Raw genomic sequence first — 72,089 nt, forward strand, 5'->3', positions numbered from 1 at the left:
CATTCTTTTTTTTTTAAGAGAGAGAGAGAACAGGGGAGGAGCAGAAGGAGAGAGAATATCTTAAGCAGACTCCACACCCACCCTGGAGACTGATTCAGGGATCAATCTCATGACCCTAAGATCATGACCTGAACCAAAATTAAGAGTCAGTCACTTAACTGACTGAGCCACCCAGGCACCCCCAAAAATACACATTCTAATTAAGGAGGAGTTATTAGAGAAGACTAAAGGTATCAAGGGACACACAAAACAAGGGCTCTAGAGAAACTTGAAGTCTCTAGCACTTGCAGCTACAGGAAACTAAAAAAAACCCAACTCCTAGCCACATTAACATAAAACTTAGGTTTATTACCTCAGTTTTTATCACCTTATATGGCATGTCCAGATTTCAGTAAAAAATTACAAAACATACTAAAAGGCAAGAAAAGGACAATCTAAGGGGGGAAAGCAAGTCTCAGACCAGACTGAAATATGAAATAGATTTTGGAATTATCAGACAGAATTTAAAATAACTATGATTACAAGGTCTCAAGAGGATATTTTAGGGCAATGAAATTATTCTCTATTATGCTATCATTGTGTGTTCATGACATCATATATTTGTAAATAACCCTTGAAATTTACAACACAAAGAGTGAACATTAATGCATGCAATGAAAAAAAAACTGGAGTTCAGTGAATCCCAGATGGAATGCAGGATGTGGCAAAATAATCTCATTGTATTAACAGATCTGGGAAACAATTTCAACTGAAGGAAAGGGAGAATAAGATACTGACATAAGTAACTTTGGAAATGTGTGGACTCGGTAAAACTCAAAGCAAAAGAAGCTATACATAAACACTGTGGATAAAGTTCTTTTCAACAAGGTACAAGTGTACCACCTAATGCTGGTACACCTGTGTATAAGGATTGAATCATTGTGTAAATGGAAGAGACCACATTTCTCACTGATAAAGTGAGAGTTCACAATAAGCAAGAGTAAGAAGCTAGAATGATCCATACAATGATAAATAGAATTGGATATCAGTATAAACTCACGTTGAACTTAATATGGATCGAGATACCTACTATAGAAATACGAAGTGTGTCATAAAAAGTAACTTTACAGTGGAGTAATTTCACAAATACTGACTCAGCTAAGTGCTCAAAATCTCCATCAACAATGGTAAATCATGTGTGATAAGGTGGGTTATTTTGTATGTACCCTTGATATGATGTGATGAAAATGGCATTTGACCTCTGTGTTCTTCAATAACATTCATTCTATGGTATTATATGTGGCTTGTGGAAAATTAGGAATCATGAGAACTGGGTGGTATTGAAATCATGAGAATGGAGGAGATCTTCCTGGAAAGTAAAAAAGGAAAATGAGAAGAAATTGTAAGTTTAACTATTAGAAAATGCCAACGATAAAAATTCCTTTTCAATAAGAAATTTAACCACTATAACTGGTTAACCTTAACCAGTATAACTAGAATAATGGTCTCTGAGATTGTTCTTTGCTTCATTCTGTGTGATGGTTGATTTTTGTTTGAGTTCCTCAAGGGATTGTCGGTATTTCTTTATACCTCTGTTTGGTGCTTCCTGTTTGAGTATATTATTGTGGAATATTTAGTCATAGAACTCAGGGAAAGCTTGGCCATGGCACAGCTTTGTCTCTCTTACTTGAACACATTTCTGCTAAGGTCTCTTTGCAAAGATTTTAGGATTATATTATCTTTACAAGATGTAAAACTATGGAGAGTGCTCTCAAGACTCAGGCTTCTGCAAGAATCCTAAATAGGAAATAGATTCTACTGTTTGAAAAATTCTGAAAAAAACATTAATATTAAATAACTTTATACCCAATAGTATACGAATAAGATATGCTATAAATATTTATGAGGAAAAAAGTACATGTGTTAGTATAATGCATATTCTCAAGATAAGACTGAACATAGTAAGATATTGAACTAATTCTTATCTAGGACACAAAAGTTATTTTTCGATTTGTATGTTTTTCTTTTTTACAGTTGAATGTCACACAGAAGATTGTCCTGAATAGATCTTTTTTTTTTTAATTCTGCTTTTTCACCAGTTTTGGAAACTACTGCTAGAAAGGCATATTTTGTGTAGTATAGAGCCCTGTAGCCATATAAGTAGCTTCTCTTCCTTGAGATGTTTTATTCTGCAGGACAGCTGTTGTGGCTTCTAGCAGTTCAACCACCGGGATATTTAAAACAAATAACTATCCCTAAGTATGCAAGCCCCTCAGCATTTAGCTATAAAACGTATATAACTACGGGGTAAAAAAGAGAATTAAAGAAAATAGAACAAGTCCTGGTATAGATACTTGAGATGAGTCAACTCCACTGGAGCAACAGTGAAATGTGAGTTTGAGATGTTTAGCCCCTTGTCACTCTATTCATTTTCCCTGCTAACTCTGATGAAGCAAACACATTAATATGAGTTTACACAGGAAAATAAATAATAAACTTTTTTTTTAAAGATTTTATTTATTTATTTGACAGAGAGAGAGACAGTGAGAGAGGGAACACAAGCAGGGAGAGTAGAGAGGGAGAAGCAGGCTTCCCGTCAAGCAGGGAGCCCCGATGCAGGGCTCGATCCCAGAACCCTGGGATCATGACCTGAGCCGAAGGCAGACGCTTAACGACTGAGCCACCCAGGCGCCCCTAAATAATAAACTTTAAATCCACTAGAAAAATCTATCATTAAAGACAGCATTCCATAATTCTTTGTCCGAAACAAATTCTGGTAGTTATGATAGCTACAAGCAGAAGCAAGCATGTGGCACAGAAATCAGGCCTAACTTGTTTTTCTAAGGTTTCTTCAAAGGTTCTAGTCAAATTATTACAAAGTATCCATTCTTTGATTGATTTTTCACAATAAACTGAGTGTAAATTATTTATGATATAAATATAAATATAAATTAGGCAATATATCATAATATTAATTCCCTAAGTTATAATTTCCAATTTTATTAAAATTCATGTTTTGATGCCTTTCAGGCAACAAGTTCCTTTTCTTCTCTTTTAATTTTTCTTTACTACTGATGCTTTTGCTTATTTTTGTGTGGCTAGAAACATATATTATACTGCAGGTATCTAAATATTTAACCATTGAATATCTATTCCAGGCACTAGAAGATAATCTAGTTAATATTTTCTCAATAGAGATAGTGATAGAGGAGAGATGATGGATGGATGGATGGATGGATGTAGGTAGAAATAGCATTTCTATGTATATATTATCTCTCTATATATATACTTTTATAGATACTTTATATATTTCTCTATATATTTCTGTAATATATATTTTTTCTTCCCACAATTGAAAATATAATCATGATGAAATACAAAAAAATCATGAAAAGAAAATAATAAATGAACCTAATTTTCCTAATAATTTATTTTTTTCCTGAGAAACTGCCAATTTCCATTTTTTTCTCAATTTTTTAATCTTGCCTACTTAGCAGGGAATGATAAAATCTAACGTGCTTTAACAAATGCCAAAAGACAAAAGTTTTATTCTTTTTAAAATAACTGTGATACAGATAGGTATGTACATACAAGCATACATACAAGTATTCATGTAGTTGACTTAGGCATACCAGAATATAAAATCTGAAAAACCTAAGGACTCCCTTAATAGTTGCATTCTAATTTTTTATATATTAAGAACCTTTGGGTGCACCTGGCTGGCTCAGTCGATTAAGTGTCTGCCTTTGGCTGAGATCATGATCCCAGGGTCATGGGATCAAGCCCCACATCAGGTTCTCTGCTCAGCCGGGAGTCTGCTTCTCCCTTCCTTCTCCCTCGGTGATCTCTCTCGCTTTCACTCTCTCTCAAATAAATAAATAAAATCTTAAAATAAGAAGAAGAAACTTTGAGGAGAAAATAAACAATAGTAAGTGATAAAAGTTCGTTTCTTCCCTCTTTTCTAATTTATTTTTCTCTTTTTAGGTTTCAATATTTCTCCATACATACCATTAAAGAGAAGTTAGTAAGAGCATAGGATAAAGCATAAAGCTCTTCTACCATTTAAATGTAAGTTTTATGTGACCCCTTTCAGTTTCAAGGACATTTGAGGAATGAGTTTGAATAGAAATTGCTTTAAATTTCAAAAGATAACTGATTTTTCTAATCATTTTATCATATACCAGTTAGTAATCCTACAAAATTCAGACAGAAATGAAAAAAATCAGTCCACTCTTATGAAGTCATTCTGACTTTCTGACAATGATTACATAACCAAACAAAAGCTACAGAAGGGAGTCAATCAATATACTTAGGTTTAGAATCTAAGACTGGATTTCTAAAGGTTATTTCATTAATTCTAAATATTACTCAACCACTAATAGCACAAAACTAAACCCATGAGTACTTTTATTTTAGTGTGTTTTAGTACCAATCTTTAATTTTCAGTGTTGTTTCTTTTCCTTTACTGTGTCATTAACAACATCTAGCAAACTTGATGAATATTGGTTTTGAACTCTTTCCTCTTGCTCAGTTAGTTCTTGGGCAGAATACTGGAGGGAATGAATTCTGAACAAACACTCGGAAAGCACACACATAAGTCAAAATGTTCCTTGGTTTATTTGTATGATTGTTTCTTTGCTTTTGCTTATGGCATGAACACTTGAAAATAATAACTTTCGTTATTATAATTAAGAAAGTAGCATAAACACAGAGCAAGAGGGAGTGTGGCAAAATACTTAAAGAATCATGAGTTCAGGTAACCAGCCCTCCCAATTATTAAACAATGGTGGTGCAATGGGAAACTTATTTAACCTCTGCTTGTCTAAGTTTTCACAAATAAAAAAGGTTGAAAATGGATAGAACAGTTTTATGCTGAAAAAGAGAGAGAGAGAAAGAAATATAAAATATTTTTGAATGAGGATTGTTATATAGTAAGTTCTGACTAAACATTGCTTAATAATACTAATAGCCACATCTTTTTATTGAGATTTACTGAGATTCTGTTCTGGCATTAAGGAATAAATAAGATAGACTACTGGCAAAATGGATATGATGGAGAGGTATACTATAAAAATTAAACAGAGAAACTCGGTAACTTAAAATAATAAAAACTGCTATAGAGAATATACCTCTGTGTAATACAAACGAAACTAAAAGCAATATTATTTATGTGGGGTGCTCAAGGAAATTTTCTTAAAAATGTGTCATAACAATAAGAATAGTAAATCAATAATATTAAGAACATTTATATAATAATTTTCAAAATAATAAATTAACAAATACTAAATGCTTCTAAGTACTTTTCTTAGAAATTTATGTTATTCCATTTATTTTTAATGAAAGCGTTTTGAAGTAATTCATCATTATTCACATTTTATTGGGACATTAAGTAAACTGCTTGAGATCATATAACTCTTAAGTGCCAGATTTGGACATTTAAAGATAGACTTGACACTGAAAAAATATAAAAATAAATCACAGAATATACAAAATAGCTTTGGGAGAAACACTGCAATGTCAGCCTTCTAAGAAATTCAATTCCACAAAATTTTGCATAAACAAAAGGTCTAGTTCTTTGCTAGATACTTACGAGTAATATGAGTAAATTTTATGATACATTCCTACCCTTATTCGACTTGCTTGTATTGATTTACTTTTATTCTCCCACCTCCTACTTTATCTCTCCCATTTTCATAATCCCCTATATTTATTCATAACACACTTAGTGGGGAACATTTTTAGGATTGCACATCCTTTTTTTTTTTTTTTCCCAAGAGAGAAGTATCTGACCTCCCTCTGGGACCAGAGGAACTGACCACCAGAGAACTTATCTCCAATTTAAAAATTCATTAGCAATGTGCTCTAAGCAAAAAAAGGGAATGGCAACTCCTTAGGTGCCTATTTTACACTAAGGGCTAAATTAGTTGTTTGAAAGTCCTTGATAATTTTCATCCAGTGCATTCAAAAACAAATATTGTAAATCAAAGGTAGATGAGTGGAATGATTGTTACCTCTAATGAATTCCTTCTGGAGCCCATACAATACAGTGGGAACAGTACAGAACTTAGAAAATCTAAGTGTTGCTCCTTACTCTGATATTTTTGAGATATATGTGACTGGGAAAGCCACTAAATATTCATTTAAAAATTTAAAAAAATGTATTAGGTAACTATTACCTGGCAGGTACCATGCTCAGTGCTGGAGATACAAAGATGAGCAAGAGACTCTAGCCCCTCACCCGTAGATCCCCTCAACACCTCACAGGTACACAACATATCATAACACAGTGCATAAAGAGTGTCATATGAATACAAAGAACTTGTAGCACAGAGTCTATGCCGATTTTGTTAACCATTCTATTGCCAACTCTGTTGCTGGCATTTATAAGGCATTTGATAAGTAATTTTAAATAAGTGAATTAGAAAATAATTCTCATTTTCAAGTCTCATCAGAATGAATGAATGAGTGATTAATCCTACTTGAAGGAAACCTGATGATAAATCAGATTAAAGATGAGTAAGATTTTCCCAGGAAAATAAGGCATTCTAGGAAAACAGACAACATGGGTAAATTAATGGAAGCCTGAGGCACGAGCATGTCTCAAGTGTTAGGGAAAGATTTCTTTTCTTTATGTTACAGACCATATAATCCTTAGCAAAAGATTATGGAATAAAGTTGGAAAAAAGAAAGTTGGAACTGATAGTGAAGAATCTTACACTTCAGGCTAAGTGAATTTTATTTCATTATAGCTTAAAATACATGTTATTTAATGTTATTCCTGTTTTAAACCTCAAAATGAGAATAACTTGAAGTGCTCTGCTTACTTTACAAGGTGTTTAATAGGGATGTCAGTCTAAAAACAAGAAACCTGTTCAAGAGACAAAGCATTTACTTGAAATCAATTAAATTTAAGGTACACAGATTTAGGTAGAAACCCAAATAGGGTTTTGACTTCGAAAGGTGTACTCAAAGTACTCAAAAAAAGATTAGGTACGTTGTTTTTAAGAAGAGATTATTGGTGCTGACAAACAGGGCTAGAGTTGTAATGCACTGATTGGTCAGAGAAAATGGTCACTAGGCTAAGTAAAATTCACTTTTATCAGCCTTTTCAAACAGGATTTTCTTATTCTTGTTGACTTCTTGGAATATTGGAGGTTTGGCCCGGTTCAAAGGTTTAGGAAATGGGATGTGCAAGGTAGTTCCTCTGAAATGGCTGATTTGGCTCTATTTTAAAAATGGCTCTACTTATGTCATTTTTCACATTTTCCCATTTTGATCAAGATCTTTTCCTGAAAGCATCCCTGATCAACCATTTGAATTGGGTTTTCTCATTTTTGGTTTTCAATCCCTGGTTGTCAGGAAGATTCCTTAATCCCTCTTTGTCAGGAAGGCTCATTCCTGTTGTGTCTCATTCTACTTTGGAGGGAAAGTGGTATATTTGGAAAACTTTATGCCACATTTGAGCAAAAAGCACTGAACTGGAGGAAAGCTTGTTGCCACGTCCTATGAAATAAACGAATGTTGCTAAAGTTCCTTTAATTGACCAAATAAATATTACAAATCAATTCAAAACATTGGGTTACCATTACTGCATGGAATTTTTACAGTACTGTGAAAACAATAGAAAGAGTCTTATAATAATAACAATGTCTAGAATCACAAGCAAAACACTAATTCCAAATTGTAGGATACTTCTAGCCTATGAGAGTATACCTGCGGGTATTCAACTACATAAGTCAAAAGACCAAGAGCTTTCCAGAGATGCCTATTGTAACCAGTGGTTTGGTTCTCTAATTTTGCATCATTGTGTTTCAACCAGTCCTAAAGAATTTATCCAAGTACAGCAGGTGGTATTAGCAATGGTGCAGATGCCATCTTGCCCTAGTCAAGAGCAATTCTGTTATCCACAACAACTGGAGTGAGTGAATTTAAAGACTGTTTTTGGGCAGCTATTGCCTTCGCAGTGGATCCAGCAGTATCTCCTAAACTTTTAGATACATTTCGGAGCATGTATTCATTCATACCAGCAAGCCACCATGGAAAAAAGATTCTCAAAAATCTTATTCCTTCATTGTCAGAGACACCACCTGACAATTCTCATTTTAATCTCTGATGTAGACTTAAGGATGATGTCCAAAGCTGAGTCTCTGATTAATTAGGTAATGAAATAGACATAACCAGTTATTCAACTGCACATAACCTCCAAGTTCGTAAGAATTTAAGCAATGTTACCCTATAAGTTTTTCTGACATGTATAAGTAAAAATAAGTCCCAATGGGTCACAGATCATGGAATTATCATAACGAAAGTGATTGAACCAAGGGTCTGAATGATGCAAGCAATTAAGATAGTTATATGCAGGTGGAGTAAAATTATATTGGCATAAATGTTGCAGAGGGAAACTTGAAATCTGGGATATGTGGCAAGCTTAATGTTCATTTGTACAAATGTTACCTCTTAAATCTTTAGAGGTTTGAATGGATAGGCAAGAAGTTCAAAATGAGTCCAGGTAAATTTTACATGATGTTTTAAATAATTAGCACAAGACATTAGGGGAGGAATGACAGAGAGATTGGTAATAAATGTACAAGAGGATCTTTAGTTTCATGTATAGAGCAAGGCTTCTCATGAAAAACCCAACAACTGATCAAATTTCCTTTATATGCAAGGAAACTGGCTATACGGACAAAGGAGCTATCCTTCCAGGCAAAGACTAAGAAGAGAAAGGAAAGATAACCACTAGAGCAGGTATTTGACCTCTTATATTAAGATAAAAATCTTCCTCATTTACAGGACAGAAAGGGACTGGTCAAAAATACATGCAAAGAATACAGGTCCGATAGCTAACACTGCAGTTACAATGTTTTCTGTAAAGGCAGGATCCTTACAGTATGTTCCAAATCCAAAGATTAATAAGGTGAACCTGTTTGAGGAGGCAATTAACAGAAGAAGGGCAAGAAGGAGGAATAATAATCCAAAGATTGTAGGAATTTTCATTGAAATAATCTGACTCTAGGGGCGCCTGAGTGGCTCAGTCGTTGGGCGTCTGCCTTCAGCTCGTGTCATGGTCCCAGGGTCCTGGGATCAAGCCCCACATCGGGCTCCCTGCTCGGCGGGAAGCCTGCTCTCCCTCTCCCACTCCCCCTGCTTGTGTTCCCTCTCTCCCTGTCTCTCTCTGTCAAATAAATAAACAAAATCTTTAAAAAAAAAGAAAGAAAAGAAAAGAAATAATCTGACTCTAAGTCCCAGAGCCACTGACTAATTTTGTTGGAGGCTATGTACAGGGAGTTTAGTATACAACTTATAAGTAAGACAGTACTGATAGTAATAGTGATATGAGCAAGAACCTTAGGTATACAGGCCTGGCCCAGAATCTCCTGAAAGCTGTCAGCATCAGATGTCATCTGCTTCAACTACTGGTGAACTTTAATTTTGATTCTCCCTTTGATTCAACAGTCTAGCGGGGAGTAGGCACTTTTCTTTAAATGAGAAAAATGAATCCAAGAATCAATACCTTTTAGTTTTGTAGCAAAAGGGTTAGTTAAGAGTACCTGATATGGTCCTTTCCATCTGAATTTTAAGGAATCCTTTTGAAGATGTTGCTTCCAATAAGCAAAAGGAACTGGTCATAGGTTGTGTTTTATTTCTTTGTCTCCCAGGAGTGTGCTGTGAAAAGATTGTTCTCCAGCGCATGATTTTTGTCCCTGACCTTAATTAGTCCCTTGAAAAAGTGGAGAATATCTCCTTTAATTAATTGAACATCAAATGCTGCCAGGGCCAGATTCATAGGTCTCCCAGTTACAAGCTCCAAGGGAAAGAGTTTATGTTTTTGGAAGGGAGCAGCTCTTAAATTCAATAGGACCATAGGAACTGCTTTAGGCCAAGTCAATTTTAATGTTTCCATAAATTTAGCCAATTGTGTTTTAATGATGCCATTTGTTCTTTCCACCAGTCCACAGGACTGGGGGTGGTAGGTACAATGGAAATGTTGTAACAGAAGCCAAAGAGAGTATATTTGCTTCATGATGTGGCCAGTAAAGTGTGTTCCTTTGTCACCGTGTAATTCCAAGGCTATGCCCCAAGCAGGTATTATCTTTAGTAACAATGCTTTTGCAACAGCTGAGGCAGTAGCACACCAGCAAGGAAATGCCTTAACCCATTGAGAAAACATATTGCTCATGACAAGGACTTAGTTGCAACCATGAGAAGGTGGCAGTTGGATAAAATCCATTTGCTGGATCTCAAAAGGCCCACTAGGTAAATCAAAATGTCTGGGAGCTGTCTGAAACATTTTCCCTGGGTGAAATTTTGGACAAATAGTGCAGGTTAAGAGTGCTTCCTTAGCAGCCTTAGAAACATTTCCCACCAGTATTGCTTCATAAAGCTTATAGTTTGTCAGTTGCCCAATGAATCATTTGATGTGCTATTTCAAATAGTTGTTTTGATTTTTTTTTTTCCCCCAGAGATTCTGGTAATACTGGTTTGTTATTTGGGCCATACCATGAATTTGTTAAGGAATTGAAAATACAATTGTCAGTCCAATAAAGTTTTTCTCTGTGTGGTGCACTGAATCAGGCATCCTTTACAATAAGATACAAATCTTCTTTTGGAAAATAATATTTGCTATGAAATTATTAGGTTCAGTGGAATTTAAGACGGGCTGTTTTTACTGCTTGATCATCTAAATTATTTCCTATAGCTCATCTGATTCTAATTTTGAATGCCCAGGGAACTTGATAATGGGGGGGGGGAGGAAGGGAGTTCAATTAAATCTAACAATTCAATGGCAAAAGCTATATTTTTATTTATTTTTTTTAAAGATTTTATTTATTTATTCATGAGAGACAGAGAGAGAGAGAGAGAGAGAGAGAAGCAGAGGGAGAAGCAGGCTCCCAAGGAAAAAGCTATATTTTTAATTTAATACCCTCCAGAGGTTAAAAATCTTGTTTTCAAGACAAACCCAAATCATGAACAACTACAAAGGTGTTGTGACTGTTTTTTCTTTTGCTAAAATGTAAAAGCTCTATGTATTTGGAGCATAAAATTCTGCCTGTTGTGCTAAAGTAGACACTGGTAAAGGAGCTGCTTCCGTTATTTGGAAGGTAGTAGCAATAGTGGACCAACCCAGCACAGTATTTCCCCATTATTCCTTAAATAGGAACCATCAGTAAACCAAGAGAGTTCACATTAATAATAGAGTTTTCTGCAAGTCAGCTCTAGGTGTCAGCAGTTGGTCAGTTAGACCAGTCTAAGATCAGACCAAGGTTAGACAGTCGTGGCGTGTCTACTCAACAGCTAAAGGGAGAAGAGTTATGGGAGACTTCCTGTTGGGAGCGGGGCCCGTGGCACTGTGGGTTGCAGAGGAATCCCAGGGACCTTGTCTGCGGCCCCGCCCCCCGGCTCCCGCCCCGCCCCCCGGCTCCCGCCCCCTGAGCGCGCCAGGCGAGGCGGAGCCAGGCGGTGGAGCGGGATTCCCGCCCCTCCCTCTGTGGTCACCTGGGACCCTTGAAGCAGGCTGCAGATGCATGGCCGCTACCTCCCCGCGGGCCTGGTCAGCTCCAACGCCTAAGATGCAAAGTGCGAGTAGGGCGCAAAGCAAGCAGTGAGCCGCGCCGCGCCTCGGGTAGCCCCTGGAGGTGGCCCCAAAGCCCGCCCCCTGCATTCAGGAGGCAACGGGTCCTGTGGAGGAGGTTCAACTGTAATCTCTTAAAATAAATAAACAAATAAATAAATTAATTGATTAAAATGCAGCGAGATCTAATGTAGGGAGAAGTTAAAATTGGAAGAGATGAGTCGGCTTGCAGAAAGATGTGGAGTGCTGTCCTTCCCAAATGAAGGCAAATAAAAATTGGCTTTTGGGGATCCACAGGGATACTATAGAAAGCACTCCAGAAATCAATTATAGAAGAAAACTTACTCTTTGTGGGAATGGAGGTTGGAGAGTGTGAAGGTTAAAGAGAACTGAGTGTTAGGAAGTGGCCGTGCTATTGATGGGTCTTTGGGGTCCTGGACAAACCTCCACCCTTGTCCATGAAGTTTCTTTACAGAAAGGATGAGTGTACTACAAGGACTGATACAAGAGACTATAAGTTTTTGAGTCTTGCATTCCTCTATAATTGGTTTTATTCCTGCAATAGCTTCAAAGTTTAAAGGGTATTGCTTGATAATTAAGGAGGGGTTTGCTTGATCAACTTGAATCTTTACTGGGGAAGCTGAATGGTCTGCTTGATATCTGTTGTGGATTTTGCCATAAGTCCTTTAGGGATTTTTCCAAGAGAATTAAACTCTCAGTGTCCTTATTAGCTGATTTAAGGGGAAAGACTTTTAGAGGTATTGAATGGTTTCCAATGCTGCCAGTTATAGGTGAGGTTGAATTGATTTTAAGAATAATTTCCCTTTTTCGGAAAAAAGAGATGGCAGTGTGGTATTTTTCTAAGAAGTCTCTTCCAAGTAGATGGACAGGAGCTGAGTGGACTAGTAAAAAGGAATGACTGTCCTGAAGAGGGACTAATTGAAAAGGTAAAGAAAGAGGCTTATAACCTGTTAAGGGTTTATTAGAAATTCTCACCAGTGGAATTTTTTCAGTACTCCTACTAAGGGATTGTCTGAGGATGAACGCAGAAAAGTTGGGCCAGTGTCAATTAAAGTGGTAAGAACCTCACTTCCAATCATTACGGAAGTTTCACAGAGATGATTAAGGAGCAAAATCAGAAAGACCTTTTGTGTTTTCTGGGAGCAGCCTCTGTCCCTTAGAGAGGTTGAAGATTTGGTGTTAGAGGATTGCCTTTGGTATTTCTGTTTAAGGCAGTCTTTTTTCCAGTGTCTGGGTTTTTTTACAAACATGGCAAATATTTTTAGGAGAAGTTGCTGGTCTAGTTTTTGATTGCCATGGCCTCTGAGAGGAAGCAGACATCTGCTGGAGTTGTAAATTTAGATTTTATTTGCCTTCCTTTAGGTAGCATCCTCAAGGGGTCTAGCTAATTGATTGGCTAGACTGACTAGATCAGGATAAACATAGTCTCCCATTTCATCCCAGTCCGTTTTACCAGTAGAGAGAATTCACGACAGAAGTCATTTGCAAACATGGAATTGAAAGCCATCTGGATGGAATCAACATCTAAAGGTAGCCCTGAGTTTTCCTTAAAAACAATTTGATGCTTGGGATGCCTGAGTGGCTCAGTCGTTAAGCGTCTGCCTTCGGCTCAGGTCATGATCTCAGGGTCCTGGGATCGAGTCCCTCACTGGGCTCCCTGCTCAGTGAGGAGCCTGCTTCTCCCTCTCCCTCTACTGCTCCCGCTTGTGCCCTCTCTCTCTCTGACAAATAAATAAATAAAAATCTTAAAAAAAAAAGAATATTAAAGAAAACAATTTGAAACTTATTATAGCAGTCATAAACTGGTTTATCAAGCTTTTGAGTACATGTCTGGATTTTATTCCAGTCAATGACTTTAGGGAAGATACGGGGAGTGGCTTCCTGTATAGCTTTAGCAATGCACCCAACAGGAATCCTGTCCTTCAGTAAGACCACTGGAGATCGTCTAATGGCATTCAGCCTTCAGCATCCAATGCTGACCATGACCCTTTCCAACAAGTAGACGGACCAACTGATAAAGATCGGATAAACCAGAGTATTAGGATTGGATGTCAATATTAAATTTATCAGCAAACTGATGAGGGTCTTCAGAAACTCTTGAAACTCCTTAGCAATAGCTCTCAATTCAGCCTTCGTCTAGGGAGCATATAAAATGTTCATGACTGTAACTTCTAGGTCTAACCTTGAAAAGGTGCATAGGAACAGGACAGTGTGAAGAGGATGAAACAGGAGAATCTAGGGAGGCCTTGTGATCGTGGGGGTAAAGAAGGAGTTTGGCCATAGAGGAACAAAGAGAAGTAGAAGAGGGAGAGGGAGAGCAACCTGAGGCGGCAGAAGGAGGCTGAAGAGAAGAAATTTTAAGACCTTATGATTCTTTCCTCATTGAGAAATTTTCTCTATGAATTTGGAAACAGTATTCTGAAAAGAGGCAATCAGTCTTGAGTTCATTTTAAAGTTTCCAAATACCAATTAAGCATCCCATTTGATCTGTCTGGTTTTAAATCCATGGTTCTCAAGGCAAGTTCTGTGAGTTGAAAAGAGCCCCAAAATAACCACTGTAATAGCAAATTATCTTTAGAATTTTGGGTCCACTGGGATAAATATTTATAAGAAGAAGTATCATAGTTCTTAAACATAAAACCAGCTGGAGTTGCTGAAGGAGGAAACTCTTGAAGAAACTTAGAATAAGAAACCAGTTCAAGAGGTTGCATTTGTTTGGGATCAAAGAATTGCAATTTGGGGTATGCAGACTTAGATAGAAGCCCAAACAGTGTCCTCTCTTACAGGAGGTGGACTCAGGGGTCTTATGGACATAAGAGAAGATTAGGTAAGTTTTTTTAAGAAGAGTTCATTGTTCTGATAAGCAGGGCTGGATTTATACATTTTGTAGATCACTACCTGGTCAGGCAAAGTGGTAACTAGGCAAAAATTCATTTTTATCAGTCTTTTCAAATGGGATTTTTTCATTCTTGCTGACTTGGAATGTTGGAATGTGGCCCAGTTCAAAGGCTTAGGAAATAAGACATGCAAGGCAGTTCCTCTGAAATAGCTGCTCCAGCTCTATTTTTATTTTTTTAAGATTTTTATTTATTTTTTGAGGGAGAGAGAAAGTGAGCGAGAGAGAGCAACAAGCAGGGTGAAGGGCAGAGGGAGAAGCAGACTCCCCACTGATCAGGGAGCCCGATGTGGGACTCAATCCCAGGACTCCGGGATCATGACCTGAGCTGAAGGCACATGCTCAACTAACTAAGCCACCTAGGAGCCCACCAGCTCTATTTTTAAAATGGCTGAAATATGGAAATATCCCAAATATCCATTGACTGATGAATGGATAAGATGTGATATATATATGAATACATAATGGAATACTATTCAGCCATCAAAACAATGAAATCTTGCCATTTGCAACAGCATGAATGGAGCTAGAGTGTATTATGCTAAGTGAAATAAGTCAGTCAAAGAAAGACAAATACCATACGATTCATTTATATGTGGAATTTCAGAAACAAAACAGATGAACATATGGGAAGGGGGAAAAGAGAGAAAGAGGCAAATCAGAAAACAGACTCTTAACTACAGAGAACAAACTGAGGGTTACTAGAGAGGAGATAAGTGAGGGGATGGGTTAAATGGGTGATTAAGGAGGGCACTTGTGATGAGCACTAGGTGTTTTATGTAACTGATGAATCATTAAATTTTACACCTGAAATTTAAAAAAATAAAAAAATAAAGATGGCTCTCCTTATTTCATTGTTCACAGGTAAAATGGTAGAATTAATTTAAATACATTTAAGAAAAGCTATGTAAATATAAGGACTTATTAGTAAGTTATAGTTGAGTATTGCTGGGCACTTAAATATACAAAGGAGGGGCAGGTATTGGATAGGGACATAGCATGAGAGATTTATTGCATTATTCTATTATTATTTGATAAAATGTTTTATATTTCTATTTTTAAGAGCCTATTCTACCCCATCTTTGCAGTTTTTAAGTTTTTCCTCCATCATTTTTGCCATAAGGTATTACGTGTTAATATGATTAGAAGAAAGGAATAGTATAATGTGTTTCTCCCAATAGTGTACTTTGTCAAAGTTTAATTTATTTAATATTTTTGATTATTCTAATTTCTAAGTAATGGTGTGTTAGTGTTTTTGGGTGAATCCCTTAAGTTCTTGGTGTCACGGGCTCCTATTCATATTATGTAAGGCATTGGACAGAGAGATACTCTCTTTAGGGAAAAAAATAAAAGGTGAACATTAAATATTTTCAAATGAAACTCAGAGTATAAAAAGTTATCCCAATCATTTTTATGGTCCTCAGTTATGTAAATTAGATTAAACTTTCAAAGAAAAAAGTGCCCATTGATATCATCTTGTTCCCTGTGGAGCGGATGTACTTGCCATACAAAAACACTAATACTAAATAGCAAGACTGTGAAATATGTCTACATAACCTCATGGTTTTAGGATATTTCTTATGTTATGTAATATTTTTTACCATGCCAGGCCTTATAGTGTTTATGAGTACATGTTTCATTCAGACACAACTGGATTTGACATCTGGCCATGTTGTTTACTGTCTGAGTGAATTGGAGTCTGTCAGTTTACCATATCCAAGTCACATATTCCCTTTCTTCAATGTTCACGTAACAGTGCCTACACAAGGAATATTACATATTAAATAATATATGTATAAGACTTAAAGTTTATGACACATAGAAAATCCTGGCTGTTAAAACACTCCAGTGTCTAAAATATGCTATAATCTTGAAGATTTCCTTAGATTTCCATTTTTCAAAAGGTATTTAATGATACCCATCTGTAAAATGTAATTTTTATTGAAGTCTTTTAGAACCTTATATAGTGTTATATATTCCCTGTACATATCCCAATGAAAGGTTGATTTTATAATTATATATAAATATATATATATTAAAGACTTTATTTATTTATTTGACAAATAGAGCACAGTGGGACCTTTCCTGAGAGCCCGATGTGGGGCTTGATTCCAGGACCCTGAGATCATGACCTGAGCCAAAGGCAGACGCTTAACCAACTGAGCCACCCAAGAGCCCATAAATACCCTGTTTAAAGTAATTTAAATAAAATCAGTTTTGAGTTATCTATATTTTACCTTATCTATGGATTAGGTGTGATTAAGTTAGTTCTTCCAATATCAAATCTGAAGTGACAAAAATCTATCTTTTTAAAACTCCCATCCAACGAGAAAGGTGAAACTTAGGAAAGGGAGGGAAATTATATCTTGACTTATTCCTAAAATAATAAAGGAATAGAAAGAAAAAATGTTGTAAAGAGTACTAGAGATACTATACAACCCAAATGCTTTTTTTTGTTTGTTTAAAAAACTCAAAGACTCTTTTTGGTACTAATTAGTAGAAATTAAATCTGAATTATTTGTGTTTGTATCTCTTCTCTTATTGACAGTACTTATTTTGGTAACACATGCAATTACTCAACTCCTAATTGCTTTTTTTTCTCATCCCAGGTAACTCAGGATTATTAGGAAAAGCAGGGTTACAAAACAAAACATACTCTAAATTCTTCTTGAAATCAATCAGATAATTAATTTTTTCCCTCCCCCACATACTATACAGTTGAAGTGTCTGCTGTTAAGTTTAAGTTTCAAATGCTAACTCTACACATCTGATGAGTCTAAGGATTTAAACAGTTATTATGGAAAAATGGCATGTTCTTATTAAAGCCAGAATTCAGTCTCTTACCCTCTATTTACTCAAAGGATAAATTTTACAACTGTGTTATCACCACCAACCGAAGTTGATTTAAGAGACACAATGTCGTCTTCTTTTTTTTTTTTAAAGCATGACTTCCATAATAATTGATGCAAGAGAGACCCCTAGCAGCATCTGCACATGCTGAACTCTTAAATCAATGATCCTGGCTTCATTCCCAACTAACAGGTGTACCTACATTGATTAATCCTTTTGTGCCACCAAGAAAAGGAAATATGACATCAGGGGCATTCACCCTGGCTTTTCCAAATATTCATGATATGATATAATGTTTGCAAAACTATAGGTAGTGCTTCACTTTTTCACCCTTCTCTGCTGAGCAACCCAAATGGATGGAGTCATAGGTGGCAATAAAGCACAACATGGATGCTAGTCAGGATGAAATAATACTTGGCTGAAAACCACAATACTGAAAACCAAAATCCCTCACCATTTGCCTACTCCAGTCACAGATTTACAAAAGATATATGCAGAAAAGGTGTACAAAACAAAAATTTTCCTGTTCTAAAAAATGAGACATGATACCTCAAACTGGTCAGCAACCCTGGGTAGCCACTGGGTGTAGTTGGAAGAAATGGATTTGGTGGTCTCTGGGTGCCCAGAATCTGGACTTTCTAGACTGACACATGAAAGAGAAGAGAAGTAATCCCAAAGTTAGACATCAAGGAGGAGAAAAGCAATGATATACACAGCAGAACCAGTCAAATCTATACCTCAAACCTCCTCTGGGATGAGGTCTTTTACTAAACAATCAAGGGCAGCCTGAGATCTTGCCATACTGTATTACTGGATGGTACAGAGATATTAGAAAGAGAGACAAGAGAATGATAGATTCCCACATTATCAGTGGCCCAATATTTACCATTCACTTGAGCTGACATGTATTTCCAACAAAGGATGGAAGGGAGAAGAAAGCTTACTCTCTTTAGAAGCCAAAATTTTCCCCAGTTTTTGTTCTCTATTTTTAACTCACTGGGCTTAGATGTCAGACTGTTTTCACCCAGAAATGTTATATCTGTGAAGGAAGAAGCTCAACAAAGTAGAGTATCAGAATGATCTTACACAAACCTTCCTGTTTTCCTTTATTCTCACTGATCTAATATGCATATTCACCCAGAACAATGGCATATACGTTTTAGACACAGACGCCTATGAAATGGACCAGAGGACAATTAAGTTTATTCTAAGAACACACAAATTATAGAATGAAATTTTAATCTTCGAGATCCATCTTGATTTATGCCATCACATTTGTCTATCCAAGCTCACTCTATAAGGGCTACAGAGTGGATACTATATAATAGCATGATGCCAGCAATAAGGAGTGCTTCAAATTTGTCCCTACCCCATAAACTTTGACAGTGGGAACCTCTCACATTTTCAAGTGAATCTATTGATTCCACAGTGAAATTAATGTTCCACAATATATATAAAAGCATCTGACCAACTCACTTTTCTTATTCTGCTCAGTGCAAGCCAGAAAGGTTTCACTCAGTGCCCATTTGGGGATTGCTTCTCTCAATTAGCCGCCCTATCATCTCCTCTAGAGCTTGTTCTCTTCCATTCCTCTACCAATGAATTACCCCAACTCCAATTTTCTCTTAGGGGCAAGAAGAGACATAAGAATATAATACCAGCACTCTATGAAAAAAAAATTAGAGCAATGAAAAAAATTCAAAATCATATGCAACAGTTGCCTAGAATCTTCACACCAATTTCTCCTTAAAATATTATTTTTCAGTAAATTAATGTTTCTAGAATCCAAAACAATCCAAACTAGAATCATATAAGAGAATTTACACTGTATCAAACCTTACTAATAATTTTAAAGATCAAGTAGTCAGGGGAGAGATCATCCCATGTGGCTCCATGGGCCCTTCCTTTCATTATACACATTATACACATACTTTCTGCTCCAGAATAATAGGAAAGGTTTCTATAAGAGGTTCACAGGTTAGCCCATACAACAAGATGTTATGAAATATCTATGTCTTATTCTCCAGAGACTTGTATAATTTATGTGACATTCTCTACAAATTATGTTTATTTTTCTTAAGCAATCCTAATCCAGGGACATTAAGAGTACTGCATAGCTAATGACTAGTATCGTTAATCTATTTCCCCAGACATTCAATTATCATATTTACAAGGAAATTACACTAGGTCACCTGCCTTTTTTTTTCTTTCCTCCAAAGTGTCCCCTCATCCATTAATCATAGAAGAAACTGATCACACAGGAGAAGGTTGGGCCTAGGCTCTGCATCTAGCCAGAGCCTGGGCCCTGACTCACTCCCCTCTCCACTGCCCCCAGGCCCATAGGCAGTAGCCATAGTGCCTAGCCAGAATGACATGATCCTGAAGCCCTACTTCCACAAGAACTGGCAGCTGTGCGTGGCCACATGGTTCAACCAGCCTGCAAGGAAGATCTGCAGACACAAGGTCTGGCAAGCCAAGGCAAGCCCCATTGCCCTGTGCCCTCCCCGCCAGGACCTATCTGGCCCATTGTGAGGTGCCCCACTGTCAGGTATCATACCAAAGTGTGAACTAGCAGGGGCTTCAGCTGGAAAGAGTTATGGGTGGCTGGCATCCACAAGAAGGTGGCAGGGACCATTGGGATCTCAGTGGATCCAAGAAGGTGGAACAAGTCCACTGAGTCCATGCAGGTCAATGACCAATGGCTGAAGGAGTACCACTCCAAGCTCATCCTCTTTCCCAGGAATCCCTCAGCCCCCAAGAAAGGAGACAGTTCTGCTGAAGAGCTCAAATTGGCTACAGAGCTGACAGGGCCAGTCATGCAGATACCAAATATCTATAAGAAGGAGAAAACCAGAGTCATTACAGAGGAAGAGAAGAACTTTAAGGCATTGGCCAGTCCTTGCATGGCACGTGTCAATGCCTGGCTCTGCATCTAAGCAAAATGGGCTGAGGAAGCTAAAGAACAGGATGTTAAAAAGAAAAAATAAAGTGCCATTGGCACCTTATGTTTAAAAGAAAAAAAGAAGAAAGAAATTGATCACAGGCTGGCTTGTTATAACATTTTCCGCCTAGTCTACCATCTAACCTTGGTCAATATCTCCTTATCACATTAAAAGAAAAGATATTCAACAACATTTTGGGCAATAATTTATCCTAAATAATATGTCTACTAAATTCAAGATGACCATCAGGATCTGAATCATCCAGTGGGGATAAGAACTCTATTAAGCATGATATTCAATTGCACTCCTAGGTGTTTACCCAAAGGCTGCATAAATGCTGATTTGAAGGGATACATGCATCTTGATGTTTATAGCAGCACTATCAACAATAGCCAAATTATGGAAAGATCCCAAATGTCCATCGACTAAAGAATGGATAAAGAAGATGTGCTGTACACATGTGTGTGTGTGTGTGTGTGTGTGAGTGTGTGTATATAATGGAATATTACTCAGCCATAAAAAGAAAGAAATCTTGCCAATTGCAACAACGCGGATGGAGCTAGAATATATTATGCTAAGTGAAATATGTCAGTCAGAGAGAGACAAATACCATATGATTTCACTCATATGTAGAATTTAAGAAACAAAACAGATGAACATATGGGAAGGGGGAAAAAAAGAGAGGCAAATTAGAAAGCAGACTCTTGGCTATAGAGAACAAACTGAGGATCCCTGGAGGGGAGGTAAGCAAAGGGATGGGTTAAATGGGTGATAGGGATTAAGCACTGGGTGTTGTGTACGTAAGTGATGCACTAAATCTTACACCTGAAACTAATATTACCCTGTATAATAACTAAATGGAATTTACATAAAAACTTGGAAGAAATATTTTAAAAATATATAAGCATGGTATTTATGACCATATCACTCCATAGGTCTTTTGATATCCTTTGACCAGCTCTTTTACTTTTTTTCCTCCAGCATTCATAGTTATTTGAACCTGTTTATAGGTGTTGATGGAGACACTAATTTTCATCTATAATTTTCTACAGCCAAGTTCACATTTCCCAGCTGATCCATTTCCATAAGTATTTCTATTTGGGTATAAAATCAGAACTTCATATAAACTGTGAAAAGTTTCCCAAAAAATGTTCTTACCCATGGATCATCATTGAGATAATCAGAACCAAGTATTACTTGCATTTGTGGCTTACATTATATTTCTATTGGACAGTGCTGATCTACAGTTTACCAGAGCTTTTAACAGTAGTAAGTGAATATAATTTTTGCTACCTTTCTTTTAGCCTTATATTTGCTTTTAATCCACTTAGACTGTTTCCCTTAGTCGATTTCTATTTGCTCCAAATTTTGTTGGTAAGACTTACCCTGAATAATTTGCCTGAAATCTTTCACTAGTTTATGCTGAGTAACAACCATCAAGTGTCTTATCCTCACTCTATTTTTCTACCCTGTCATTTTTCCTACTAAAATATTTCAATTTATTGGACTGAAAGACAGTCCTGATCATAGCACCAATCTGAGTGGACATAAATATATCATATTGTCCAATCAGATAATCAGACAACAGAAATCTTACCCAGCATCAAGCTTTATTCCAAACGCACAGGGAAAGCAAGCAGAGGGCTAAGATTTTGTGTGTGGCACCCTAAGTCCTTCCTTCCCACATTAGACATGTGTCCTATGGCCCAGAGTAATGGATGAGGTCTCTAATATATTTTATTGGTCATCTCATATAGCAGGGAGTATTTAATTTATGAAATACTGTCACATTCTATATCTCAAAGATTATATAGTTTATGCAAAATTCTCCAAAGAGCTTTGCTTCATAAATTTACATATTCTGTTTACCAATTGCAATCCTAAACCAGAGGCAAACTGTTAACATTTCATTAGGAAGAGCATTAGTAGAGCTCTCCCCACAATTATCATTAGGCCTCCTACTTACCCAGAGTTCCAGTTACCACGTTTAAAAAGAAATTAAACTGGGTCACCACCTTCTGTTCTTTTTCTGAGGAAAAGTCTTTGAGAACCAAGAAAGGAAAGATCATAGGCCTGTCATTTTAACTCTTTCTCCTCCACTGTAATTAGTTCTAAATGATATAATGTTATTTATGAATTATGATAGAAATTTAAAGGAAAAAGAAAAAGATTACTTGTTTAGAGTTTGCCAGCCATTGTTGTCCATTGTCCAGCATATTTGAACTGATTTCTGATTAAGGTGCATATAAGCTCGCAAAATCCAAGGATAAGCAGAACGACTACCTATTCAAGCCACCTTCCTTCTGTGAGTTTGCAATCTGAAATACAATTGCACAGTGGCAGAGTTTTGCATATATTTATTAAATCTAGTTTCATTACATTTCTTTTTCCTGGTTCCCATGTGCACATATGTATATATGCATATATGTATGTGTAAAGTATACATATGGTAGAAATAGTAAAATGTGTGTATGAGATTTATGTACATATCCTATCATATATGTGCATTTTTTACATTTCCTTTTTAGGGTGCGTGGGTGGCTCAGTCATTAAGCGTCTGCCTTCGGCTCAGGTTATGATCCCAGAGTCCTGGGATCGAGTCCCACATTGTTCTTCCTGCTCGGCGGGAAGCCTGCTTCTCCCTCTCCCACTCCCCCTGCTTGTGTTCCCTCTCTTGTTGTGTCTCTCTCTGTCAAATAAATAAATAAAATCTTAAAAAATAAATAAATAAATAAATTTCCTTTTTAAATCTCCACCTCAGCCCTCATATTTGCGACCCCAGAGTAAACTGAACATAAGCTTTACCTTGGGACTCTCCAATTTTGCAAGTTATTCACATTTGAAACAGTAAACTCGCTGTGCAAACTTTGTCTCTACATTTCCCCTACTCTCAACAACCTGCTATTTTTCAGCATTTCTCTGTCTCCAGCAGTGTCCCAAACTGTCTTTTTTGTCCCTGTGCCAAAATTTATTTTCCAGGATCTTGCGTTCCTTAGGGCTTTAGATCCTACCTCAGTGGAGACGTGTCCTGTGGACCCACAGTTGACTCAGCCTTGTAATCTGCCTTAAAAGATTTGAGAGTAGTTGCTAGTCTTGCTGATGTTTCTAAGCCTGTGCTCAGATTCCTGGCACATCCCTAGTCAAGTGATACTCTCTAAATTATGTCTCTTTCTTAACAAACTGAGGTTTCTAGAGGGGAGGAGGGAGGGGGGATGGGTTAGCCTGGTGATGGGTATTAAAGAGGGCACATTCTGCATGGAGCACTGGGTGTTATGAACAAACAATGAATCATGGAACACTACACCAAAACAAATGATGTAATATATGGTGATTAACATAACAATAAAAAATTAAAAAAATAAATAAATTATGTCTCTTTCTTGAGTGGTAATTACTGTTGCAAACTCCAGAGACTTCTTTCTCCATGTCATCATTTAGCAACCTTCACAATGACAATATTAGAATAAACTCAACTGATCATTATTTCTTTACCTCAGTAGTAACTCCCATTCCTTTCTCCTTCTCCCTTCCCCATACTTACAAGCATTTCTCCCTTTCTCTTAATTGTTTTAAATTATGTAAAACATCATCATGATTCGAAAGCCTCAATGGAACCAACTCAGAGAGGATGGGAGGGGCACCTGGGTGGCTCACTGGGTTAAGTGTCTGCCTTAGGCTCAAGTCATGATCCAGGGACCCTCAATCAAGCCCCAGGGAACCTGCATCTCCGTCTGCCTGCCACCCCTGCTTGTGTGCTCTCTCTCTCTCTCAAACATAAAAAAATAAAAAAATGGTTTTTAAAAAACCATTAAATATAAAAACAAAAACAACAACAAAGAGAGGATGGGACTGAGGAGTGGGGTAGTGAAGAGTGGTAGCAAGAGGATAGTCCCAAGTCGCCTTGTTTTACCCACAAGGGAAGCCTCTGGAGTCTCTAAGGACATGCCAGCACAACAAAGGGAAGAACAGTGCATCATCTGCCTAACCAAATGGCTACAGGACTGAATATTTTAATCTTTGAATTGAGAATGTCCCTGGAACCTACCAGTTTCTTGAGAGTATCAAAATAAGTAGAGCATTCGCGAGACCTGCCCAAGTTTTATCTGAGGGCAAGGAAGATGGTTCTCATTAGATAGATTTTTTTAAATGGGAAATGAAAGACCAAATTTTATTTCATTCAGATCACATCAAGAGGAGCTTGTTCAACAAGCTAGTTTCAGCGTATATATACATTAAGGGGTATACATACATTACATTATCCTGAAAGAGACCTTATTAATATATAAATACAATAAAAGCAAAAATACTGTGTATCTATCATCAGTCATCTATATACTGCTTTAAGTGTTGCCCTAGTAATAACAAAAATCTTTTAGAAAGCATTATAGGTATATGTAATGAGAAGATCATTTCCTACTTCCTGCCCATTGAGAATACATTACATAAAATTGGGTGTAAGTTGACATATTTATCAAGCATATTTTTTAGTTTAGTGTTAATTAATCCATTTCATAGAAGGAGAAAGTGAAGCATAGTATGAATGAACTGTTTATCTATAATACTTCAAGAGTAATAGGCATAAAGTCAAGAAAAGCGAATTTTAGGCCATAATCTTAATGAGTAGATAAAGAGTATCAGCATGATCCAGGAACCTCTGGACATCCAGCAAATTGGCTGTATGCTAATTTCACTCTCAGAGCCATTTCCAGAAGCTAAAATGTAGCTGGAATGGGAAATACTTGTGCTGTGGTCCTGTAAGCCTGGTATATCCGTGTTTTCTAGACATTTGGAGACAGAGTGAATCAGACCCAGGAGGAATTTCTACAACTCCCAGGAGATGTAAATCCCATTTTATAAATTACAGATTATCAAGGCTGGTTGCTAATCTCCAGGGCCCCCTTTTTCTGACTTCATGCAGCTCATTTTACAAAACCCACAGAAGTGTTGTAGAATATACTATGTGTGATCCCCAAACACATCACTTTTTAACAATTGATATTTATATAGAGCCTCAAACTATGTGCTTTCTAAAACACATTTGCATTTGATTATCCCAATAACAATTCTCCCTAGAGCATAATTTGTTTTTCACATTTCATATAGGAGGAAATAGACGTAAAGGTGTTTTGTGACTTGGGCCAAGATACTTTCATTCATATAATAAACACTGTGCAATTCTTAAATACAAAAGAAAGGAGATGTACGAGAATGAAAAATAGACCTTCCTTGTCATTAAGTAGCCACAATAAATATGCAAACACCTACTATAAAAATTATAATTATAATTTAAGTGCCAATAGGAGAGGCCAACAAAATGGTGCAGAGTTCAGAGGATATGAGAATCTAGGAAAGCCTCCTTAGGAAAGAAGACTTTAAAATTAGATTTCAAAAGAAGGCAGAATTTTACAGAGAAATAGAATGAGGAAAGGAAGGACACTCCAGGCAGAGGCGGTGGCACTATCCACAGTCAAAAGCATGAAGCTCATCTTATATGCCTAGAAAAAACAGATATGTTGGATACACTAGGAACCTAGATCTTGTAGGTTGGCTCCTGTTCATTCTCTCTACAACTTCAAGCTGTTTCTGGGCATAAAGAGGTTTCTCTAGGCTACAAGTGATTAAGGATTGAAAATGAATTAAGTTCAGTCCCCTGGAGCTCAATTAGGGTTCCCCAGGGTATCCTTGGAAGAGTCTTGGAAAAATCTCAACATTGAGATTCAATCTGGAGGCACACCACTGGGCCTGGAGGATTACACCCCAGAGTCATCTGTCAATCATTTTCCATCTCCCAGTAGCTGACTACAGGGGAAGAAAGTAATTGAATGCCCATGGGGGGCCACCTTCTGAAACTTCATTGTTGATAAGCATCTAATTCTTTGATGGTAATAAAGAGAAAAGACAATCAGACCACAGGGAAAACCAGAACTGAGAGTCTCTGAGTAGGACGATAAACTCTTCTACTTGTACGTGTATTGTATGAGAATGGTTGATATTCACCTCTCTAATTTCACGGTTTTTAAAATATTCTTCTCCCTCCCCATATCTCCCTAGCCTCACCACACATACATCTTACAGAATCATCACTGCATTTACTTTCTTTTATAAAAAAAATAGATTTAGAAATTTTGCTCTCTAGAATATATACTTCAATTAGATATTTCTTTTGTATTTGTGAAAGTCATTTCCTACTGTTTTCAAAGTTTGTTTTCTTAAAGATTTTTATGAAATTCATGTGAAAAGAACAAATGTAAAACTGTGTCTCCTCTTCAGAATTAACTTCAATGTACAAAAGCTTACCTTGCCTCTATTTTGTGCAAGAAATAGAATATTTTTTAGCAAAATAGCAAAAGTTGAAATAGGGCAGTCTCATTTTATTTCTACAAATATTATAAAATATACTAATAGACTAAAACTGAGTATTTCATGGTGTTGGTTTTATCTTTGCCATTGAAAGAAAAAATTTTATTTTTTGTACTGTGAATTGCATATTCTTTTTTGTTTTTGTTCTTCACTTCCTTTCTTCCTTGAACATTTACTTTCATAAATACTATTAATATTTACCATGTTTTTATTTGATCATTTGGATATGACTTGGGGATTGCTTTATTTTTTTTAAAGATTTTATTACTTATTTTAGAGAGAGAGACAGAATGGTTGCATGAGAGGGGAGGGACAGAGAGGGAGGGAGAAGGAGAGTGAGAAAAAATTTGAAACAGGCTCCACACTGAGCATGGAGCCCCATGCTAGCTCAATCCCAGGACCTGAAGATCATGACCTGAGCCTAAACCAAGAGTCGGATGTTCAACTGACTGAGCCAATCAGGCACCTTGGAGTTGCTTGATATTTTATTTAAAAAATACATCCTTTATTTTAGAGCCATGAAATACAAAATTAAAAAAAATTATATTGGAATCAGTTCAAATGACTTCATTCTCATTATCTCAAAAAGGCTGCCAGATATCTGAAAATCATATCTTTGTTTCAAGCTAGATGAAGGGGAAGAGTAAAGGATTAAAAATGTGTGTCTAAGATGAGATATTCCCCTTTAAAAAGCCACTCTAGAATCCTATCCAAGTACTTCAGCTTATATCTCATGATTTAGAATTGCTTCCTTTAACCACAGATAATCATAAGGAAAACTGGGAAATGTATTCCTTTTACTTGAGCACACTGCCATCCTTAATGAAATCATGTTACATTGATAAGTAAGAAAAAGTGAATATGTGTGGGATAGATAACTAATGTTCTGTCTCTCACATATTCTATACTTGCCCCTAAATTTTTAATTTAGCATTGAGTTTTATAATGTGGGAAGAATGTTGGCTTGAATTGCTACTCCAAAAGGACACTCGATAAGAATAAAATTAAGTACTTAAAAGATATCTTATGAGCTGCATTATAAGAGTAAAACGATTAAGAACTTGGAATTTAGGTCGGCCAGACCTGGATTTTATTCCTGATAATGTCACTTATAAACTGTATAACCTTGACAGGTTATTTAATTTCCCATCTTGGTTTCTTCATCTGTAATAGATGATAATAATTTGGCTAGGTTTTAGAAGCATTATATAAGTTAAACCATGAAAATGCCAGCATAGTGCCTGGCATAGAAGAAGCACTAAATACAGCTTAGCTATTATAGCAATATGATTAAGAAATTTGCAAATTATAACTGAGTTATGTAAAATATAGGAATGGAACACTTCTTGAAAACATAAATTTCTGCTTCAGGAAGATTACAGGAAATTTTCCATATTATTTTTCTCCTATAGTTCCACAAGTTTTGTGGATTTGCATAAGGCATCCTATTAAAATGACAGTCAAAGGGCACTTTATTTAATAATTGAAAATGGCATGCGTGTGAGTTAAACATTATTTTTTTACTTGGCATTTGAGCTACTTTGAATATTACTGATGATGTTTGAAAATGAAGTCTTGAGTGCTGTAATACTTTCTGATCTGCTTTAAATTAGAGCAAAATAAAAATCTATTTCACATTTCCCCTCTGTGTAACAGAAGCAGGTTGGAACACGTGTATGTGATACAACCAATTTTTGTTAATATTTGAACAAAAGATTAAGTACTGAATGATGCCTATATATGCTTTTATGAAGTATGTCAGTTGTAAAGAATGTGTTGAGAATACAGAAGTGAGTAGGATTCTGCAATCTGTTCTTTTGAAATCTCTCTTGATCCTGGAACACCTTTCTGTTACCACTTTTGAAAGACCACAGGAAAGTTCCTATTTCGGTATTTTCATGTGTCCGTGGTGTCTGGGGAGATTCCATTTTACCAAAGTTAAAGATGGACTACAGAAATAAAGATTTTTTTCCCCCTCTTGGTTTCATATATTGGACTTTGTATTACTAAAAATGAGACATTCAGTAATAAAAATTCAAAATCTGTATCTGTCATTCACTTTGAGCAAATAACTAAAAATTATCTGTACCATAAGTCTCAATGTATGGGATAATAGTGTGTCGACTGTCTGACTCAAAAAGTTGCTGTGATTATAAACAAGAAAGTTAAGATATTTGTCACTTGGACATCTGTAGCTTCCAGTGTCACTATGTGTGTCATTAGTCCTTGAATGTCATTAGCGAGACCAGAGTATAGTTATAAAAACCAGTTCAGTATATGGACAAAACAAAGTAAAAAAAGGGGGGGGCGGCATAATATAATGTAGGGATAGGAAGAATAGCCAGTCTCTTTTCACAAAAAAACACATAATCATTCCATGTGACATAAAAAATAAGAAAATGAGAAACTTTTACTCCTATAATATGCATTTGAAATTCTCATTTTTGTATCATATTAATACATATTTTTACTTCTTTCACTTTAGGCACTTTTGCTGAGGAAGAAAACTCGTTTCAGAAGTTAAGAACTTGAGCTTTCCTTTTCATAAATCAAAGTTGCATAAGTTATGCTATCATAAAAAACGTATTAAACTGGTAAACGGGTTTTACTGGAGTTTATACACCTCGCTGAAGAATAACAAGACCGATATTTCAGGGCATTTATTTAAAAACATACACTTGCAGAGACTTTCTGTAGAATGTGATAAATTTCAGATGCACAAACTACAATGGTAGCCCTGGCACTTCTGCCTGTTTGTGATAGAAGCATTTTTATAAATGTCACAGTTATCGATACTGTAAATACCTTTTTTTTTTAACTTTCTTTACTGACAAAATAATTCCTATCCCAAAGCAGAGAGATTCTTTTTTTTAATTTTTTATTGTTATGTTAATCACCATATATTACATCATTAGTTTTTGATGTAGTGTTCCATGATTCATTGTTTGTGCATAACACCCAGTGCTCCATGCAGAATGTGCCCTCTTTAATACCCATCACCAGGCTAACCCATCCCCCTACCCTCCTCCCCTCTAGAACCCTCAGTTTGTTTTTCAGAGTCCATCATCTCTCATGGTTCGTCTCCCCCTCTGACTTACTCCCCTTCATTCTTCCTCTCCTGCTATCTTCTTTTTCTTTTTTCTTACAATATGTTGCGTTATTTGTTTCAGAAGTACAGATCTGTGATTCAACAGTCTTGCACAATTCACAGCGCTCACCGTAGCACATACCCTCCCCAACGTCTATCACCCAGCCACCCCACCCCTCCCACCCCCAACCACTCCAGCAACTCTCAGTTTGTTTCCTGAGATTAAGAATTCCTCAAATCAGTGAGGTCATATGATACATGTCTTTCTCTGATTGACTTATTTCACTAAGCATAACACCCTCCAGTTCCATCCACGTGGTTGCAAATGGCAAGATCTCATTCCTTTTGATGGCTGCATAATATTCCATTGTGTATATATACCACATCTTCTTTATCCATTCATCTGTTGATGGACATCTTGGCTCTTTCCACAGTTTGGCTATTGTGGACATTGCCCAAAGCAGAGAGATTCTTAAAGTTACTTCAGAATCTAGCATGTCCTAGTTATAACCAATAGTTGAATAGGCTGTGTTTTTAAAATCATATCTTTGTAAATTTGTTGGCAAACCTTCCCTTCTCAGGCTACAGCGTTTCTGCTCTTTTCTGGCCTAAGTTTTATCACAACTTTTACCTCTAAATTACCACCTTCTTTGACTTTATATTCTATTTTCAGTTTAAAAATCCTAATTTTAGGTTTCACCGTCCTGAGTTGTCCTGCTTCCTTCCTGGGGAGACCTGCCTCTCTCTCTGGGTCAGGCTGTTTTGTCTAACTCCTCACAGCCCTCCTTCCCTCTTTGTACTCTGGAGGCTCCTCTCTCCTGGACCTTGGAATCAGCTGCTACGTCAACAGGAGTTACCTTTCCCAGGAAAGCTCAACTCCAGATGCTTCTGTGTAAGAGACTTCTAGCCCTCTTGCTGAACCTAACTTTTTTTGCGTTATCAGGAGCTTATATACGTAGGCTTGAGTATCCTTTTATATCCTTATCTTTTTCTTAAGTAATTTGCAAAACAACAATATCCTCTGAATGGGGTTAACTCACCTGTTTTGAATGATTTGGAGAGTTAATTTAGAAATAATTTCAAGTCAGTTGAAAAAAAACCTTAAATTGATGACTTAAACACTCAGATTAAAAAGTTAAGTTGGTGCATCTTACATTATAAGGCAAGGATCCTTGAAGAAATGGACTGCTTCTTCTCATGGAAGAGGTATGTAAATATGTCATAGTTACAGATACTTGATTAACGACGTATTTACAGATGCCATTACTAATGACATAATTACAGATACTTGACTAATCTTGAGAAGTTAGGTATTGATCATAATAAGGAAATACTCACTGTAAAACATGACGACTGTAGTTGCTAACGCTGTATTGTATAACTGAAGTTTGCTAAGAGTAGAACTTAAGTGTTTTCACCAAAAAAAAAAAAAAAGAGAGATAAATATGTGAAGTGAGGAATGTGTTAATTAACTACATGGGTGGAATACTTTCACAATGTATATGTATATCAAATCACCATAATGTGTACTTTAAATATTTTATAAGTTGTCAATTATACTTCAATAAAGTTGAAAAAATCCAACAGTGAAATATTTAAAATTTCAACCAATTTGCCTTTTCAAATCAAACAATCTGTACTTGCTTCAAATAATTTACTACTTTTCCAAGAGACTCTTGTAATGGTGTGTTTTATTTCCGTACCTGTTACTTAGAAGTCAGAACAGGCTGGTGGCATTATTATGCATATGCATTATGTAAAAACAACCCAGAGATTAAAATATTAATGTATCAAGGAGAAAAACACATGTCAGAGCTAACCAAGGTCATCAAATGTAAAATACGATAAATTCAGGAATTGTTTATTACATGTCAAAGTAGTAAATCTCTATGAGAAAAGCTTCAGTAGGATTGGAAAGGTTGTCCAAAGATTCCAAGGAATCAGTTAAAAAAACTCTCAGAAAGCCAAAGTCTAGAGTAAAACCAGGCTAACAATCACTACCTCTAAAGTGTAGGAATATTAAAAGAAGGGATATAAATATTTTAGCAAAGTCCTTTTTCTATGGTTGCGTGCATGCTAAAAGGCATTGTATAATAATTTGATTTCAATCATTTATATTTCCCAATAATTACAGAAAAAGAGGTTTCTACTATTCTAGAATGACCTCAATAAAATTCCATATTTATATTCATAGGGAGAATATAAAAGTTCATTTTAGAAAAGTCTTGAATTATTTAAAACAGGCCCCAGAAGAGACGAGACACAAGATATCTTTTATAATCTCACCCCTGGCTTTGGAGGTCATCTTGATAGTAACATCAACTTCTCCTTCCAAAGGTTCAGTCTTACAGCAAATTTACACGAACATGGGTCATGCTCTTAGTTCCTTTTAAGAGAACTCTTTGACCTCAAAAATTAATAGGACCTAATATTAGGACAAGGAGCTGACACAGCAGGTACAGTGAGTACAGATATATCTTGCCTAAAGCTTTAGAGGGTCCAGAGAGCTCAGATTTTCTGCTCAATTTAAATGTGGAAAGCTTGGGGGGATAGAAAGCAAGCATAATACAAAGGGATCCTTTGTACTGCATGTTTGTTTTGCTCTTGCCTTGCATAGGAGAGGCGGCCGCGCAATGCTCAGCTCCTCAATGTCTGGTCTGCAGGACAGCAACAACATCACCTGGGAGCTCATTAAAAATGCACCGTCCCTGCCTCCGACCCTGACCCATGCAATTAGTATTTACATTTCAACAGGTTCCAGGGTGATGCATCTGTGGAGTACTGGGATCCTGAGGAGGAGCTTGTACTGTGCAGCCAGATTAACCGCGTTCAAGTGGCCTTTCCACCTACTAGATGGGTAGCGTAGGCAAGTTACTTACATGTTTGTGCTTTGTTATCCTGGTCTGAAAACGGAGAGAATAGTACCAGCCCCTTAGGGTTCCTGTGAGGACTAAAGGAGCTTTTCATGTAATACTTTCAGAGTGGACCTGAAATATGATAAATGTAGGAAAGGGTATGCTAGTACTGTTGTTATTCCTGTTCACATTGTGAGTATATGTTATTTTAGTTTAGGAAGCATAAAAGAGGATGTGGAATAGGGAGAGTTTGGAGGTTGGGGGGAGGTAGAAATGAAGGGGAAGAACGAGTCTAACTCACTTCCTGCTTCCTAGCTGGAGAGCGGATCTGGTTTGGAGCGTTGATGTGCAATTTTTTATATCACTAATTCAGGCGAGTGAGTAATTGCACCTCACCTTCTTTCCCTCATTACCAAACATCCCAATTATCCCTTATTATTATCACTTAAGATGATGAAACCATATTAGATACAACGTTGAAGAATAAAGGGAAACATCTGCAATTGTACTGTCATAACAATTCTTTTATTTTTATTGTATGAAAAGTCAGAACAAATTTTAATTTTCTTGATGCAGTAAGTGTTGGGAGCACTCATTTACCAATTGACACCTATGCTCATCCGTATCAGAATATATATGTGCCAACATTATGGGTATTCATTCTGAATGATCCAAAGCTCACTGGATGCAGTGAATTATTTTCATAACTTTGTGTTCACAGTATGTTGATTTGTGGATGAAATATCAATAGATCTTAATGTGAAGTTTAATCTCATGGTAGGGTGTTTACATTCTCATAGCTCTGCTTTGCTGTTTGGTTTTTTTTTAAAAGATTTTTATTTATTTATTGAGAGAGAGAGAATGGTAGAGAGAGAGCATGAGAGGGAAGAAGGTCAGAGGGAGAAGCAGACTCCCTGCTGAGCAGGGAGCCCGATGCGGGACTCGATCCTGGGACTCCAGGATCATGACCTGAGCTGAAGGCAGTTGCTTAACCAACTGAGCCACCCAGGCACCCCTGTTTGGTTATTTTTGATAATTATTCTCTGAATTCTAACATATCTAGTTATTTGCCTAACAATTAGTTTGAAAAACAATCCTAAGCTTTTCCGGAAGTATCATATATATTTTCAGTTCTGAGTATGTGGAGTTAACGTTTACAAAGGGAGTATTAAAGAATATAAAAAGTTTTGACTTTTGTCTACATGAGTTCTAGATTTATTGACCTCAGTGTTCTAGGAACATACTAATGAGGTTTAATAGATCAGAATAATGGAGTAACATGTTTGAATAGACATTCGGTGTTGTATATTCTCGCTCTCTCTCTATTTTGCGGTTTTTTGGTTTTGGTTTTGCTTTCTCTTGTTTAGGCATTTTTGGTCCCAACAAAATTTTTTTGCTTCAAAATGTATTTCACTCTAGGTTTCAATTACATAAACAAATATTTACTTCTTATCCATTTACAATTATAATTCATTTATAGTTTTACCTAAAAATTTGTGGATTGCCATAATGAAGAAAATGCTCCTATTGTCACTAATAATGAATAAAAATAAGAAGAGTTATCCCCATGTGAATTTTCTTATGTACAACTTGTTCAGGGAAAAAGTAAAGGGGATTATAGTGAACCAAAACTCTTTGAAAAATTGCACAAGTCATTTGACAAATGAGAGATGGCTGGGTTCATCCATCCTTACCAAAAAGTTAAATTGAGTTGAATTCTATAATAAAATAAATTCAAATATTGTTTGTACTCATGAATGCAAATATGCTGGAAATGCAAAGGAAAAAAAAAAAACGTGATAAGAGTATGCTTAAACAGTTTGACCTATTCAATTTTAGTGGGCTATTTAGAAAAATGTGTGTTATAACCATAAAACAGTAAGTGCAAAAAGTGTGAAGATTCAAATTCAAAAGTTTAAAAAATGGTTGAAGTTTAAAAGGTTTTTTTTTTTCTGGAATAAACCAAAGAAACATTTACTATAACTACTGAATGTGTCAAGAAATAGGACTAGAAATATGAATGCACTTGCATATCATGTGGTGTGAATCGAGCCTTCAGAGAAAATCCCCAAGGGCTTTGACTTTGGAGCTCAGTGAAGGGTTTTTGGATTATTTGTGGATTTACACGAAGAGCCATTTTTTTTTCTCCTTTCATTGAACACAGAGATAAGTTAAAATGAGATCTGAGGACTACTCAGAAATACATAGTAAACAACGTCATTCTGAAGATTCTTTATTGACGGTCGCTTATTATAAGATGGCTATGTCTCCATGTCAGTAGGACCATTTTTAAGGATAGCCATTGACTATAACATTTATTAAGACATGTTTGTTATGTCGCTTATAGATATAATATCTCAACAAAGAACATCTTTAGGGTAGAAAACTGAACTCTCACTAAAAAAAGAAGACTGAACTCTGAAGGCAAAGAATTTGTGAAAGCTGAACATGAGTATTTGGAGATATTAGTGACTACTGCATGTTTTTGTAAAACGTACTATTTCCTCCCCTTAAATTAAGGGAATACATGGAAACAAGACACCTAAAATGCACAATAAAAACCTTAAGACAAAAGTAGTTTGAATTAAATTTGACGTGCCTACCGTTCTTATTAATGGCTGTATTAAACTGTAAAGCTTGTTTTTTCAAATTTATTTTCTATGAGCTTAAAGCCTCAGGAAATTTGACATATTCACGAGTAAATTAATGTAAAGATAAAAACTTGTTCAGTAACTAAAATTTCTATATGTACGATCATCTTGTATTGATTTCAGATCATAAGTACTTACATTTTTAAAACATAATGACTATTGGGATGCCTGGGTGGCTCATTGGCTAAAGGTCTGCCTTATGCTCAGGTCATGATCCCAGGACCCTGGGATCCAACCTGGATCAGGTGCCCTGCTCGGCGGGGAGCCTGCTTCTCCCTCTCCCTCTCCTGCTGCTCCCCCTGCTTGTGCTTTCTCTCTGTCAAATATATACATAAAATCTTAAAAAAACCCATAATGGTTATTTGTTTTAAAATTATGTAATTATAATTAATTAATGACATCATTTAGTTATACAAGATTTTTGAAACTTTTTTTCTATGTATTTGTATGGTCACATTCTGAAATTCACTTATGTATAGATTTTGTACATAGGACCTCAGAAATGTATCCACAAATGAATTAGAACTTAGAGGAGGTGCTTAAGGTTATTAAGAATACTTTTACTATTTCAGTCATTTTAAAATCTGGATTAAGTTGATTATAAGACGATATGGTCAGATTTGCTAACATTGGTTGTTACTGCAGTTTAACAAAAATATAAAAATAGTAATATTAAATAAAAATATTAAACTGCAGTAATATTTTAGTAAAGTTAAGAAGGAGGTAAAGGAGCATACAAGCAAGTATCTGGGAATAGCGCATCTCAGGTAAAGGAAACACATTTCAAAGGGCCTGAGGAAGGAGCTTGCCTTTCCTAATGTAGGAGCAGTATGGCTGGAGTGGAGGCCACCCATGTGGGAAAAGATGAGGCCAAAAATGTGACAAGGGACTAGGTCACTGAGGACTTTGGCTTCTACCCTGTATAAAATGGGAGGCCATGTGTTACACCTGGGCTTAATATTGCAGGCTATTTTGTCCCTGAGGAGGGAATAGGCTGTAAGGACAAAAGAGTGAAGCAGAAAGACCAGTTTAGAAGACATTGCAACAATCCAGGACATGAGGCCCTCAGTGGCGGGGGCCGAAGTGGTAAGACAGGGGCAGATCCTAGATGTAGTTTAAAAGCAGTGCCAAGAAAGTTTACTGAAGGATTGAATGTGTCGAGTTCATCATGTTGACAAAACAGTGTTTTTAATGCTGTGAATCTGCGCATTTTACTTATTTATTTATTCTCAAACCTACTCATTTTAGATTCGTTTTTCTTGACATGGATTTTCATACAAACTATCTTTTACAGCTCTTCTGCTAAAATGACATGATTGTTATGATTCAATAACTGAGAAAAACAGCTTCAGTTCCACATGACTCCCAAATAAGAAATGTGACGATTATCCACAGCAGGATTATAACAATAAGCAGAAGAAAATTAGACAAAATAAATTGAAATCTGGTACATATGGAGTATAACTTTAAAACTAATTATTGTTATTAAGGCACCTAATTTTCTATACTTTCTCTTTCTCTAGCCATTCCAGTTAATTTTACTGTGCATTCTATTTTAGCCCTTCACTAGGGTCCCTCCATATTCCTTCTGGGAAAGATAGAAAAATATTTATTTCTCGAATTTCCTTACTTAATGAGTTTTCTTTTTTTTTATGGGTTATACCTGTTTTACCTATCAGACAAATCTATTTTAAAATATCTCTTGCATAATTTTCTCTCATAAAATGGTCCACAGAGCACCATTTATTTATTCAACTATTTGAAAACACTTTAATATTGAGCTTGTTATCTTTTGATATTTAAGAGACTTATGCAATGTTATATGTTAAACTTTATGCAATATTTTCTAGTAATTCTAATTAGACTAGAATACCTCTAAGATTCCTCCCACATCAATTTAATGATTTTATGACATCAAGTGCCAGAAATTTAATTTTCTGTTGCCACTTGATTAAGATCAAAAGCAGGGCAAAATTAGACAAATAATAATATCTGTGAAAGAAATATGTCTGGCAAGATTACTGAATACCATGCCATGCTGATGTCAAACCGCTCTGCCATTCTTCACAGAGAACATTTCTGAGGCTTCTAAAGCTAAAATGTTGATCCACTCAGAGAAAATCAGAGTGTCACAATTGTCTCAGTAGATAGCCCCAGGCCCTTCACCATCTCCATAATACTTGTACCCATCAAATCTCTTTATCTGTGAGCTTACTTGTCTGCTTCACATATATAGTTTCTGAATTCCCTTTGTCTTGTATGGACCTAATTGTAACAGTTTTCACTGAGTGTTTTTTTAAATGGTCAGAGGGAGATTGCTGAGAGAGGGATTTGAGGCAGCAGGGTACCTTACACCACATACAAGAAGGATCTTATAACATAGTGACAATTTTGAACATTCCTAGCTGTCAGCTGCCTCTTGTGATTTTTCCCTTCATGAATGCTAAACAATAGGAAATACTTTGTGGGGGGGTCACATGACCTTGCACAGCGTCTCAGAGAATCCAGGAAAGAAAGCAAGTAGGGGCTCCACGTGTAAACAATGCATATTCAATATTTTTTTTTAATTTTTGAGAGAGGAATTTTACTATTTATCGCCAAAAGCTTATTTTAACACATAAATAGTTTGGACGCTTGAAGAGAAATGTTGACACTTTGAAAAGCATAATTAAACCATGTAAATCCTAAAAATCATACAACAATTTTTAAAAAAAATATATATTTTTTATTTATTTGTCAGAGAGAGAGAGGGAGCACAAGCAGGGGCAAAGGCAGGCGGGGTGGAGGTGGGGGGCGGGAAGCAGGCTCCCAGCTGAGCAAGGATCCTGTCCTGAGGCTCGATCCCAGGACTCTGGGATCATGACTGAGCTGAAGGCAGCCACTTAACTGCCTGAGCCACACAGGCGTCCCCATACAACAATTTTATACCAAGAAAGACATGAGAGATGCTGACAGTCTCCTTTGGGCCAGAGTATCTTTTGAAAACAAACGTTCGATCAATCGCTATAGGTGGATTTATTTCTACCACGTGATTTCAAACAATTAAAATTCCACAGAAAATATACCTACAAGCAAAACCCTTTTTTTTCTTATACTCACTAGTGTCACAATAACTAAGCCTGCATTTCAAGAGTATGTGTGTGTGTGAAATCATTCCAGATCTTGTCAAAAAATGTTTTAAGGGCGCGAGGGTGGCTCAGATGGTTAAGCGTCTGCCTTCGGCTCAGGTCATGATCCCAAGATCATGGGATCTAGTCCCGCATCGGGCTCCCTGCTCAGCAGGGAGTCTGCTTCTCCCTCTCCCTCTGCCTCTCCCCCTGCTTGTTCTCTCTCTGTCTCTCTCGCAAATGAATAATAATAAAAAAAAATCTTTAAAAAAATGTTTTAAGAACTACATTTCAAATTATGCTATTTTCATCAGACCTGATGGGGTAAAAAGTACAGAATTTATTTATCTGTCTTGTAATGCTTACATTTGTTTGTATCTCCCTAATTGGACATCCTCTCTGCTTCAGCACTTCTTAGTCAATACAGCAACAGTAGGAGCCGAGTGACTAAATGATGTGCTGGGATGTCTCGATGCATAAAAGAACCATAACCTGCTTCATGGTAAGGTAGCTCATTTGATTTCCTCAAAGATCAATATATGTGGAAAAGGGGAGCAAGACAATGGAGAAAAGAAACGAGAAAAGATGCAGAAAACTGGAGGAGAAGGGAAAGGAAATAAAATGATAAGTTGCTGGGGGGAAGAATCACTGACTTAAGGCTGAAAGGAAATACATATGTCTGTATCTGGCACCTGGACCACTTTTCAATAAACGCTATGGACTGTCCAGACTAAGTACATCACCAAGGAGAAATTTAGGGAGGCATCAAAGACAAAAATAATTAGTTTACAATGCTACTGAATCTGGAGTAGGAATTCTGGGCTGGTAGTCAACATTATGTCTAGATTGATATTGTTAATCTTGAAAAATGTGTGGTTCTAATTTGTGTGTTTGGAATCACAAATAATCACTCCCTTTAAAGAGCTACTACATTTTAAAATCACCTAGATCAATAAGAGCTATTTAGAAATATGCAATTCCTTGATTTCGATTCTACTTGGATTCCATGGGTTCTGAAATCAGCATTCTGATATGACCACAAAGCTTCCTTTTAAAAGGGAACAAAAGTATATCACTGTCTATGAATTTGCTCACTTTACCCTATCTTATCTATATTATCAGCTGAGATAAAATAGGCATTTACTGCATTTCCACCACTTTGATTTTACCAAACTTATTTTGGGGAAACCTACCCTACAGCAGATGGGAAGACATTGTTCAGAATTACTGTGGAAAAAAAAAAAAAAACTCATTTTCTGTTCTTTCTGGACTATACCAAAAGCATCTGAAAATTTGCAAGACTTCAATATTACTATAGGAAGCTCAAATTGCTTTGATTTAAAATGTCATCATCAAGGGCACCTGGGTGGCTCAGTGGGTTGGGCAGCTGCCTTCAGCTCAGGTCATGATCCTGGAGTCCCGGGATCGAGACCCACATCGGGCTCCCTGCTCGGCAGGGAGTCTGCTTCTCCCTCTGACCCTCCTCCCTCTCATGCTCTCTGTCTCTCATTCTCTCTCTCGCAAATAAATAAAAAATCTTAAAAAAATATTTAAAATGTCATCATCAAGGAAAAAAGTCAGAATTCATAATCCATGGGGCCTATGAACATACAAGCTAATCACATTCAGTACTTTTGAGGTCAGGATTCATATGTGAATCTGAATCAATATTAATATTCCTTCTCGGCACTTGGTAGATGAAAAATGTTTTCTGCCAAAGGAAGAGCTTCTATTACTTTTATTAAATAGTAGTTAGTTGGCTGCACTTCCCTTGGGTTTAAACAAGGTAGTGTAGAAATGGTTGTGCTTATATAGTTTCATAGTTTGCAAGAAGTGCTTTTGAGAAAGGATATTTTAACTTTATGGGATTCTATGACTTAACAATAATAGTATTTTCACTCACTTCAATATGCGTCTTCCTTAGAAATCTAACAGTGTTAAAGTATACTATCTCACTGGTCTTCATTACAATCCCATTAGGTCTGAATAGATTCTTATTTGATAAATCTTTGAAAAACCTGCTTCAGATGAAACATCCTTATGGTTCTCCTAAGCATAGATTAATTCAATCCTCGACCAATGTCATCTATGAGAATGGGAGCACATGAATCACTTTTTCTAAATCTAAGTTCAGAGATAGAGCTTCCTTCTTAACTTATATGGATTTTCCCTCCCAAAGAATAATCATCACAGTGTCCTGAGCCAGCCAGGGTAAATTGTACAGGGAATAGTCCCGCCGGTTTCACCATACTCTTCCCCAATTCACTCATCAGCTTTCCTAACCTCTTTAAAGAGTGCACTGTTTTTGCCAATAAAAGGAGAGGAGGGGAGAAATGTCAGAGAATTATTTTTCTTCCATCTTCAGGAGCTAAAGATAATTTTCGGCTGAGATAATTTTAGGAACATTTAAACCATTTCAGCACATGGAAAAAAAATCCAAGAAGCACGTTAGAATAATCACACACTTCTAATTGTGCATCAGGCAATATACTATATTAGTTTCATTGTTTATGAAAAGCCTCTCTAGTTGCGTCTTATGGGAGAGTAAGTAATTATTTACATAGTATTTCTGTTGCCCGAATGTTCACAGCTATCACCCCCATCACCCTATGGCATATAAATAGCTGGTCCTTGTAAGACTCACTTGGCTTAGGAGCCACTGTCTCTAAAAGTGTGTTAAGGTTAAGACTACTTCACCGATAAGTGAAGCCCAGGGAGGTGAGTCTGTATTTCACAAACTAGCCCAGTTCAAATGTCACGTGTAAGAAACTTACTTTTTCAAAACATAAGGTGAAATTTTATTTTTTACCCCATTTAAAAAAGTAATCTTAAGTATAAGAAAATAATAGTAGATTTTATAATTATTAGGAACTTGTGGCACTAAACACTGGATTCTTCTTTTAGATTTTTTTAAAGCTATTATTTTAAATTCCAGGGAAAACAAAACAAAACAAAAACCAAAAAAGGTCATTTTTAGTCTCTTGGTAAAAATTTGATTATTCATGAGCCAAATGGCCTTACCTGCCAAAGAATCTTGTGTCCTCATTTGTTTTTCCTGCTACTTTAGCCCTCAGGAAAGGGTTACAGCAAAAGGAAAAAGGAGGCCCTTGAGAGTTATTCTACTCTATTGCTTGTGGCTGAATTTTAGCCATATTTAGTTTTTGTTCCCATAGCTTAATGTTCTACCTCTGGCCCTAGTTTTCCAATTTGCATTTGGTCCCATAATAACAAATCCCTATTGTTCAAAGTAAGACAGTGTCTTTTTGATTGATTCATTAAAGCAACCCTTTTATTTCTCACATCGGCAATCTGTATCTGGACCTCGGGATAGGTCCCCTACACCATAGAAATGGTCCTCACTATATCCTAAAGTAAATCATTTGGAACAGCATACCTGGGAATTATACCACCTAGGCTTTCAGCACTTATATTTTCTTTTGGGCTTGTTTATGTAATGCAAGAGCAGAAACAAATTGAGTGGGTCTATTTAATAGAGATTCAAAGCTCTGTCTTGCTATCAGTGAAGACAAGCACTGTCAGGAAGCAAACAGTGCAAAGACGCATGCTGCTTTCTGCTCAGTGATGTAAGTAGAACAATCTTGGACGGAGGGGCCAATATCAGACAATAGAACAGCTAACACAGAGGGACAAAGCGGTTATTGCTCAGATGTTAATTCACTGTCACAAAGAAGAAAAGAAGGAAAACAGTACAAGTACAGCAGTCGTGTAACATCATGTAGACAATGGACTAATAAAGAGTAAGAAAAACGAAAAGGAGAAATATACTTTCAATTCACCCATGCTAATTTTGATTGGAAATAGCATAGTGTTGCAACACTGCTTTCATTTGTACTATTGTATGTTTTCTTTTCTTTTCTTTTTTTGTAATGGAGGAAAAAGTTGGTATTTCGACCCTGCCATCCCAGATCAATCATTCATCATTCCCAGCCAACATGCTGAGATAAAAGGTATATTGCAGGGATAGATATTGTTTGAGATTTGTATTTCCTTACAAGATAAATCAGTAGCTATTTAAATACTTCTAATTCAACAATGTAAGGAAAGGGAAATTAAATAACAGAGTCAGTCCCCTGCAATGTGCCTCTGAGGGCAGTGACTTCGGAAGAGAGAATCATTTCTCAAATTACACCACCTTACCAATGTCTATCACCCAGCCACCCCATCCCTCCCACCCCCCACCACTCCAGCAACCCTCTGTTTGTTTCCTGAAATTAAGAACTCCTCTGAAACAAATAATATATTATATGTTAAAAAAAGAAGAAGAAGAAGAAGAAGATAGTAGGAAGGGAAAAATGAAGGGGGGGAAATCAGAGGGGGAGACGAACCACGAGAGACTATGGACTCTGAGAAACAAACTGAGGGTTCTAGAGGGGAGGGGGGTGGGGGGATTGGGTTAGCCTGGTGATGGGTATTAAAGAGGCACGTATTGAATGGAGCAATGGGTGTTATATGCAAACAATGAATCATGGAACACTACATCAAAAACTAATGATGTAATGTATGGTGATTAACATAACCATAATAAAATAAAATTTAAAAAAATTACACCACCTTACCAACACCACACACACACACACACACAGACACACACACACACACACATACACGCTGGTTTGAAATGAGTTGCACCTTTCCTTCCAAGATCCTCAAACTATCCGTATTTTGGGAGATTATCCAGGTAACTTCCCCATTTTGGTTTCTTTTTAAAGTCTGAAGCAACTTATATGTTCCATTTTCATGTTGAAATTGTCTTAAGAGCACAGCAGTTAAGTCTGAAAAGAAGAAGTAATCAAGTCCTTTGGAATCAAATCACCAGCTCTGAGGGTTGCTGTGCTTAAATTCAGCAGCTGAGCCAGCTTCTATTGCCTCCGCAACCACTAAGAGAGAACCACAACCACTAAGAGAGAAGTTAGAAGTGAAGTTTGGGAGTATAATTAGAATTATTACCTATGGAATTAATGAACCAGATCTTGTTGTCCCTTATGCCGGTAAAATGAGAGGATAAAGACAGATAAAGGACCATTTTGAAAGAGGGCAAAATATGCAGTCCAAGCAAATGCTATAGTTACTGGCTGCAAGGAAAGGCTCCTCAACCCACACAAATTGAATTTGCACCCCCATCTTGATCAAAGTCCTTTCTTCTCTCTTCCTCGAATTTTTACTGATCTTCCCTTTAAAAATAGTTGTGGCATCTGAAGTCCAAGCAGCTCCATACATACACCTCATGAACATAGTAACAAATAAAAGAATAGTAGAGGCAGGAATTCATATTCACTCTCTATGGCCATTACCAACTTACAAGTTATAATGTTATTAGCCTGAGACCTATATGCAATGACAATAATCATTTCAAAACCTAGTTAAGCCCAACTGGAAGCTAATCATCTCATTCAGAGCAAAATATCTTGAGATTTTGAACTTACCTTACACAACTATTTTTATACTTATTTTGTACGGATGTGCGCATCCTATTGGAATATAGGAGGTGATTAATACGTTTTATACAGCTACCATTACTAATGCCTCTTCAGCTAATGAAGTAAAAATTCTCCATTGTTTGTGCACTTTAGGCTATAAGTATGAGTAGTTAGGACACTATTAAATCATTCATTTTAAATCGAAAAAGCAATTTTCTGCATAATTTTACCTAAATGCATGTAGTCTTAGTGTTTAGGTTGTTTGGAGGCCATGCTCTTCAGTTATACACTTGTATTGTCAAAATGGGATTAAAGTTCTAAAGACGTTTTTATTATTATTATTATTATCATTATTATTATTTATTTGACAGAGAGAGAGAGACAGGGAGAGAGGGAACACAAGCAGGGGGAGTGGGAGAGGGAGAAGCAGACATCCTGCCGAGCAGGGAACCTGATACAGGGCCTGATCCCAAGACCCTGGGATCATGACCTGAGCTAAAGGCAGATGCTTAAGGACTGAGCCACCCAGGCACCCCCCTAAAGATGTTTTTTAAAGCATGCAAATATAAACCTATCAAGAATCTCTAACTGAAGTGAAAGGCTTAATAAGAACTTGAATTGATTGATTGTCATGTGGAAAGAAAGTTCAAAATGCTAAAGTAAAATTATTTTCATATTTTTTTAATTTTAACAGAACATACTGTGAAAGAAACATAAAGTGAAAGATACAAATCTACTTCGATACAGATGTATAATGTTTAAATATTTCATTTGTCTTAAGAGGACAGATCACATAGTGATGACAATTTTAACAATATCTAGAGAAACACAACATTATTACTTGATTTTTTTTTAGTGTCCTATTAATACGCACCTCAGGCAACTAAAACATTTCAGCCCTAGCTTGATGCATCATCACACAGCAAAGGTGTTTATTAATAGACCATTAAAATACACATGTCATGTTTATCTTAAGAATTTATTTTCAATATATGTGTGCTTGTCTCTGACAAGTAGTCACTTTGGGAAGAGCCATTAATTAAATTCATCATAAATGATCCAATGCTACTAGAAGAAATATAACAGGTGAAAGCATTTTTCTTCAAATGTTACATCTTCTCTTGATCTGTTTATTCCTTCCAGTACTTCTGGGCTCGTTATTTTGACTGTATATCTCCATAATCAACTTGAACTTAAGGTACATCCTAGACACTTCTTCCTATCAATAGTTGGCATTTAATTAATGTCTTTTTAAATAACTTATAGTTATAAATGTTAATAATTTTGCTTCTTATTCATTAGTAACTTTATAATATAAAGCCTTATTCTAACACAAATTACTATTATGTGTATTAGAATGACATCATAGACTAAATAATATTAACTAACACAAATAGAATATACTGAAATTTTCAAAGCATATGATTAGCCTTTTCTATTGTTAAAAATATTGAATGAACACCATTTATAAAAGGATTACCTTAATTTTCTTTCATTTATAGGTGTATTTATCATTCTTTTTCTATTTTCAAATAACTGCATTTGTATAAAGTAGTGAAATTTATACCATTATTCGAGGAAGGAATCTTGTTGGTATTAATGGAGAATAGTTGTATATGTATTGTAAATCGATTTTAGCATGTGCAAAATATCAAGTAAATAGTAGTTATTTTAGTAAGATGGTATAGAATGGAATATGTTTTCCCCAAGAGTAACTCAGTTCAAAAATAAGTAAACTAAAATCATTCTTTAATTATCTAAATGTCTCTGTTTTCCAGACTCTCTGTTCATTTCCCCTTTTCCTGATGTGCTGAAAATGTTGTAAAAAAATGCATCTATGTAAATCGATTATTTTTAAAACTCTCACCACTAAACAGAAGATATGAAACCAGGAGAATACATGCACATTATAGTTACTTTCTTTATTGTTAATTTATAATGCTTTGCATAATTTGATCATTTATAAATTTAATTTTTATTAACAAGCATATTTGAGAATGTTCTAGGAACAGTTCTTAGAGCACTGAAGGAACAAATAAAGTCTTTTTTACATGATTAATTTAAATAATTTGAGGGGACTCTAGACACAGAAATAAATCATAGTAATATGGTAAAATAAGTGAAGAACAGAGGTATGTAAGAAACACAAAGTATGGGAACTCTAACAAACACTTAAGTCTCTACCAAATATTAGTCTGGTCCTCTGAGAAGCAAACATTGAGACAGTATTGGCTGTGCAAGAGATTTATTAGGGGAAATGCTAGGGAAGAAAAGTGATGAGGGACCCAGAAAAGACTGAGACAGCTTCAGAATGTCATTCCTGCTCCTCACAGGAGGAGATGTGAATAGTGTATTTCCATTGCAGCTACAGTACACAACTTGTGTCACAGGAGTCCAGGATCATCCACCCCATGATCCCTGCGGGACTCTCTTCCTGAGGGGAAACTAGATGTTTGTGGGATGAGCCACAACCCAATCTCAGACCAGCAACTCATTTTCTCCTTCCATAATCTTTTCCAAATATCATTCACCCTCAGATATCATCAACTAGAAATTCTTTTACATTTCATTTTATTTTATTTTATTTTATTTTATTTTATTTTATTTTATTTTATTTTATTTTATTTTATTTTATTTCAAGGAGAGAGGCAGAGAGAGAGAGAGAGCATGAGTGAGGGGAGGGGTAGAGGGAGAGGGAGAAGCAGACTCCCCACTGAGCAGGGAGCCCGACAGGACATGGGGCTAGATTCTAGGACCCTGGGATCACGACCTGAGCCAAAGACTGATGCTTAACCTATTGAGCTGCCCAGGAACCCCAAGAACTAGAAATTCTTGATAACTAACCTGATGATGCAATCTTAACTTTCATTTCTGAGGGATTTAATTCTTGCTTATCATATCCTTCTCAAGTCAGTGTTGCTGTATGTTATCTGTTCACAGATAACACTGGGGAGAACAAGTAGCAGAAAATACCCAAGTGGATCACCTAAGTTCCCAATACACTTATTCCCGTGCTGTTGTGAAATCCAGTCCTACCTTCTCCTATAGATCAGGATCAATTACACCTTTCAGATGATGACTTCCTGGTGCCTAGGAACAAGGTGTCCAAAGTGCGCTGGCAGCCTAGTAATGTATATAGTTCAGTGGGAATTTCACTGTGTCCTCTGGCAAGAGGGTAATTCTAGGGCCCAGGGATTCAGGAACAGGAGAACAAAATCTCCCAGTGGTCACTGGAGGTGATGATACGCTATCACTTTTACTCCCCGCTTGATTACGAGATCCATATATTCTTTCTACAGGGGACACAACTGGGTAGAGACCTCTCATGTCATGCATATACTGCAACCTGAAGGGTAGCAGCCGTCCTTTCAGGATTTTGCGTCTGAAATGGCACTTTAGCTCTGTTGTTAAAAGGTTTTTCTATAATTGTATGAGACTGGCTGCTTCTGCATGGTCAAGTGTATAATACAACCTGTGGATCCCATGATAGTTGTCTCTCTCCTGAACCTCTTTCACTGCATAGTTACTCAGTTAATCAAATGCTGTGATTGGGATTTATACCTGTGGACCATGCTTTCTGGTTAGCAGCGGTGGCTGAAACTCAACAAGAAAGGCAATTCGTGGAGCACTGGGTGTTATACACAAACAATGAATCATGGAACACTACATCAAAAACTAATGATCTAATGTACGGTGATTAACATAACAATAAAAAAATTTAAAGAAAAAAAGAGAAAGAAAGGCGATTCTATACCTAAAATATATATCTCTCTTTAGGAGGATGAAATGCTGACCCTTCCTGAATAGAGAGGGTCCAGTATAGTTGAGTTGCCACAAAAGAGCTGATTGGTCCTCTTTAGCAAATCTTAGCATTCGTCTCTATAGTATTGTTCTCTGTTGCTATAAAGTTGTATCAGCCTCGGTAAGTTGGGGTCCATGCTATTCGGATAAGACTAGTTTCCATCTCTGCCACTGTGGCCACTTTGTTCACATACCCATTGTCCCGGAGTTGGGGTGGTCAGTGATGAAGACTGACTAATGTCAACTAACCTAGCCATTTTCTCAATTTTGTGGTTAAATATATCCTTCATGACAAATACCTTTTTGTGGGTCCTAACATGCAAAACAAAAGGCTTCACACTCATACTCCCGCATATATATATATATTTTTTTTTTCTTCCCCACTGTCATTTCAAGGCCACCCCTGAATATTGCTGTAATGCAACCACCATCATTTTTGGCTTCCACCCAAACTATACTCAAAACTCAGACTTTTTCTCCTCCTTCAGCTGTTCATGTGGTGCGGGGATCTCCTCTATGGTCAAGTTGTGAGTTCGAGGAATGGTGTTGGTGCAACCATTGTGGAGCTTGCCATAAGCTGCATATTATATGGTCTTTCACCACTGATACCACCATGCCTTAGGGTCTGCCAGATTATATGGCCCAAGCAGCAAAGCTTCTTGTGCTTCACCCTAGAACTGCTGCACAGCCCTTTCCTCTTTCAGATGTCATCTGAAGCTAGAGGATTTCCATAATATCCGGTATATGGGCTGGGGCAATATTTCTAGATGTGGAATGTGTTGCATCCAAATCCAAAGAGCCTACCAGAGTCTCTGGTTCCTTCTATGTGATAGGACCCAGAAAGTATAGCAATTTTTCTTTTACTTCCTGGGATATCCTGACCTCTAGACACTCCACTAAAGTACTGGCCTCTGAATTTTCATAGAGTTAATTTACCCTCTGGATCTCCTGTATCTTTTTTTTTTTTTAAAGATTTATCTATTATTTATTTTGAGAGAGTGAGAATGAGAGAGAGAGAGAGTACATGAGAGGGGGGAGGGTCAGAGGGAGAAGCAGACTCCCCGCCGAGCAGGGAGCCCGATGTGGGACTCTATCCTGGGACTCCAGGATCATGACCTGAGCTGAAGGCAGTCGCTTAACCAACTGAGCCACCCAGGCACCCTCTCCTGTATCTTAACAAGATTTCCAGTGCCCTAAAATTTTTTGCTCATTCCATCTAATTAGCATAATGTTATGTTATCAATGTAATAGATCAATATGCTGTCTGTCCTGTGGGATATCCAAGCATTCCAGATTTCTTTAGATTATATTATGATAGGGGCAAGGAGAGTTTGCTTAGACTTGCATAAAACTATAAGTGAATATTCTTTTATATCCCATTTAAATATAAACTATTCCTGATCCTCTTTTCTAATCAGAATGGGAATAATTAAGAAATACATACATAATTACAAAATCGATGGCCATATCCCATGTACCTGAGACCTTATTAATCTGCTCTCAAATGATACTGTGTTCATCACACCAACTGGTACTAGTGACGTTACTTAGTTAACCCAGCATTAGCATACGAGCTTCTACAAGGTTTCCAAGTTTCTGTAGGGCAAGACTGGAATACTGAATAGCTATATGATATATTAAGGATCACAAATCCTCTTGGAGCGCCTGAGTGGCTCAGTCGGTTGAGCATCTGCCTTTGGTTCAGGTCATGAACGCAGGGTCCTCGATTGAATCCCGCGTCGGGCTCCCTGCTCATTAGGGAAGCTGCTTCTCCCTCTACCCTTCCTCCCTGCTTGTGATCTCCCTCTCCCTCTCTCAAAAAAAAAAAAAAAAAGAATCACAAATCCTGCATCCTTTCAGGATTTGACTTTGTTATTCACATTTATCTTTCCCATTTCAGTTTCAGTATTATTTTTGATTTACTATCTTGGTCACAGAGGCAGTTTCAAAGGTTTTTATTTAGGTTTCCTTCTGTGATCTCTTACCTACAGGCCAGGGGTCTAGTCTGGAGGCTAGTCCAATTGTCAATATATCAATTCTAATCATACCCTTAGGGAATGGTAGAAACAGCACCACATACGCAATGCTGATTCAGAGCATATGCTGCCTTCAGGAGAACCTTACACCAGCCCTGCAATGTATTGCCACTTTGCTGGCACTGGTCTTCCAAAGCCCATTCCACCATTCTATCATACCAGCTGCTTCAGGATGGAAGGTAACATGAAAAGACTAGTAATTTCTATGAGCATAAGCCCATTGCCACATTTCATTTGTTCTGGATGGAATTCCTTTATCAGAAGCAATGGTGTGTAGGAAACTGTAATAGTGGATAAGGCATTCTGTAAGTCCATAAGTAGTAGTTTTGGCAGAGGCATTGTATGCAGAAAAAGAAAATCTGTATGCAGGGTGTCCATTGAAGTAAGAACAAAATGTTTCCATGGTGAAAGGGGTCCAATGTAATCAACCTTCCACCAAGTAGCTGGCTGATGACCCTAGGGAATGATGCCATACTGGGGACTCAGTATTGGTTTTTGCTGCTGGCAAAGGGGGCACTCAGCAATGGTAGTAGCCAGGTCTGCCTTCATGAATAGAAATCCACTTTCTTGAGCCCACTCATAACATCCATGCCTGCCAAATAGCCACTTTATTCATGAGTCCATTGGGCGATGACAGGGATGGCTGGGAAAGGAGACTGACTGGTATCCATAGAATGGGTAACCTTATCCATTTGGTTATTAAAATTCTTTTTTGCTATGGTCACCTTTTGGTGAGCATTTACATGGGTCATAAATACCTTAACTTTTTTTGACCACTCAGAGAGGTCTATCCATATACCACCTTCTTAAATTTCCTTGTCACCAATTTTCCAGTCTTGTTCCGAAGTTCCTGACCATCCAACCAAACCATGGACACAACCCCATGAATTGGTGCATAATCACACATGTAACCCTTTCTCCTTCCAAGCAAAATAAACAACTAGATGTCCTGCCCAAAGTTCTACCCACTGGGAAGTTTTCTCTTTATCTAGTTTCAAGGATATCCCAGAAAGGGGCTGCAATGCTGCTGCTGTCCACTTTCAGGTAATGCCTGCATATCATTTAAAGATTGCAGACCTATCTGTAAACCAGACCTGAATATTTTCTTCCTCTGTTAACTGCTCATAGGGAACTCCCCTAGAGCCATGGGTTGAGGGTGGAAGCTGTGCAGTAGATGTAGGGAATCCGTGCATTTGGACCTCTTCTTTGTGTAACTTACCTCTGCCTTCAGGGCCTGCTCGGGCCCAATCACATATATAGCACTTCCATTTGATGATGCAGTGCTATTGTGCATGTTAATTTTTATGGCTTAGCGGGTCAGATACCAGCCAGCTCATGATAGACAGCTCAGGTCGCCTGGTGACTTGATGATCCATAGTTCAAAGGCTCAGTATTAGACTAAAAGCTTTCTCTGAAAAGAAAGTGGTTACCTGCAGAGATTGGTGGGTTTTTGCTAAAAATTCCTAAGGGCCTATACTGCACTTGACCTATAGGGGTCTGCCAAAGGCTCTAAACAGCATCCCTAGCTGCCCGCAACACTTCAAGCACCATTGGATCTGCGGGATTATAGGGCCCAGCTGCAGAGCAGCTTGCACAGCAGCCTGTTCCTGTTGCAGAGCCTTCTCCTGCTCTGTGTCCCAATCAAAACTATCAGCTATTAGGATCACTCAGTAAATGGACAAGGATAACACACTTAAATGAGGACTATGTTGTCTCCCCAATCCAAAGAGGCCCACTAGGCTTTGTGTCTCCGTTTTGATCATAGGCAGTCAGATGCAACAACGTATCCTTTACCTTAAAAGTGACATCTCCACATGCCTCACACCACTGGACCCCTAGAAATTCCACCAACGTAGAAGTCCCCTGAATTTTTGTTGGATTTATTTCTCACCCTTTAGCATGAAAATGTCTTACCAATAACTATAGACTAGTTGCTATGTCTTGCTCACTGAGTCCCATCAGCATAATGTCAACAGTGTGATATCTTGTAGAAAGGAAAGATGACCAAGATTCCTGAGAAGAAAATTATGACAAAGGCCTGGAAAGTTGATATAAAATAGAACAGCAAAGTTATATTGCTAGCCAACTGAAAGAAAACTGTTTCTGGTATACCGTATTGACAGGAATGGCAAAAAAGAATTCGCCAGATCAATAGCTGCATACCAGTTACCAGGGGACATGTTAACTTGCTCAAGCAATGAAACCACATCTGGTATAGTACCTGCAATTGGAGTCAGCACCTGGTTAAGCCTACTATCAGCCACTGTCATTCTTCATCTGTCTTTTGCACATTTTCAACTCTATGTCCTACCTTTTGCACAGGCCAAATAGGTAAGTCAAATGGGTATACAGTGGATATCAACACCTCCACATCCTTCAAGTCTTTGACGATGACACTAATATATGCAACTGTTCCAGGAATGTAATATTGGTTCACTAGTTTCCTCGTTGGAGGCAGTTCTAGTGGCTTCCACTTGTCCTTTCCCACCATAATAGCCCTGAATCCATAGGTAAGGGAACCAGTGTGAATCTGCCAGATGCTGAGTAGATCTATTTCAATTATACATTCTGGAACTCAGGAAATGACCACAGAATGTGTTCAGGGACTGACTGGACCCATTGTAAGATGTACCTAAGCTAAAAATGCATTAATCTCCTGACCTCCGTAAGACTCTACTCTTACTGGTAGACCACAGTGATGGTTTAGGTTTCCTAGAATTAGTGTCAGCTCAGAGCCGGAGTCCAGTAGTTCCTGAAAGATCTGATTATTTCCTTTTCCCCAAAGCACAGTTACCCTAGTAAAACGTCCCATGGGGACGGCTAGAGGAAAGATTAGCATTATAAAATTTTGGTAGTCTACTGGGTTTCTTCCTCCAGGGCATCCAACCTCCTTTCATTCAAGGGGTTCTGGATCTATAAACTAGCTCAAGTCTGGTAATTGATCAAGGGACTGTGACTCTTTGTTTTTATGTTTCAGGTACTCCTGATGCCAAACTCTGTCTTAGTTAGGGTTTTTCAGAGAAACAGAATCGATAGAATATGAGATATAAAGAATTGACTCATGTGATTATGGAAACTGAGAAATCTTTTGTTCTGCCATCTGCAAACTGGAGACCTAAGAAAGCTGGTGGTATAGTTGAAAGGCCTGAGAGCCAGAAAGCCAATGGTGTGGACTGCAGTCCAAGTCTGAAGGCCTGAGAACGTCAAGATGTCTGAAAGCAAAATATTGATGTCCCAGCTCAGTAGTCAGGTAGAGCACTAATTCAACTTTCTTTTTTTTTTTAAAGATTTTATTTATTTATTTGAGAGAGAGAATGAGAGAGAGAGAGCACGAAGGGGGGAGCGTCAGAGGGAGAAGCAGACTCCCCGCCGAGCAGGGAGCCCAATGCGGGACTCAATCCCGGGACTCCAGGACCATGACCTGAGCTGAAGGCAGCTGCTTAACCAACTAAGCCACCCAGGCGCCTCCTAATTCAACTTTTTGACTTCTTATATTATTCACGTCTTCAAAAGATTATATGATGCTCACCCACATTGGGGAGGATCACATGCTTTACTCAGTTCACTAATTCAAATGCTAATGTCTTCCAAGCACACTCACAAACACACACTCAGAAGTAATGTTTAACCAGTATTTGAACATTTTTTGTCCCAATCACTTCAGCACATAAAATCAACCATCAGAGTCATGGTCTCCCCCAGATTTCAAAGAGCCACCACCATAGCAGCACATTCACCTCACACTCCGGAAACTTTTCTAGAACATCAAATCTCATATTCTGAGAAAGTACCCTCAAATCAATGAATTTTGGCATCCATTTGTATATTTTACCCTTCTTGATCAAGCTAGCTCAAAATCTACTCCAAGTGATACTTTCCTGTCTCTTGCATGTACATGCTACCAAATTCTAGCAACCTTTTCAGTGTATAATCTCTTTCAGGCTCATAATATCCCCAGTCATGTTGTGCTGAGATTTAACTGGTTTTCACCTGAAAACCAAGAAAAGAGTTTGGAAGAGCTCTTGGGGTGATGTCAGGAAATATCAATTCTTCCTAGGCCTCTGCAGTGTCTTTCAACACAACAGACATACTAATTCTTACTAGAGAAAGGTGGGTTAATCTCTGCAAGCCCAGACGTTTCTTGGGGTCCTGCAAGAAAGGCCTCCATTTAGGTGACCCATTCCAAGTTTTTGGTCCTCAGGATTTCCATACTAGAGCACTGGCCTTAGCATTGGCTGAGCACTCAAACATCTCTTCAGCTTTGCTAATTTCTTATATTGTTACCCTGCTGCTCAAGCCTGTGAGCTCTTCTCCTGCAAGAGATAAGTCTCCTTTGTAAGTTACCAAAGACAACCTCTTACTTTCACAGTTTGCCATTAACTGCCTGTTAATGATCCTTAGTTCTCATTAGCACTCATCAGGTGGTTAATACAACTTAGTAGTCAGCTAAATCCACTCTCTTTGTTGGCAAAGCATTTTTTACACCATTATCTTTGAAATGACCAAATAGTCACACCTGCAAAATCATTTCTTTCTATATGAACATTTGCCAAGGTACTGGTAGTAAAATTTTTAGCAATCGGGGTTCTACTTTAAGCAAGAAATTCTCATGCCCCACCTACCAGCCAGGATGGTGTTCTCTTTGCCTGTTAGGTGATGATTGAACTAGTCCCAAATTCCCTTCTTAGTATCTGTTTCCTTAGTTCCACTTGTGTTAGTCTGGGTTCTCCCAAAAGCAGATGCCAAGACGGAGTTAGATGTGCAGGGTCTTTACTGGGGGAAGTGCTAGTGAGGGAAATTGGGAGGGATCTAGAGGAGGCTGTAAGAGCCATTAAATTCTGATAAGTCTGATCCTTGTCAAGGAGAGAGGCAAGGAAGGGTCATAGTTTGCAGTGAAATTCTAAAAAGTTTCAAAAAGCCCAAGTTTTCAAACCAAAGTCACCCATCAGAGGAGTCCCAAGTCTCACAGAATAGGCCTGCCTTACTGTACCTTCTACACGGAGTCACTGGCTGGGAGCAACTCTTGGGGAGCCCAGCCTCAAAATTAGTGTGGTGTGGTGATGAATTTCAGATTGTGGCACCTGGGGCCAGCAGTCAATTATGCCCCTCACTAGGACATCTGAGAAGTGTATTTTTTATGGTAGCCACATATTATACCACTCATGTTGAGACGTTTTTTAACAATGACACAGAAATTTTATTTTTGTAGAATAGAAGAGAGTTTTTGAAACTGAGCTAAAGCAATGGTTCATCCTGATGGTTTAGTCAACAGTGAATAGCATCTATAATGGCTGGCACTGATGAGGGAATACTATGAGATACATGATGAGAGGAGGAATAAAAACAATGATTCCTCAGCTTACAAAGATGAAAGTAGCAGATCTGTAGGTAAATGAAGCACCAAATAATGTGAATAGACAGTGAATTTTGCTAATCGAGTCACTGACATTTCTAAATGCAGTTTTTCTCTTTCATTCATCAGGTCATGGTATCCAAGATAAAAGTTTAAAAGGATTCGGGCGCCTGGGTGGCTCAGTTGGTTAAGCGACTGCCTTCGGCTCAGGTCATGATCCTGGAGTCCCGGGATCGAGTCCCACATCGGGCTCCCTGCTGATCAGGGAGTCTGCTTCTCCCTCTGACCCTCTTCCCTCTCATGCTCTCTATCTCTCATTCTCTCTCTCTCAAATAAATAAATAAAATCTTTAAAAAAAAAAAAGTTTAAAAGGATTCAAAACCATTATGCATACCACATTAACAGTTTAGTTAATCTCTAATTTGAGTTATCTTTAGCCATCTAAATAACCAAAGTAAGGCACGACTCATTAAAAAGTTTGTATTTTCCAAAAGTAGTCCTACTTAATTTGAAAAAAAATAGCATCTCACTACTATAACCATAGTTTCCATGTCAATTCATGTTGCATAAAAGGTAAACCTTGCACTAAAATTGTTTCATTTGCAAATAGGAAACAAGGTTTGTCCTGCATGAAATCCATTTTCAACTCTATGTCCTACCAAACCCTGCCAAGACACCAAAAGTCTGCTCACACTGCGGGGTTTTTTTGTTGTTGTTGTTCTTGTTTTTGTTTGTGTGTTTTTGTTGTTGTTGTTTGTTTGTTTTTGTAATGAATGCTAAAGAGCCAATGAGCCCATCTGGCATGTAGAGAACAAAAATAAAAATAAATAGATGCCTCAGAAATAGATATAAAATAAACAAGCATATATTTGGCTAAGAATTCAGCTATCTCCAAAAATATGTCAAAATTGACTTTCACAATTTAATACCAACCTCACATCAATTATCTGAAATTCAATGGAAATTTCTATTTCTATGTCAATATGATATTCAAATAGTGGTATTAAGATGATGTGGTTTTGTTCTACATCTGGACACAATATATCTGCTATTGCATAAGGACAATAATTTTCTTCACTCATAAGGCATTTAAATAATGAATGAGGTATATATCGTTTGTGTGATTTGTTTGTTTATTTCAACAGTATGCCACAGAAGGCTTATGACCACAGAGAACCTAGGAATGGATTTAAATACAGGTCATTAGTGTCACATGGAAAATGAGATCTGAGAGCTGTGTATTAAATGCCTGTATGATGTTTTGATGCCATGCATATAAACTCTCAATGGTCATTTGGGCTCACTATCTTCTATTTCAGGGTCACTACAAAGAAGGTCACTTTTCTCTACTGCAATTGATAACAATGAAATGTATTGTATATTTAATACATGTTTGTATTTAACTTTGTAGAAGGAAATGAAATGGGGTTGCATTACAGTAATGTGAAAAGCCTAAAAGTATAAAATTTAAAGCAAACACTAAATTTTCCTAGTCCCCATATATACAACTGTGATAATAGCAGGACTGATTGTGGTTCCTTAACAGAGAGTGAATTATTTCTTTGCCTTAAATTATTCTACAACTGTAACAGAACAGGGAAAATATTCAAAGGTGGAGTAAAAGTTTACTCAAAATATCAATATATCATATATTTTTGTGAATTGAATTAGAATTGTAGGTATATCAATCAATATATAAATATAAATATGATCATAAACACTTACCCATAAAATTTTTATTTTAAAAATTACATTTTTACAGTAAAATTCCTCTTGGACTGAAACTTGGCTAACAGGCTTTCAGTACAGATGGGAAATACATTTTTAAATTAGACATAAAAAAATTAAAGGATTCATTAGAAAAGAGTTGAAAATGAAAGATGTTTATAATTTGAGGATGCTTTTTTCTAATTCCTTTTGAAGGTGACTCAACATCTTAACATGTTGGTTCTTAATTCAGAATGTGGTTTCTCCATAGGTAAATTTGAATGAGTATAGGGACAATTATTCAGGTAATGAAGATAAATAAACTTGTTCCAAATGAAAGTGGTTTTATTGGTTCAATTTATCTAGACTGGGTGGATAAATTAATTGAATTAGTCAGAAAATTGCTCGACACTTCACTTTGCATGGGAGGATACAACATGAATAATATTATAATAAGGATAATTAAATGATAACACATGAATATATGTGCCTTAATACAAAGAAATTTTGGGGTGAGTGAAATGTGCAATACTATTTTAATAAATGAGTGAATCAAGTGAAAATAAAATAGTATATATGTCTTATCATTTTTTTAAAGATTTTATTTATTTATTTGACAGAGAGAGAGACAGTGAGAGAGGGAACACAAGCAGGGGTAGCGGGAGAGGGAGAAACAGGCTTCCCCGAGGAGCAGGTAGCCCTATGTGGGGCTTGATCCCAGGACCCTGGGATCATGACCTGAGCCGAAGGCAGATGCTTAACGACTGAGCCACCCTTAATTACAAACAAATTTTACCAAAGGTTTCACTTTTCTTTAATCCAAAATATAACAAAATGAATATATGCAAGGAATGACCAAATAAATTCCTTTAAACATTACCGAATATTATAAGACTAACAGGTTCAATCCAGGTAATAAAGCTTTGTTCTAAATAAAAATGTAAAATTTATTTTTTTATGACTCTGAAAGCATTTTTCTTATACCAACACTTGAAAGGAAGACTCAGCCATTTTTCTCAGCCAACTATATTTCCCCTCAGGCTGCAGAACCACCACTGCCAAATTTTAAAATCATTGGGATATCTGAGGGAGAAGACAGCAGCTGTTTGAGTCTCTTCTCTGTTACATACCCAAATATGAAATTAAAGAAGGCTCATTTACTTTATTTGTGAATATTAAATGAGATTATGTATAAAGAAGTAGTTTTAAACTATATTATTCTTTAAAAATGAAATTAAGAAAACAATAGTAAGGGGCGCCTGGGTGGCTCAGTTGGTTAAGCGACTGCCTTCGGCTCAGGTCATGATCCTGGAGTCCTGGGATCGAGTCCCGCATCGGGCTTCCTGCTCAGCAGGGGGTCTGCTTCTCCCTCTGACCCTCTTCCCTCTCGTGCTTTCTATCTCTCATTCTCTCTCTCTCTCAAATAAATAAATAAAATCTTTAAAAAAAAAAAGAAAACAATAGTAAGTAAAGAAAACACAACAAATCTCATTTGGAAACACTAACTGCTGAAGAAATTTTAAAATACAAAGGTGTTTTTAATTTCTTATTATTTTATATCCAAAAATGTTCTTGTTGAAGACTATAGGAATTAAATATATAGAAATGTAAATCTGAAAACATATAACTATTGGTAATAAATAATAATAAATAAAAGTAATATAAATAATAAATAAATATAATACTATTTATATTATAAATATGTAATTATATAACATGATAATTATATGACAAAGAAATAATACTGTTTAATATAACTCTATTAATAGTATATGTTACATATAATATATATTTAACATAAATATTTTAAAATAAGTAAACATTACTTAATTATATAATAAAATATAATATATAATATAATAATTATATATATTATTTGTATTTATATGAATATTAATATGTTATTAAATAAATAATATAAGTAATAATAATAAAATAATCATAAGATCAATGAAGAAAATTCCTAGTTGTTTGGTTTGTTTTTCTCTATCTATAAATAAATAGAGAAACCTGCCATGTTAGAGGAAATACAACATAACATGGAGTGGAAAGAAGAAATAAGAGATGTAACTCCACGGTAATAAACAAGATTTGATTCAATAAATTATTACTGAGTATGTACTATACTTAGAATGCAAGTGATATTCTATATAGTTATAAAGAAACTCTGAGGAAAAATCATGTATTTGAATAGAAATATGGTTTGCTTTCAGGACTTCGAGCCAAATGTTATTGAATCCTTTGCATCCCTCATATTACCCCCCTTGAGTCTCCCTCATTATTATTCAGAGATCTCCTCAGTCAGTGTAGGTTCAGTTTGCACGACTTTGGCATCTTTAAGTACAGAGAAAGCACATATTTTTGAGACTTCTAAGTAAAATGTCGTAGTGGGCATTGCATTGAGACAAGATATATAGTCTTGAGGTTATAAAGGAAAAAAAGAAAAGAAAAAGAAGTAAAAGTAAAGGAGTAGTCTAGGAAAGATAAGTTAATGTGTGGTGACCAAGAGGGCCTTAATGTTCTCTTCCACTTTATTAAACTTTAGACATTTTTTTTTTCTGACTGTAGGCTCCTGACTCCCCATTTCTTAGAACATTTACTTTAGTAAACTTGCAACTGTAATTCTTTCTCTTTCTCTTTCAGATGGATATCTCCTAAAACTCAGGAATGTCTTTCTCAAGTACCTGAGAGCCATCCCTTTGAAGTATAATCATCAAAAAGATTGGTGCCCCTGCCTCTCTGTCTCCACGGAAGTGTAGGAGCCTACCTTGGAACAATGAACAAATACAGATGGCCTAATCACATAGACCAAACTTCCCCCATCATCCTCTAGTACTTTTTCCAGTAGCTCACAGAGCACTTAGGGACTCTCTGCCATGTGTTTCAGAAGAGTTGAGTTCAGTGCTTCTACCCTATTGCTAAGTCTTGAATAATGTCTTGCTCGCCTGTTTCACTGGTCTGGTGCAATTTTATTTCATTTTTTAACATTGGGTGAAGATTGCTATAAAAACAATCACCTCTTCCTCTCTGTCAATGAAAAAAAAGTTTAAATCAGTTAAATAAAACTGAGGATGTAGAGAAAACACAGGCAACATTCCTGGTTCCCACCAAATGATTTTTATTTGTTTTGTAATTCAGTGTAACTCGGCAGTCTCTTGTAGGTAGAGGATGGTTGAGAAACTAAGTATTGAATCTAATGCTTCTTTTTCTTTGTACATACATATATATTTAAATAACCAACACAAACAATACCCTACTGGGAGAGTGGGAAGAATAAAACTCTGGGGTATTTCACTAAAGGTTTAAGAGATAGTATTCGGTGTTGATGGCTGACTTTTAAGTAGTTTTTAAATACTCACTCGCAGCAATGCATACAGATGTACCCTGCATCTAATTATTTGGTACATAGACTACCACTGAGAGAAATTTTCCAATGTTAATAACTTCAATTCAAAACTCTACAAAAACATTCTGTTGCCTGTCCTGAAAATGTTATATGGTAAAAGGAAGATTAGCTTCTAAGAAGATAGGAAAAGATAAAAATGGGATTTGCAATATAAAACTTGTTAAAAGAAGGGGTATCATCAGAGGAAATAGCAAATGAGAATGGATACATTTTTAAGTAGAAGTCCTAATTGTTTTATATATTTTTCTGATTGCAAAATAGATTTTTCTTATGTTATTTGTAGAAGATCTGGAATATATAGAAGATTCTAAAGAAAAAAATTGTCATTGACACATTTATTCACCATCAGATATTGAACAATTATGGTTTACAGGTCTTGTGTTAAACTCTGTGGTTCTGTGATGAATGGTTATAGATGTATGATCCTTGCCTTCAGGTGGTTACATATAGCAGAGGCAAATACCAGATTACTATATACAAGGCAATATGATAATTGTAATGTAATCTAGGTAGGATTCCTTGGGAAGATGAATCTCAGATTTTTATAATATAGGCAGCAATTGACCAGATAGAAAGGGAACAAAGTAAAAACATTTCCAAAAATTTAACTGCATTCTGTTTTTCTATTTTTTAGTTATATTACATAACTCTTGTATTTGCCTACCAAATCAATGCACATACACTTCAGTATAATGCAAGAAAAAATGATAAATCTCATAATTACATAAAATCTGTCGTAAATAAAAATACTTAGTATGGTCAAATTCAATTGAGACGATTCATACACTATTCAGATGTAAAAGGAATGAAACATTCTTGTCTTTCTATAACTTCATCCTTTTTGATGCCTTCCTGTTCTTGTTATAGGAAAAACGAAACAAGATGGAAAGATAATAAACTGATCAGTTAAATTAATGTCCCTTCATTTTAAACACTCTTTTAAGGCATAAATATTAGCTCAATTCATAATTCCAATTCCTAAGAAGAGAGAGCTTTATTTTCACTCACATTTAATTCCTCCCCCCTTCTCCCCTCACTCAAAGGTAGAGTCTGGGTATGGCGTGAAGATTATTTAATGTCATGACTTTAAGGAGTTCTGTGGTATGCTTGCTGTGTTCAGGTTCTTGATGGCTTCCCCTGACATATTCTTCGTTTGGACAGACTACTGTGTCCCATGCCAGTTTCTGCTGAGATGTAATAGATCCCACCGGAGAGCTTCCTTGACACTTCTATCTTGTGAGAATACTGCAAACAGAAGAGGTCCCTCACTAAAGCTTGATCATCTGGCACCCTGCTCTTGGATTTCCAGCCTCCAGGACTGCAAGAAATAAATTTCTGTTGTTTGTAAGCCATTTGGTCTATAGTGGTTTGCTATAGCAGCCTGAATGGACTAAGACACCCGGGAAGGGTGTAACGTCAGCCAAATCAACAAAAGAAAATAATGCAATCAAATAAAATGTGGGAAAATGTAGTAGAGAATAAGAAACCAGATTGCTGAGATTGCTAGAAAACAAATAAAACAACAACTATAGTGGATACTCTGATACATTAATCAGATCCACAACTGCCCAGGAATTAAAAGATTATTCTCCCAACTCTTGGTAGTGCTGATGGAAGATGGCTCTCAGATGTCAGGCCTCTTTAGAGATTTCCTCCATTGAAGAAAACTACTCTGCGCAAGTTCATACCTCCTTCCAAGCACAATCTGTATCCAGTGACTAATCAACATGGGGTGGGGTAAAATGCCCTGAACTACTTGCCCAAAGTAGATCAACACCAAAAATCTATTCCATCTTCAGAACTTCCAATGGGATGGGCTGAAAACATAGGAAGTAATTGCCCAATCTATACAATAAAGAGTAATGAAAGATGACTGAACAAGCTGAGGACTTTTGCCCCAACAAAAATTCATAAGCCATTTTCCTGTTTCCAGACCTGAACTGGTTTTATACCTGAAATATACTGAATGAAAATCCAAGTTTTTAGAAAGAAACACTCTGAAATACTAAAGCAAGTGTACATGGTAATGCTTCCCCAATCTGTACCCAAAGTAGTCTACACCTATTTGTATAGATAACTGTACAATTAGACAAGGGTTTATACAAGTACTTTGAGAATTTTTGGACACGGTGTCCTATTTTATACCTATATCTAGAGACCAGACGTGTGTGTGTGTATGTAGTATGTGTGTGTGTGCCTGTGTGTGTGTGTGTGTGCACGTGTAAACTATAGGACAGTGTAGTGAGTGGAAATCTCTGGAATGGCTGAAATGATATCCTAGATTTTGCCTCAGAGTGTTTTAATTCCCTTTCCCTGCTGAAATATAATCTGGACTGTAGTAGATCTGGACTAGTGGGACATCCCCAGAGCATCAAACACAGACTAAACCAGTTGGTTTGACATGTTAATGTCAGAGTTACAAGTGGCCAGCACATATAAAGCCTTGGCAAGGCAGAAGCATTCCAGAGAGTTGGATATAAATATTGCAAAGTTTCAGAGGAGTAGCAAATCCACAGTTTTTAGGGGTTCAGTGGTCTGAGTCATTCCAGGGTATTGCCTCCATAATAAAGGACAAAGTATTGCATTTTGTACCTCCTACCCTAAGAGAAAAACATTGTATGGTAGGTTTCTTCGGATCCTGGAGACAGCATGTTACACATTTGGAAATGTACATTACAGAACAAGAAGTCAAGAGTTATGCTTGGCCTGGCAGTCTTAAATTCAGGTAGTCTTAAATTCAGGTCGGCCTGGCAACTATCCATTCTGTGTAGCAAAATAAGTGACTCGAGGTTAGAGTATATATGGATTAATAGACAATACCCAATAGCTTGGCTGACTGGTCAGGGATCTGAAGGATAGATTAGAAATCAACGTCAAAGAAATACAAGACAGAAGTATGGGGTAGGGCATATAGGAGTAAACATAATTTGTGACGATCTTTGTATTACATAGTAACATGCGATATGCACTTTTAATTAAATATACATACATTGTATTGTGTCCCCTATTAGGTAGAATATTTTGCTCCAAGAAACAAGGGCTAAGAACAGGAGTGGTTTCTTTTACTACCACTGCCAATTACCCTCTTAGACAATTTGTGCTTTCCATCTAGGCTTTGGGAGTTCAGAAGCCCTGGTTCCCAATAGGAGATTATGTTCACCAGGGCCACTGTAAGAATCCCTTTGAACTATAAGTCATAGCTACCACCTGAACACTTTAGGATCACAAGAATCAGCAGGGAAGGACACGAGTCACAATCTGGGTAGGGATAATTGAGGTGATGGAGGGGAAACTGGAGATAGGGTTTCGTTACATAGTGGACACAGGAGGAATACATTCAGCATATAGATAATTCACTTGTGTGTTTCTTAGTATTCTCTTGCCCAATTGACAGAAAATAAACGAGGGCAAGCTCTGTGTTCTGAAAAGGACATGGTGACCAAGAGCACAGATTATTCAAGGTTGAGGATCAGGAATATATCCCCAGAAAGGTCATTAGGGCCAGCAGAGATGCCGTCTAGGGGTGGGAAGGGGAAGGGGTACCTAGAATGAAGAATAGATAAGGAAGATGGTGAATATAATTTATAGCCCATGACCATGAACAGTGGGACTGTAGTTCATTCCACTAAGCTTTATTTTCTAAAGTTTCTCCAGGAAGAGGAACCCTCTGGAGTCCTATAGACACTGTTTTCAAGTCCTACAGAAGGAATTGTATTTGAGCAAAACACGAGTAGTTTGTGGTTGTATCTCTGATGCACTGTCCTGAAAAAAGCCATCACTAAAGTGAGGCAATGATGCACAGAGGACACAAAATTGAAGGAGGTACTCATTCTCAAAGAAATACAGATCAGTGCCTTCTTGAATTTTGGTCCTTTGGTACCTTACTTGCCTCACCCAGGCCTCTGCATTGGCCTTAATCCTTCTTTAGGAATAGAGGATCTATTCCCCCAGTTACTGGCTTCAACCGTTAGCCATCCTTAGGAATGGCTTTTGTTGAGGCAAACTATTTTATTCAAAGTCACAACTCCTACCAGTGGCAGCCCATAACCCAAAACTATGTATGTTGCAGAAATGTAAATGCCCACTCCCCTCTCCCTAACTCAGGACAAGTCTGATGGGCCTTCTCAGCATTAAAACTCTCTATGAGGTGTCTGAGACCTTCACTGGGACTACAACACAGCTCAATGTTTCCATCTGCCTACTCCTACTTTTTTCCCCTCTCTCACAGGTGTTCATCTGAAGAAAACTCCTTAAGGACTTTCCTGCACAGGAACCTTTATTTCAGAGTCTGCTTCTTAGAGGAAACCAACCTGTGAAACTAATAAAAAGTAACAAATAAATTCTCCTTTTTTGTTGTTAATAAATTTTAGGCCTGTAATCTGGACAATAGTATTATTAGTTAAAACATCCTACATAATGATTCACTTAATTTTACTCATTGTATATATTATCTGGGTCAGTTTTGATTTAAAAATCTCCATATATTTTTTTCTTTTTTTTCTTTCCTTTCCCCATCTTTCTCTCTTCCTCTCCCCCACCTTTTTTTTTTAAGGGTGGCCACATGACTGTAAGATATTCCCAGAGCAGAATAGGGGTTTATAAGTTGAATTATAATTTCATAGCAGGTAGAATCTGCATTGTTCTAGTGCCCAGACATGCTCAGGGGGAAGGTTAAATTTAAGAGCTATTTAATGTGCATGCCTAGGTTATACCTGAAAGTCTACCAGGACTTATTTATGAAAACCCTTCTTATTAAGGGCATTCCTCTCTTCTGCTCATATGTATGTACCAAAGATCTCTTGACCTATTTCTTAAATAATTCTTATATCCCATTCTTCCAGGATCCATGTAGACACCATAAATATTAGCCAAAGCAGAATAATTAGATGTAATTAAATTGACATATTCTCCCCAAGGCCAAGTTAGTTAGATAAAGATTTATTATCTGGACTAAATAATTAAGAAGATACTACATTCTCTTTAGACTAGGCGAGCTTGGAAATATGGTCATAGCTTGGGGCAGATTTGCGGCTGGGCCTCTCATCTTTTAGCTAAAAACATTTGTATAACACACACAGCATCACAGCCTATCCAATTCCTATTCTCACTTGAAAAAATTCTGTCTGATGACCACGATGAAAGTTTACTGGATGATATCTGAATGATAAAAGTAGGTTTGATGCATTTATATGAAATCTCCATTAACCTTTTTTTTTATTTTATTCATTTATTTGACAGAGAGACACACAGCAAGAGAGGGAACACAAGCAGGGGGAGTGGGAGAGGGAGAACCAGGCTTCCCACCGAGCAGGGAGCCCGATGCGGGGCTCAATCCCAGGACCCTGGGATCATGACCTGAGCTGAAGGCAGACGCTTAATGACTGAGCCACCCAGGTGCCCCTACATTAATTTTTTAACCTAATTGGATCTATGCCCTTCTATGAGTGCAATTATGCTGACATTAAGAAAAGCTATATATTGATATTGTGGATTGAAGTTAATATTTCCATAAAGGTTTATTTCAACTTGAATTTATACAAATTGTCTTGAAATTATTGGGGCAAGTGATTCCCTATTCAAACAGTTTGGATATTTTACCCAATTTGTGAAAAGATAATGATTAGTTATTTTTGTTGTTGCTAATTTTGTTAAACTGATGTCTCAAATTTGTATTTTTCTTCAGAAAGTGAGCATTAGGAAAGGCTTTTGGAAAATACTGTGTTAATAAGATGGAAAGGGTGAGGGAGAGCAAGAGGCACATATTTGGTTAATTTGCTTTTCTTGGATACATTTTTTTTTTAGTGATTTGGTTAATTAAACTGGCATTTTACCATTAATCTAGTGTCCATTAAATTAGCAAACAAGCCTATCATTGTAATATATAGAAAACATTGGATAATGTTCTATGCATCAGTAAATTAAAAATCTTGCTGTAAATATTAAATCTTGCTCTAATGAAATTACAGCAAGATTTAATAAAAAGTCTTTTGGGTAGTATCATTCTTAACTTTTTGAATATTAGTAACATATTTTAGATAGACAATTTTTTACCTACTAATGTTTGGCAATCAGATTTTTAAAAAGATTGGATTTGAGTTTTAGTGTGATATAGTTATTACTTTCACTTTTTAGCGAAAAATAATAATGTAAATCCATGATTATATTTCAGGTAGAAATTCTAACATTATAGATACAAAGGAGATGAATTCCAGTGAAAATATAACTTCTGAGCCTTGTTAATTAACCAGAAAAAGTTAAAACATTTCAGTTGTGGTGCTCCAAAACAGACCTTTTATCTATGAAAAGAAATGCAGTCTGGACTGGAATTCTGAACTCTAATGTTTTAGCCATTATCTGAGTTTTCTCCTGCTTCTCAATTACTAATAGATAGACTTACAGAGTTGGAGAAGCTGAGGTTTGGCTTAGTTGACCATGTGAAAAATTGGATATTCACTGGTTGCCACTCTGAATTATTTTGACATTTGAAGTGTTTGTTCCAACCAAAAGTCCTTTTTGAGCAGGTGCAGAAACTCTTATTTACCAGATAAATGAGATCTTCTTTCCCCCTTGTCTTTTATTATCCTTTAGTGTATGTCTTTTAGATGCTACCAATCCTTCTAATCAGTGATTTGACGAGAGAGGAAAATCCGTACACTTGTTTATTATATGACAAAGCTGAAGGCTACCTCTTCTGTTTGTTACAGAGGGATCCCTGTCTATATTTCTAACCAAGATTGTGAAAGTCTGGCATGAGAAAAACTTTCAGGGAACGGTCTTGTATCACAAGGAAATTGGCTTAAGCTTTGTTCAGATTATTTTTTAGAATCTCACTAATATTCTAAGTTCTGTGAGGACAGAGATACTATCTTTTTTGAAAATGTTACTTACGTGTCCCTAGTCCAGTGCCTTGCACAGTGACATATAGTAGGTGCTTAATAAATATATGTGACTGAATGAATATATAACTTATTTAGATTTATTTTCAAAAGTTGAGTACTGCTTCAGAATTAGATTTCAACTTAACTTTCTTTTATTCAACTCCTTTTTGGCATTATGTAATTTTTAGGGGTAACCACATACGTTTACACATTAGTTTTCCCTGAAACAATGCAAGGAAGGATAATTTTCAGTTTAAGATTAAAAATCTGAAGCACAACTATATTATGTGGCAACTTCAAGTAATCATAGGACACAGTTTTTTTTTAAGATTTATTTGTTGTAGAGAGAGAACATGCAGACATGCAGCGGGGGAGGGGCAGAAGAAGAGGGAGAGAGAGAATCTCAAGTGGACTTCCAGCTGAGTGTGGAGCTTGATCTCATTGCACTGAGATTATGATCTGAGTCGAAATTGAGTCCCATACTTAACTGACTGAGCCACCCAGGTGCCCCAGGATGCAAAGTCATTTAAAATGATGGTCCATGATCAAATCATAATGACTTCTAAAAGGAGTTTAGAAAGTCTAGAATAGGAATAGACCCATTATTTTATTTTCCCTATTAAGGAAGTAATGAAGTAGTAAGACTAAGTTCAGAGAAAATTAACAAGTGGAGAAAACCTTGATGGGTTAGGTTTTGAAGTAGAGAGGGAGAAATGAAATGACTGACCCTGTGTACTGGACTTTATGCTATGTAAGAACCTCTATAAACAAATTTTAGATTTCAAATTATGATTTTGCCATGCCTAAGGATTTAAATAGGACACTAGAGAATCTGACTAGTCCAAATAATCTTATATTATAGTCCCGGTTATCTAACCTTCCATACAAAATGAAATGGGCATCATGAGTATTTCCAACTCCAACAGAGACAGCTTGGCTGCAATGTGGTTGCTTGGCTGGAATGCTATACCCCAAATGTAGGAGAATGTCACAGTATTTAGTGAATAAATCAGGCACAGATGGAAATACTAACATTGGAGGCAAATAAGGTAAAGTGACTCAGTGATATCATAAAAAGTATAAGAGGTAGAACCAAATATCCAGAAACTTTATTTTTATTTTGGTCATTCCAAACATTTTGTAGAAACTTGCCATAAATGTCTCTCCATTTAAGGATCTGAATCCACTTCCAAAGATAAAAAACAAAAAAATGTATATCTCTAGGAATTGGCTAAGCACCTTGTTGATTTTGTAGATCTAGATTTTCCCTCAGATTGATGAATCTCCATGTGTTTACAATTGGCCTGGACAATAGCATTTTGCAACTCTTGTCCTATTGTCATAACAAGTTTAGAATCTATTACAGGTTTTTCACATTCGACAAAATATTTTTATTATATAGTTGAGTTTTGTAAAGTTCCACTTTGTACTTCCAACTTCTGCCATGGTCTTATCTGGTAATGTGAGACACTTGTAAACTAAACAAAGTTCCCAATTTTACAACTGGTCAAGACTGAAAGATAAACAGATAAAAAGAGTTTTTTTCTAACTCTTTCTAGATAATACATAACTAACATCTCTCTTTCAAAAATGACATGAGAGGGGTGCCTGGGTGGCTCAGTTGGTTAAGCAACTGCCTTCGGCTCAGGTCATGATCCTGGAGTCCCAGGATCGAGTCCCGCATCAAGCTCCCTGCTCAGCAGGGAGTCTGCTTCTCCCTCTGACCTTCCTCCATCTCATGCTCTCTCTCTACCATTCTCTCTCTCTCTCAATAAATAAATAAAATAAAAAAATCTTAAAAAAAATGACATGAGAGATTCTTAATCACAAAATGGTTTGTGTTGAGATGTGAGCAGCTCAGTCTTGCTAAATGCTTCTTTACTCTGGGCTGGTGTAGGAAGTATGTCACATTGCAGGAAATACACTGGACTAACCAGTGAGGGTATGCCCCATACCTTGACCTTAGAAATGAATGAAGCCACCAGGCCAACAGTTAAGAGGGTCAGGAGGGAAAATGAAGAATTATAGGTTATGTATATATGGAATGTATTTGGGAAATAGGGCTTCAGTAGTCTTGTCTCAGAACCAATAAGAACCCAGATACTTAAAATCCGAATGCTGTTGCCTCAGAAGTTTCATCTTTTACTGAATGCTATAAGAGTACTTATTTATTTTTGCTGATTACAATACTTTAAAAAATGTTGCAATAGATCTTTTAGGTGGTAATGTACTAAAAATATAAACATGCAAGCTTAATGAGAAATAACACATTGAATTTATTTCTTAAAAATGTTGAGAATAAAGAAATAACTTTCTCCAAACGTATGCTGACATTTATCATCCAGCATGCGCAACAAAGTGCCATCACTGATCACATGGAGATCACAAGAAACAAAAATGTTAAAGTACCAATATTAGCATCTAATTCTTGTTAAACATTATTTTAAGATGATTGCACTGAAACCAAATAGGGTTTAACACATACAGCTATTGAACTTGCCTATAGGGAAGGCATGACTTTTCATTGAGATCAAATGACTATTCTAATTAATTCTACTTATTTTAATTGAAAGTTTTCTTTATGAGTTTACAAAATAGAAAGTGATGGCTATTAAGGTGTTAGACTCATGTACAGAATACTTTTGCAAATAGTTAAATAATGACATACTTATATCTATATATTTACATAATTAAATAGAAAATCAGTTATTTCTAATATTGGTTTGATTTTATATTTTGGAAGTTAATGCAGTTAATATAATCTTCAGGCATTACTATGATAATGTTATTACAAAATAGTTAAATTCAACATTGAAGATAAGATTATCTTTATAATGATTATATGAACATACATTTTAGTAAAGCATATTGTTAAAGCAATTATCCTACTTAATTAAGAAACCTCCAGAGCAGAAATGTACTTGAAATTGATTGTGGTTGAACATATAATTCAAAATCCAAACAAGGTTAATATTCTAATAATAAAAATTGGTGGTTATGACTGTGAAAAGTTATAAAAGCTGATATTTACATAAGCTGAACTACAATATTTTGACACAAAAATCCAAAAATAAATAAATAAATAATCAGTAAGGTAGTATATCATGTGTTGCTTCATAACCATCTCTCAGATTGTAGAAAACTATGAACATTTGTAAAAGTACTTTACTACTTTACCTAAATATCATATAGTGGTACTGATCCCCTTCAGACTCATCCAGATTGCCTTTGAAAATTTATCATTTTATTCTATTGGGTACATTATATTCAAATATTAGATTTAACCATTGATATTATTAGTCCTGGATTCCTTTATATTTGAGTAATGAGATGTCAAAAGTAGTTGATTGTAGGGATGCTAATATTGCTCTCATCTAATTGTGCCATAGATTTTCAGCCAAGACTCTTGTGTCCTTATGGGTTCCAATACTATCATTAATGGCAAGAAATTAAGATTTTGCTATAAAAACTACAGAAAGAATTAATTCACCTCTCTTTTTCTCAGAAGAGTCTTCCATATATTTATATTTTAATTATTCTTCTCTACCCTCAGTGAAATGATTTTTAAGCCTAGATCATTTCTTTTTACACACTATATTGCTCTCATTCAAAGGGAGTTTCATTCATAATCATATGAGCAATTTTCCATGACTTGGCTGGTGAACTAGATTTCCTCAACTAAAACCTTAATGATTGAGTGTTTACTTCAATGATTTTCTAATATGTCCCCCTCCCTGACCAGAATACTCCAGCACATGTATATAGCCCTGAAGAGCCTCGAGGACCAGCAATTATACCAATATGAGGATGATCCAACTAAAGCATCTGGCACTTACTGATCCATAATGCTCCTTGTGTATTCATCTGGAACCACTCTGCTTAATTAGTGAAGGCTGGACTACAATCAATAATATATGAATTACAGTGTTCATCTTCTGGAAACCCTAACAAAAATTGGAGAATGCACCCTGACTCAACAGAAAGTCCAGTCGTCCACACCTGCTAGAATCCCTGTGCTGAGCTGGACAACAATCCTTGATATTCCCCTTCTGCAGCATATTCTCTCTCCATCTCAGAGAGAGCGAATGATGAACATTACAGGATAAATGCAACAGAGCTTTCTCTTTCACTTGTTTAGTCATTCAGTCTATATATTTTTATAAGTGTTTAAAATTGTCATTCACAGTGCTAGAGCTAAAAATATCATATTAAATAAGACAGACCTGGTTCCTTCCCTCCCTACTTAGTGAATAGAGTAAATAAAGTAATAAATTCCCATAACAGGAAAGCTCAAAGAGTTCTAAGAGAGAGTACAAATACCTAGATGTCCATCTGTATGTGGGGTGGTGACCTACCTAACACCAAGTGATGATGGAAAGACTCTCTGACAAGGCAATGTGCAAACTTAGAAATGAAGGAAGGCATTGCCATAGCAGAAGAGTGTTCTAGCAAAGAGACTGATCTGTGCAAAGGCCCTGGGGCTGAAAAGAGTTTGGAATTTTCTGAGAACTAAAAAATTCCTGTTTGGCTGAGACATGATGTGTAAGGTGAGTTTGTGACAGAAGATGAGGCCAGAGAATTAGGCAAGGACCATAGGAAGTGGGATCCTGTAAACCATGGTAAGGATAATGTGATGTATAAACAGGGAAGTGATATGAAATGGTTAACATTTTTTAAATATTCCTGATTATTGTGTGGAGAATTAATTGGGGGAAGACCACAGAACATGGGAGCAATATAGATACTTAATAGCATAAGCTCATCACAATGGCATATTCCATCTGTCTAATAATGGAAAAGGAATCTAATCACTCTAAAACAAAACTGAGAATTCTGCCTTAGCATGTTTACTTGCATCCTTCTTCTATTTGGAGACATGAATGATCAGTTATGTATTTATACATCAAGTAGTATGTTAAAATTGAAAATAATTCAGCTTTCACATTTTATTTATTTATATAAAAAACTGTCAGATATGGGCATTAGAAATGCAGCTGTGTTATTTTTTTCTATTGCAAAAGTTTTGTAATTCAAACACATCTGATTTATATTGATTTTAAATTTAGCACAGAGAAGACACTTACATGCTCTATAACATTGTTAAGCATCACAAATAAAATTAGAACATGAATTGTCATTGTTTTTCTAA

The 72,089-nt window shown here is 36.6% G+C and overlaps 1 long non-coding RNA gene and 1 pseudogene across 2 annotated transcripts; both read left to right on the forward strand.

Annotated features, from left to right (window-relative positions):
- The first annotated feature begins 14,077 nt into the window (after positions 1–14,077).
- LOC112837791 (large ribosomal subunit protein eL13 pseudogene) lies at positions 14,078–20,648 on the forward strand (annotated as a pseudogene).
- A 15,873-nt stretch (positions 20,649–36,521) lies between these two features.
- LOC141374847 (uncharacterized) lies at positions 36,522–51,858 on the forward strand. 2 transcript variants are annotated; one of them, XR_012381993.1, is made up of 5 exons: positions 36,522–36,661; positions 38,740–38,823; positions 44,903–44,957; positions 49,615–49,775; positions 51,720–51,857. It is a non-coding gene; the product is annotated as an uncharacterized lncRNA (long non-coding RNA). The 2 variants fall into 2 exon arrangements; XR_012381992.1 differs by lacking the exon at positions 49,615–49,775 and having other exon boundaries at positions 51,720–51,858.
- Positions 51,859–72,089: the final 20,231 nt, after the last annotated feature.

This window comes from Callorhinus ursinus, unplaced genomic scaffold (assembly GCF_003265705.2).
Source record: "Callorhinus ursinus isolate GAN/ISIS: 27379988/994484 unplaced genomic scaffold, GSC_fseal_2.0 scaffold22, whole genome shotgun sequence".
Lineage (NCBI taxonomy): Eukaryota > Metazoa > Chordata > Mammalia > Carnivora > Otariidae > Callorhinus > Callorhinus ursinus.